This window comes from Emys orbicularis, chromosome 1 (assembly GCF_028017835.1).
Source record: "Emys orbicularis isolate rEmyOrb1 chromosome 1, rEmyOrb1.hap1, whole genome shotgun sequence".
NCBI classification, from domain to species: Eukaryota; Metazoa; Chordata; order Testudines; family Emydidae; genus Emys; species Emys orbicularis.
The window spans coordinates 6,917,438-6,985,510 of record NC_088683.1 but is presented as its reverse complement, the minus strand read 5'-3'; the positions used below and the strand labels follow the sequence as shown (position 1 = coordinate 6,985,510).

General features: G+C 66.2%; 1 protein-coding gene across 1 annotated transcript; it reads left to right on the top strand.

Moving 5' to 3' along the window:
• Positions 1-8,121: 8,121 nt before the first annotated feature.
• KCP (kielin cysteine rich BMP regulator) lies at positions 8,122-56,124 on the top strand. Its single transcript, XM_065423222.1, has 43 exons — positions 8,122-8,233; positions 14,611-15,167; positions 15,951-16,023; positions 18,283-18,515; positions 20,533-20,716; positions 22,536-22,618; positions 23,073-23,166; positions 24,718-24,800; positions 25,097-25,190; positions 25,684-25,763; positions 26,004-26,089; positions 26,952-27,042; positions 27,424-27,523; positions 28,536-28,621; positions 28,931-29,024; positions 29,538-29,690; positions 30,330-30,436; positions 31,482-31,655; positions 32,359-32,441; positions 33,027-33,120; positions 35,275-35,457; positions 35,821-36,088; positions 36,275-36,451; positions 37,589-37,671; positions 37,849-38,022; positions 38,405-38,587; positions 40,539-40,809; positions 41,162-41,244; positions 42,594-42,687; positions 43,006-43,173; positions 44,195-44,277; positions 44,498-44,618; positions 45,462-45,544; positions 47,480-47,579; positions 48,147-48,235; positions 50,000-50,102; positions 50,736-50,878; positions 51,232-51,404; positions 51,878-51,989; positions 52,350-52,451; positions 52,686-52,850; positions 54,997-55,297; positions 55,907-56,124. The coding sequence occupies exons 1-43, from the start codon at positions 8,122-8,124 to the stop codon at positions 56,122-56,124; spliced, it is 6,138 nt and encodes a 2,045-aa protein (XP_065279294.1).
• Positions 56,125-68,073: the final 11,949 nt, after the last annotated feature.

The window sequence follows — 68,073 nt, the reverse complement described above, 5'->3', positions numbered from 1 at the left end:
AGGGCGGATGGGGCCTTTCTCTGCCGTCTCCCCGTGAGGGTTTCTTTCCTCTGAGGGTGGCACCAGGAGCGTACAGCCTGCCCCTCCCCGCCCCCCGATCCTGTTCAGTGGGTATGGGGAAGGAGGGAAGGTGCCAACCCTCCGCGTCCCGGTGTAGCCAGTACCCCTTCGTTTCTCCCCCATCTACCTCCCGGTGCCTCCCCTTAGTGCTTCCCCCAGAGTCAGCTGCTCCTTCCCGACCCTTGGGGGGCTCTGGGTAGTGGGGGGGAGGGCTGTGGGGCTGGAGAACAAGTTGCTGTGCCCGAGAAGATCCCGATTCCATCTCGGGGGGCCCCAAGAGTTTAGGAGAGGCCCCGGCTTCCCGGCTGGCTCCAGGGTGGGCGGGGAGAGGCAGGCGCCGGGCGAGCCGGGATCGTCCCCTTGCAGCTGTCGGTGCAGGGCCGGGTTCACCGGCCCCACCAGCATAACCCCGTCCAGCTGAGACATCACAGAGGGGGGCAGACACGGTCCGGCGCACCCCAGCCCCCCGGCTCCCGAGCGTCTCGGAAATGACTCCGTGAATGAGATCTCCCAGGTCTCAGAGCCTCCAGGGCGCGGGCCAGGATCGGAGCCCGGGTGCAGGGTGTTGGAGTTGTTCGAAGTTCCCCTCCCCCCACGCGCACACCTGGGTCTCCCGGCTCGTCTCCCGGCTGCTGGTGGCTTGTGTTTGTAGCCGGCGGTGGGGGGCGCAGCCGGCTTGACCCTGGGCGGGGGGTGAGTATTAGTAGGTGTGTCCATTCTGACTAGCCCTGATCTCTCGCTAATGAGCTTTGAGGACAAAGAGGATTAGGGCTCCCAGCAGCTGGAGGGCTGGCGGGGTGGGACGCGTCCCTGGGATAAAGGGGGCCAGCGGGGGGTTAGTGGGCGAGCCTGGCGGGGAGGTGAACAGGTGAACACTCGCCTGGCTCCACACGGCCGGTGAGGGGGACGGAGCCAGGTATCAAACCGGCCTCGGGGGACGGAGCCTGGCAGGGGTCCACGGGAGGCGGGGGGCTAGTGGGGAGAGCTGCAGCGTCTGGGCACAGAGGGGCGACCCGGCACAGACCGAAGGGGGCTCTGCTACCGTCCGCACAGGGGTGGGCCCCGCGGGGAGAGCGGATCCCAGCATGCACCGCTCCACTGGGGCCCACTGCCCTTCCCCGACTCCATCCTCCCTGCCCTGGGACCAGCCGCGCCCCCTCTCTCCTCCGGACCCCTCCTTCCAACCTGCTTCCCCCACAGCTTGCCCCCCTCCCTGCTGCCTCGGCCCTGCTACCCTGGGGTGAATGGGAGCTGGAGGTGGGCGAGAGTCCGTTGGGTTCGCTGGCCCCTTCTTTGCCCGACAGCGACCGACTCACTGCAGCCAGTCACCAGCACCCCAGCGCCCCGGCCATGCCGGAGCGGGTAGGACCCCTGAGCCCCCTCTCCCTTGAGCTGCAGGAGAATCTCCGCTAGCAGGATGGGGCCTATGACACGCAGCCAGAGGGGTCTGTATCTGACCAGCACAGGGCTGCCAGCTGCCCCAGATGTTCCAGGCAATGCCCCGAATGGATCCCGTCGGGATCCCAGCGTGCCCCTGATTCTCGGGATGTTCCCCGGTCTCCTAGAGATGGGGACACGCTCTGTGTAACTGCTGGGCCAGAGGGTGGCACCAGGCAGGGGAGTCGGGCTCCTCTGCTGCCGAGCGGCCCCCTGCCACCCCCCGCCCCCCTGAGCTGTGCTCCCAGCACCCCACCCCACCCTGCTCTGCAGCCTGGGGGCGATGGGGGCAGAGGAGAGAGACGGCAACACGGGGCCGGAGGGAGAGAAATGTCCCCCGTGAGTGCCGAGAGGTCCTGATTGTAACGTCTCTGACTACCCCCTTGATCCCAGACCCGCCACGCCCCCAGCCCCACGCATGGGGATCCCAGCCCCCGCCACACCCCACGCACGGCGATCCCAGCCCCCGCCACGCCCCCGGCCCCACGCACGGCGATCCCAGCCCCTGCCACGCCCCCGGCCCCACGCACGGCGATCCCAGCCCCCGCCATGCCCCCGGCCCCACGCACGGGGATCCCAGCCCCCGCCACGCCCCCGGCCCCACGCACAGCGATCCCAGCCCCCGGCATGCCCCACGCACGGCGATCCCAGCCACCGCCACGCCCCCGACCCCACGCACAGCGATCCCAGCTCCCGGCATGCCCCACGCACGGCGATCCCAGCCCCCGCCACGCCCCCGGCCCCATGCACAGAGATCCCAGCCCCCGGCATGCCCCACGCACGGCGATCCCAGCCCCCGCCACGCCCCCGGCCCCACGCACGGCGATCCCAGCCCCCGGCATGCCCCACGCACGGCGATCCCAGGGCCCAGAGCAAGAGCAGCATGATCCTGACGCCAGCTCTCCTCCCCCGCACCACACACAGCTGTTTAGGCCTGGGCAGAGTGGGGGGAACCTGAGTCCTGTCCGTGCCCATGTGCCCAGCTCAAGGCACGACTCCATGCAACGCGGTCAGCTCAGAAGGCTTCTACGACACCATGCTGGGCGCTTTCCGGGGCTCCCATCAAGGCCTGTTATTGAAGGGGTCCTGATGGGTTACCCCGCCATCAGTGCAACAGGGATGCCTTGCCAGGCCGCCCGCGGGGCACCATGCCGATACAGCACGCAGGGCCAGAGCTGAGCGGGCCATGATTGGGCTGGGCTGGGCAAAGAGCGCTGAGAAATGTGGCGTTTGGGCTTCCACGAGACCCATCAGAAGAGGCACCGTAGGGGATCCCAAATCACGTCTGGGGGCAAGATTCTCAAGAAAGGGGGACAGAGCAGGGATGTAGCAACGGAGTTGGCGGATGTGATTGCAGAGCCATTGGCCCTTATCTTTGAAAACTCATGGCGAACGGGGGAGATCCCGGATGACTGGTAAAAGGCTAATGTAGTGCCCATCTTTAAAAGAGGGAAGAAGGAGGATCCGGGGAACTACAGGCCAGTCAGCCTCACCTCAGTCCCTGGAAAAATCATGGAGCAGGTCCTCAAGGAATCAATTCTGAAGCACTTAGAGGAGAGGAAAGTGATCAGGAACAGTCAGCATGGATTCACCAAGGGGAAGTCATGCCTGACTATCCTGATTGCCTTCTATGACGAGATAACTGGCTCTGTGGATGAGGGGAAAGCAGTGGGTTCCTTGACTTTAGCAAAGTTTTTGATATGGTCTCCTACAGTATTCTTGCCGGCAAGTTAAAGAAATATGGGCTGGATGAATGGACTATAAGGTGGATAGAAAGCTGGCTAGATCGTCGGGCTCAACGGGTAGTGATCAATGGCTCCATGTCTAGTTGGCAGCCGGTATCAAGCGGAGTGCCCCAAGGGTCGGTCCTGGGGCCGGTTTTGTTCAATATCTTCATTAATGATCTGGAGGATGGCGTGGATTGCACCCTCAGCAATTTTGCAGATGACACTAAACTGGGAGGAGTGGTAGATACGCTGGAGGGTAGGGACAGGATACAGAGGGACCTAGACAAATTAGAGGATTGGGCCAAAAGAAATCTGATGAGGTTCAACAAGGACAAGTGCTGAGTCCTGCACTTAGGACGGAAGAATCCCATTCACTGTTACAGACTAGGGACCGAATGGCTAGGAAGCAGTTCTGCAGAAAAGGACCTAGGGGTTACAGTGGACGAGAAGCTGGATATGAGTCGACAGTGTGCCCTTGTTGCCAAGAAGGCTAACGGCATTTTGGGCTGTATAAGTAGGGGCATTGCCAGCAGATCGAGGGACGTGATCATTCCCCTCTATTCGACATTGGTGAGGCCTCATCTGGAGTACTGTGTCCAGTTTTGGGCCCCACACTAAGAAGGATGTGGAAAAATTGGAAAGAGTCCAGCGGAGGGCAACAAAAATGATTAGGGGGCTGGAGCACATGACTTTTGAGGAGAGGCTGAGGGAACTGGGATTGTTTAGTCTGCAGAAGAGAAGAGTGAGGGGGGATTTGATAGCTGCTTTCAACTTCCTGAAGGGGAGTTCCAAAGAGGATGGAGCTCGGCTGTTCTCAGTGGTGGCAGATGACAGAACAAGGAGCAATGGTCTCAAGTTGCCGTGGGGGAGGTTTAGGTTGGATATTTGGAAAAACTATTTCACTAGGAGGGTGGTGAAGCACTGGAATGGGTTCCCTAGGGAGGTGGTGAAATCTCCTTCCTTAGAGGTTTTTAAGGTCAGGCTTGACAAAGCCCTGGCTGGGATGATTTAGTTGGGGATTGGTGCTGCTTTGAGCAGGGGGTTGGACTAGATGACCTCCTGAGGTCCCTTCCAATCCTGATATTCTATGATTCTATGATCCCTCGATCCTGCTGTTAGGGGGCCAGTGGGATCCACCTGTCGGAATCGGTCCCATCTTGTAGCAAATACACCCTGATTCCTACCCCAAACTGACCCTGCGAGCAAGCCCTGGCCTGTTTCCTCCAGACACACACAGACACACCCCCCCGCCCCCAGGAGATACCCAGCCAGAGGCCTTCTGCATTCCCGGAGGGTTACGAGGGTTACGTCAGAGGCGAGAGGTTGGGGCAGGCCCCCCGTCCTCCGTAGGGCAGCTTGGCCTTGTGCTGCTAAAGGCTGTGGTTTTGTGTAGAGTTCGGGTCGAGGTCTCAGCCCCGGGGCCTTTGGTGGGAACAGTTAGTGCAGCCGCTCGGGGGCGTAGAGCCAGGCGGGAAGGGTTAGCGGGGCAGGGACACCTGGGTTCTGGCGTGGGGAGGGGAGTCGAGTGAGTTAGAGCAGTGGGGACATGAGGAATTTATATCCTCACTGTCCTCATGCAGCTCTGCGAGGCCAAGCACAGTGACTGCCCTCGCTTTGTTACAGCATTGCTAGCCCCATTGTCTAGGTGGGGAAACTGAGTCATAGACCAGCTCAGCACCTGCCCTCCAGCCCCCTGTTCTCACCATGGCACCAGAGCATCTTTTGCACTGCTGGAGTGACTATAGAGGGCTGGGGGGGGGGGGGGGGATTAGCCACAGAGAACTGACCAGTGAGGTGCAGTGGCTACTGACCCCCCCCCCCCCCCATCTATATCTCTATCTTGTGGCTCAGTCCCCTACTGACGCTGAGGCTGGTGGGGGTCTCAAGGGAGTGGTGTGCCCAGCCAGTGGGGAAATTCCCTCCTTTCTACTATGGAGGGTGTTCAGGTCTCCATGGCCCACCCCTGTCCTATTCCCCACCCCCCATCCTGGTCCCTTGCCGATGAGCAGGTCCCAGGGAGCAGGGCGTGGCTCGGGCTGGGCTTGTGCCAGGCGGGCAGGGCAGGACAGTGACCAGGCTTTTGCTCCGTTTTTGTTGACTTACATTTTTGCCCAAGAGGATGATGCGAGGGGTGGGGGGAGGGAAGAGCCCAAAGCCTGTGACTGCCGGATCTGAGATCAGGGCCCCATTGTGCCAGGTGCTGCACAGACGGCAAGAGACAGCCCCCGCCCCAGAGATCAGGGCCCTGTTGTGCCAGGCACTGCACAGACACATAGCAAGAGACAGCTCCTGCCCCAGCTAAGATCAGGGCCCCATCACGCTGGGCCCTGCACAGATGCACGGTGAGAGACAAGCCCTGATCACTCACACTCTCAACAGACAAGAATGGAGGAGTTTCCTTACCCCTTGGGACACAGTGGGAATTTTCCGTAATGTTTGTATGAATAGTGTACGTGCCTCAGTTTCCCCTATGTGCTGTGTAACGATGCTGCCTTTGGTGGGACACAACTGAGAGTATCAATTCAGGACAAATTGCTTAGAGCAGGGCAGTCACAGCCCCAGGCTGGTGGTTCTCCACCTCTAAGGCACCAAACCAGCCGGACAGAGAGGACTTTGGTCTCACCCCACTGGCTAAGTCACACAAGCAATTCCCTCAGACACTCCAGTTTCCCAGTATCACCACCAGTGCCACTCGTTATGGGGACGAATGGTTATGAAAACCAATACCCCAGTAAAAGAAAAAAGGTTCTCCTGATCCCAAAGGACCAAGCCCCAGACCCAGGTCAAATGATAACTTAGATCTTACCCAAAATACACCCTTAGAGCCAATTCTTATTAACTAAACTAAAATTTATTAACAAAGAAAAGAGAGAGAGAGTGTTGGTTGAAGGATCAATATACAGACAGATTTGAATTCAATTTCTTGAGGCCCAGTTACCTAGCAGAGATGGTGAGTTTGTAGTTGCCAAAAGTTCTTTTAGAAATAGTCCAGAGGTTATAGTCCAATGTCCATATTCACGGTGGCTCCAGTCAGTGACTGGGGATCTCAATCCTTATGGCTTAAGGTTTCCCCCTCTTGAAACCCAAAGCAGATCTGAGATGAAGCAGGATCGTGTCCCAGGGTTTTTATACATTTCCAGCAGCCTCTTGGCCTGAGAAAACAATAGGCTTTAACTCTCCTTCTCCCAAACATCCTGGCAATTAGCACAGCGTAATTTATCCATTAAACAGTTCAGATACAGGTTACCACAACCTTCAAAGAGACACATAGACAATAATACTATTTCCCTCCAGTGTCTTCCTAAATGTTAATATTCCCTTTTTTGATCTTTGAATCAAAGCTATAGCAATAGACAAGACTTGTTTGCTGACATCACAAGCCCTGAGCAAACACCTACCCTTGAGATCTCTAACAATGCCGGCTGCATTTCAAAGCTCTGTTCATTTACACATCTTCCTAACCAATCTCTAAAGTTCGGCCATGGGTCAGGTCAGTCTGGGAGGTAATTAACTCTTTCTGGCCCTGTCACCTTTCAGTGAGATATTATATTACACCCATAACCTCACATGCTGTATGGTAGGTAGGTGGTGGGAAAAGGTTGTTGACTCTCTGCAGAGACCGAGGTGTGACTGACCCCACCTGCCTGGGACCTGGGCCCCCATGGAGAGTCCGAGAAGACAATGGCCACTCCAAGGGAACATTTGGCCCCTGGCAACTAATGCCCATGGAGCCCTGGCAGGAAGCCAGCCGGGTGACCAGTTGGGGACCCAGGGGCTTGGAGGAGGCCAGGTGATGATGCCCACAGAGAACGCAGGAGGGGCCAGGTGGGGGCTGCTGGACGGAGGAGACGCTCCTGGCCTGGGACTAAGGCAGGCTCAGGGGGCTTGGGGCCCAGCCAGGCGGTAACTTCCCCTTCTCTGGGCTAACCAAGGACTTTCCAGGCTGTGTCCAGACATCTAATAACCCGACTGCCTGGCCCCGCTGGCTGAGTCCCGGCAGGTGCGGGGGGCCACTGCTCCCTTTCGGGGTGCGGGTCTCCCCCGGTGTCCAAGCCAGGAGGACTCGCTGCAGGGAGCTCCCGGCGTGACGCAGGGGGACTGGGGCGCCGAGATTGGGCCCCAGGAGGCGGTGAAGCCAGGTGAGCGTGTGACCCTGCCGGGGCTACCGGCTGAAGGGGTCCGGGGCCTGGCCCAGAGCACCGGGCGGGGGATCCGTGACCTCCCCCCTCCTCCTCCCATTTCACATCCAGAACCGAAGCAGGGAAACCAAGGGTCAGGTTTTCACAAGAGCCAGGGCTTGGCCCGCAGGGTTCTGGCCCCTGCCCGGGCAGGTTCGGGCCCTTGCCCCGGGGCTCGGCTCTGTCGCGTTCCGGGCCAAGCTGTCCCCGGTCCCCGTTGCGGGCAAGACGCCCCCTTTGCCCAGCTCTGAGCGGGTCCCTTCCGCGCTGCCTCTCGCCCGGCTCCGCTCCGGGTTTTTGCTCCGGCCCCCAGAGGGTCCCGGCGCCGGCCCCCTTCCCCGCAGGGAGGTCCCGCCGCTGCATTTGCACCGAGGGGCGCACGGAGACCGGAGGGCGCACGGAGACCGGAGCGCGCCCGGCTGCTGCTCCCCCCGCCGCCGCCCCACCAGCTTCGCTCCCCCGCGGGCTGTGCCCCCAGCGGGGACGGGCGCGGTCCCGGGCGGCTCCTGCTCCGGGCCAAGGCAGAGCCCGGCTGCGCTGCGGGGGGTGGCACGGGGCCCCCCATCCCCGTGCGCCCTGCGCCCTGCCCCGCGCTGCCGCCTGGCTCTGCCCCGGGGGCTCCCTCCCCCCAGCTAAACGTTACAGGGCGGGACCCGATCCGGCCCGGCCCCGATCCGGCCGCCCCGCGCTCCGTGCGCCTGGCCCCGGGCGCTCGGCCCATGGCGCGGCTGCCCCTGGCCCTTTGGCTCGGGCTGGCGGCGCTCTCCCTGCAGGCCCCGCCGGGCGGCGAGCCGGGCCCCGAGCTCCCCCCGCTGCACTACGGCGAGAACGGTGAGTGAGCCCCGCTCCGACGGCCCGGGCCGAGGGGACCCACGTGCCCTGGCCCCGCTGCCTCGGCACAGCAGCGACCCTGCTGGCCAGACGCGGAGCCCCCCTGCCCCATGGGGCCCGGCTGGGCTCCGGCTTCCCCTGCTGGAGCGGGTTGCTGGACTTGCCTGGAGGGTTCTCAGTTTTGGGGGGGGTCGGGGCTGGCCTTGGTGGCACCTAGGGGGGTTCCCTGCTGGAGGGCCTGGCGCTGGCTCTGGAAGGGGGTGAGCCACTGCTGGGCTCAGTGCGTTTCCCTGGGGCGCCAGGCAGCACTTTGGGCCTACTCACGTTTCTTCTTCCCCTTGGGGTCAGGCTGGTCCCCTGCATTCCCACCCGCTCCATGGGGTGACGGGGCAGGGAGAGCGTGACATGAACCGTGGCCGAGAGCCCCAGGCCGGGCGGCCTGTCCTGGGCTGGATTCCCAGGTGATAATTCACTCCAGAGGGCCTGCCGGCTGGGACCCTGGCATTCGGGTGGCCCCGGTGACATGTGGCTGAGAACGCCGGCACTCTGTGCCGCTGGCCTCCCACGCCCCTCCCGGGGCCATCTCCAGATGTTCCTACCTCTGGGAGCTCACCAGATGTGGGGACACTAAAGACCCGAGGGCCAAACCCAGCCGTGGTGGGAGCAGTAGCGTTGGTGTCGCTGACACCGGGGCCCGGCTGGCCCGTTCCCTTTATTGTACTAAGCGAGGCCGACGGGTTTTGTACAAGTTGCATCATTTCAACTTCATTTATGGCTGGAGGGGGGGAGAAAAAAGCCGCCTTAGGGTGGCGGTTTCCTGGTGTGCCCTCGGTTTGTAAACATTCCCCATTCGTATTGAATCAGGAAAGTGAAGGATGCAATAAGCCCAACTTAGTTTCCAGATTTGCACTTTTGCGCTACGTCTACACGACGATCAAAGACCCTGGAACCTACCAGTCCTCCGGAGGTCTCCCCAACGGGGCCAGGCGACTCCTTTCTATAACCCGTTTCTAGGCTAACGCACAGGAAACCGACCCATCCCCAGAGTCACATTTCCACCACCTCTGCCTTGGCTCTTTCCACTGCCAGGGAACTGAGCTACCAGCAGCCCCGGCGTCCTTCCCGCGCGGTCGCTGGAGACGCATTTTAACAAAACAGCCCAAATTCTCAAATCCGCTCACTAAAACCCCCGTGACCCCAGTACAGCCAGGCCAGCCGCAATGTAACTGGGCCCGGCCTTGCTAACTGCCACGGTCTCCTCTCTCTGCCTCCAGCTTCTCCCTGGCGTCGCTCCCACTAACAAGCTCAGGTTCCCATACTCCTCTGGGCTTTGCCTAACTGGGAAAGGGGGGAGAGGTGGGGGATGGAGGTTGGCTGTTGGGGGCAGACGGACAATAGACGGAGCCTGACTCCGAAGCTCCCTGCGGCCTGGCTGGGCTCTGGGCTGCCCTGAGGGCTCCTAGGCCGGGCGCCAGCTACCAACTAAACCCGCCTCTGCTGCCAGCCGTGGCAGCGGCACCGCAGATGCTGGGTGGGGTGCGTGGTCCCCAGAGGCGCACGGCTCCCGCGTGGGCTGTCGCGGTGGGACTCACTGAGCGGAGCTCATGGGGGGGGGGAGCCCGGGGGGCTGCAGGCCCAGCCTCAGGGCGCAATGAGACCGCGGGGATTAGCCTGGAGGCCAAGCGAGCCCCCTTGGGGATCTGCCCCACTGAAGGGCTCCTCCCAGAGACTGAGCCAAAACTGGCTGTGCCTGTGTGTACAGAGTACCCAGAACGCCAGCTCCCCCCCCCGCCCCCAGGACAGCTGCCCTCCTCCACCAGTACCCCCCCCCCTTCCAAACCACCCTGCAACGGGAAACCAGCCCACGTCGGACTTCGCGGCCGCCCCTTCTCTGCCTGGCTGTCCTGCCACCTGTGTCGTGGGGCCCGCTCGTTTCCGAAGGCCGGAGCCTGGGGCGAGGGGGTTGCTCTGTGTCCTGGCCGAGGAGCCGTGCAATGTGCCGGCCACTAGCCCGCGCCTAGCCTGCTGGGGAGAGTTGCTGACTCAGCGCGATCCATAGCCCCAGCTGTTGGGGACCAGAGTCCAACCCCCGGCTCCCAGGATTGGGGCCAGTCCCCCCCCCCCCAAGGGGTCCTGCTCCTCTTCTGGGCCCAGCCACACGGCCTCGCCACCTCCGAGTCTGGGCCTCCCGCCCCCCTGCGAGCTCGGCCCAGCGAGTCCCCAGGCCAGGCGGGCTCGTTAGTCACCACGGAGGCCTCGGGTCAGCACAGGGAGAGGCAGGTCAGAGCATCGCCCACGCTGGTCAGGCCAGCGCCAGTCACAGACCTCGGCTCTCTCTGGCCTCCCAGTCTCTTCCCGGAGCCATCGCTGTCCTGTCCTGGGCAGGGCTCAGTCCTTTGCTCTGCAGGCCAGGCCACGCTGAGCTCACAGCCCTTCAGTCCCACCCCCACCCCCCCGCCTTGAGTCAATTAACAAATCTTGCCCTGGCTCTCTGGCCCCCTTGTTGATCTGGGTCAGTTTCAGCCAGTTCTGACCTTAACGACTCTTCATTCCACCCCCACAGGGAGGTGACCCCCCCATCCCCCACATCCCGCCCTGCGACCAAACATAGCCCTTTTCCCACGCTGGGGAACCACGCGATGTATAAGGGGAAACCGAGGCACACGCAGGCAGCGTAAAAATATTCCTGAAAACTCCCCCTGTGTCACGTCTCTTCCAACCGGAGCAGGGTCACTTTAACCAGTGATCTGGGGAAGTCCAACCCTACCGGTGAACCCAGCGTCTCTCCCGGGCCCTTGGGAGCTGGTCTGCCGGGCACTGCCAGGGGTCTCACTCAGTCAAACTGACGCTTCCCAGTGCACGGTTCCTGGCCCCCACGAGGGCCGGCCTGTTCCACAGCACATGAGGAGCTTCCATGTGGCCCTCCCCTCCCAGACCCTTTGGGTTTGAAATGGGGCTGGGATCCTGCTACTGCCCGTCCCCATTGTCTGCCGGGGAGTGAGGAGGGCCATGAACCCACCTTCCTCCGGGCCGCCACCTCACCAATGTCTCCCCATTAACCTTCCGCTCCCTCTGGGGATCAGATGGGTCTGAGCCCAGGCGAGTTCAAGAGGACATGGGTACTGGTACCGGGAGTGGGAGCCCGTCTGTCCCCACCCTCTGTGCCCCCGAGGCTGGGTGCCTGCTTCCCTCCAAAGGATCAGCCCTGGCTGGACAGCCCCTCTGCCCACACAAACCCTGCGCCATCCAGCCTGGGACAGCCTGCCCGCTGATGCCCTGATTCCCTACAAGAGTTGCACCCCCAGTCCTGGCGATCCCTCGGTGGGGGGTCTGCCGGGCCGGCTGCTCCCCCCACTCTTGGTTTACCCGAGTCCCACTCCTGGGGCCCCTCCGCTGGTTCCCAGTCCCAGCACCCAGCGTGGGGTGCCTGGCACTGCCTAGGGAAGGCAGAGCGAGACAGGGCCAGAAACTGGGGGGTTCTCCAAGAGCCTGTATGAAGTTGGGGTGTGGCCCCCACCCTGTGGTGCCGTGACATGCCCCCAAAACACGTAGACGCGCCCCCTGCTGGCTTGTACGCTCTGGCAGAACCAGGAGTGTTGCGTGCAGGAGAACTCCCCTACCCCCCCAGCCATGAAATGTATGGGAGGGGCTGGGGCTAGCACAGGTGTTGCAGTGCCCCCTACAGACAGGCTGCAGAGCGGCGCCCATCAGGGCTCGTTGGCGCTGGTAACCGCTCAGGGTGGGGTGCGGGCGTCACATGTGTCACAGCCCCTCCCCTCTGGGGTGTGGTCTCAGCCCGCTCGGGAGCCGGAAGGGTGCCAAGGGGGAGCCCCACAGGAAACCGAAATGAGGGGGGCTGTCAGATGGGGAATCCTCCCCCAGCTCCGTCCAGGCGGGTGTGGGTCAGTGGGTGGAGGGAGCGGGCAGAGCCCCCCCACCCAGCGTGTCCGGGAACGCTGATGGCCTGCTGATGGAGCCGCGCCGGCGCCGGCAGCCAGCTGTCCCGTCACCCAGGGCTTGGGGTACAGCCAGCGGGGCTGCAGCTTCCCGCTCACAGAGCCTGAGCTCCACACGCTGCCAGAGCAGGATGGAGCTGCCCGGAGCTGGCGACTGCTCCCTGCCCCTGTTGGGCCGCGTGGCGGAGAGGAGCTGGTGACAGCCGTCTGGGGTGTGCGGGCGGTGAGGCCTCGGTGCTGGGCACCTCGTGTGGCTGACGCTGTCGCTGGCTCGGCTCCGGGTGGGCGGAGGCAACTGGGACAGAGCTGGGGAGAGGGCTGTGACGGGTTAGGTCACAGAGACCACCTTGGGACTGCCACCTGATGTGCTGAGACTACCTCTGAGCCCGTTTTCCCTGCCAGCTTGGGACTGCAGGACCCTGCCTTGTTGAGCCAGACACGCTAGCCTGCTGCAACACAGACCCAGGTCTGAACCACGTCCCCACAAAGCTGCAGACTTAACTGAAAATGGCTTAGCAAGTGCTCCTGTCTCCAGCACCCAGATACCCAGTTCCCAATGGGGTCCAAACCCCAAATAAATCCGTTTTACTCTGTATAAAACTTATACAGGGTAAACTCATAAATTGTCCGCCCTCTATAACACTGATAGAGAGAGATGCACAGCTGTTTGCTCCCCCAGGTATTAATCACTTACTCTGGGTTAATTAATAATCAAAAATGATTTTATTAAGCATAAAAAGTAGGATTTAAGTGGTTCCAAGTAATAACAGACAGAACAAAGTAAATTACCAAGCAGAATAAAACAAAACACGCAAATCTAAACCTAATACATTAAGAAACTGATTACAGGTAAATCTCACCCTCAGAGATGTTCCAATGAGCTTCTTTCACAGACCAGACTCCTTCCTAGTCTGGGCCCAATCCTTTCCCCTGGTACAGCCCTTGTTCCAGCTCAGGTGGTAGCTAGGGGATTTCTCATGACTGCAGCCCCCTTTGTTCTGTTCCACCCCCTTATATACCTTTGGCACAAGGCGGGAATCTTTCGTCTCTTTGGGTCCCCACCCCTCCTTCTAAATGGAAAAGCACCAGGTTTAAGATGGATTCCAGTACCAGGTGACATGGTCACATGTCCTGCGAGACTCTAAGCCTCCATTCTTCCTGGCCTGACTCACAGGAAGGCTTGCAAGTAAACAGAGCCAGCTACAGTCAATTGTCCTGGTTGATGGGAGCCACCAAGATTCCAAACCACCATTAATGGCCCCCACTTTGCATAATTACAATAGGCCCTCAGAGTTATATTTCATATTTCTAGTTTCAGATACTAGAGTGATACATTCATACAAATAGGATGACCAACTCAGTAGATTATAAGCTTTGTAATGCTACCTTACAAGAGACCTTTTGCATGAAGCATATTCCAGTGACGTTATGTTCACACTCATTAGCATATTTTCATAACACCATATGGAGTGCACCGTCACAGGGGCCGTGTGGCTAGCGCGGCTGGGCAGCAGGGGGCTGCAGGCCGGGGGCCCAGGCCGAGAGAGGTTGGGATGCGGGGGCCCCCAGTACGAGGGCAGGAGACCAGGCCTGGTGCCTGGGGGTTGCACTCGAGAGGGACTGATCGGCTGCACGGCTCAGGCTGCCTGTAGCGTTCCCCGGTCTCTAGAGCTGCAGGGCTGCCAGGAGGAGATGGGAATCCTGCTGCTGGTGCCCTGGGGCCTGGATCCCACTGGGCTGGGAGTGGGGGATCCCCGGGCACAGACCCTGCTGGGCTGGGGGGCGGAGTGAATCCCAGTGAGATCCAAGGCCTCTCTCTCTCCGCCTCTCCTCCCAGTGCCCTCCAGGCAGCCCTCCCATTCCCTCTGCCCCCCTCCACCTTCCTCAGCAGGGCTCCCACGCACAAGGCTCCTTCGGGGCGCATGTGAACACAGCCCCTGGCTGGGCCGTGGGCCAGTGCCTGGCGCGCCATCCCCAGCACAGCTGCACAGAGCTGTCAGGGACAGCCGGGGAGAATCCTCAGGCGACCGCCCCAGCTATCCACCCCCCAGCCCAGCGGGGTCTGTGCCGGGGCCCCAGTATCCAGCCCTGGACCCGCGCTGGGGTGAGGGGATGGGGCGGGGGGTGGCTCTTCCTTCCCGTTTCTTCTGCCTCTCGGCTCCCACTGGGTCGCCGTGCACAGGGCCAGCGGCCCATGGCTGGCTGGGGGCATGAGGGTCCCCAGCTCCCCTTTGCTCAGGGTCGGCTCCAGGCCCCTTGGGATTTGGCATCAGTCCAGCCAGGGACGCAGCGTGAAAGTGGGGACCGGGGGCTCCCACCTGGGCCGACGGCTCTGCAGACGGAGGGGTAGCGGGGGCTGGGGAGAAAGCGGGGGCAGGGGAGATCCGCATTGCTAACCCCCCCACCCCGCTTGCTTCGCAGTCATTGACCTGCTGGAGGCGCTGAACGTCACCCGCTCCGTCCGGGGCGTCAGCAGGGCCGCGGGCTCCGAGCCGGGCGTGCCGGCCTGGAAGTTCCGCCAGCGGGTGCCCCACCTGACGCTGCCCTGGGACTACGCCATCTACCTGCTGGCCAGCTCGCAGGGCGCCCTGGGCTTCCACTTCGTGGCCAGGCAGAGCCGGGGCTCGGCGGGCACCCTCATCTCCCTGGTGTCGCCAGCCGCCGCCGCGCGGGACGGGCGCCCGCTGCTGCAGCTGGCGTCCAGCGCCCGCGCCAACCAGCTGCGTCTGGACTACCGCGCCGGGCCCAGCATGGAGCCCGCCTCACTGCTTTTCCCTGGAGGCAGCCCCTTCGCCCGGGGCCGCTGGGCCCGGCTGGCCGTCGACCTGCAGCCCCACCGCCTGGCGCTCTTCGTGGACTGCCGCCCGGCCGTGCTCCTGGAGCGGGGCGGCCCGCGGGACGCACTCAGCCTGCTGCTGCCCCTCGACCTGCAGATCACCTTCGCCAGCCTGCCCGGGGACGCAGCCAGCAAGTTTCTGGTGAGCCCTGCGGCCGCAGGGAGCCGCCCCTGCCTGCCCTGGCTCCGGCACCCAGGCTGCCCTCCGTGGGGCTCTGCCAGTGTCCTCCCCGAGCTAGGGGCTGGCAGTAGCAGGAGGGTCGGTCCCCCCCCACTGCCTTCTGCCCCCTAAGCTCAGAACTGTCTCCCTCTCCAGCTCTGCCGGTGCCCCTCAGTCGCGACCCGCAGCCCCGTGCCATCCAGCCCTCGGCTCCCCCCATACACAGCCCTGCCGGTTCCCCTCAGTCCCTACCCACGGCCCCGTGCCATCCAGCCCTCGGCTCCCCCCCACAGCCCTACTGGTGCCTCTCAGTCCTGACCCACTGCCCCCTGCCATCCCAGCTCTGGGCTCCCCCCATACACAGCTCTGCCGGTACCCCTCAGTGCCTACCCGCAGCCCCATGCCATCCCAGCCCTGGGCTCCCCCCATACACAGCCCTGCCGGTTCCCCTCAGTCCCTACCCACGGCCCCGTGCCATCCCAGCCCTGGGCTCCCCCCCCACAGCCCTGTCGGTGCCCCTCAGTCCCAACCCACGACTCCCTGCCATCCCAGCTCTGGGCTCCCCCCATACACAGCTCTGCCGGTTCCCCTCAGTCCCGACCCGCGGCCCCCTGCTACCCCAGGCCTGGGCACCCCACCCACCAATCCAGACCCTCACACACACCCCGGTTTCATGGACGCGGTGACGTTTGGCAGGGGGCAGCACCTCTCGCCCCTGGTGCTGGTGGGCGACCTGGAGCCTGACGGGCTTGGCTCTCGATGCAGGGCTATTGGCAGACGGCTGAGATCTCCCCCAGCGGGTTCCCACGCCGGCCGTGGCACTGCGAGAACCTGGCAGGTAGGAGCCGGCCGAGGCCGCTGGGCTGGGCTGGGGGGTGCATCTCCAGGGCTGGGTGGGGCCCCATGGGGGAGAGAGCTGCATAAATCAGCATTGCCCCCGCTTAGTAGAGTGCAGGACACCGCAGAATCCTGCTTCCCCCTCCTCCCCCCGGGAGCGCTTGTCAGATCTTGGGGTGACACGTGAGGAAGCTGAGAACGGGGGGGCGATTAGGGCGAGGAAGGGGGCTTGCCCCTGGGCTGGGACAGAGCCGGGCAACCCAGGCTGGCCTCTCTGGGGATCTGGGGTCGGCCGGTCACCGGGGCTGGGGCCTGGCCAGGCGTCTAGCCAGCCCTGGCCATGTGATGGCCCCCCAGCCCTTCCCCAGGGGCCTGGCTGCTCCGGGCCCTTGGACCCCCCCCCCTCTAACCACTAGGACCCTCTCCCTTCCCAGACCTGGGGATAGAACCCAGAAGTCCTGGCTCTCAGCCGTCTGCTCTAACCACTGGAGCCCACTCCCGTCCCAGAGCTGGGGATAGAACCCAGGAGTCCTGTCTCCCAGCCCCCCCTACTCTAACCACTAGAGCCCACTCCCCTCCCAGAGCTGGGATAGATCCAGGTCTCTGTTCTCAGCGGCGTGGCTGCAATCACTCCTGTCCCTGTCCCCCGGCTGTCCTTCCCCCACCAACCGCCCTCCCTTGGCTCCTCTCTCCTCCCTCCCCCCCCGCATCTCTCCCCGCTGGCCTCAATTCCGGCCCTGGCAGCCGTAACAACAGCTGCCCCCACGGCTGCCCCCGGCCTCATCTGCTAACGAGCTGGGCCCTGGGCAGCCTCCAGCGCTAATTGCTGGGGCCAGCTCCACTCCACTGCCCTCACTGAGGCCAGGGGGGATGGGCCCTCAGCTGCGCCCGGTGCAGTCTCCCGGCCACTGCATGTGGGTTAACCCCCCTCCCGCGCGCCCCCAGCCTGCCCCCCCCCGGGCACTCAGTCTGGGACGGAACTGGGCGCCCAGCCATAGAGGCCGGCCAGAGCCCAGTTCCCCGGAGCCTGGGCCGGAGGACAAGGAGGAGCTGGGAGGGCATGGGGGGCGGGGAGTGGAGAGTTTAGGGTCTGGCTGGATGTGGGACAGATGGGCAGGACCCGGCTCTGAATGCTGCCCACGTGCTCCTGTCCCCAGGCCAGGCGACCGCGTACTGCTCGAGCTGCCCCTCCGCACCAAGGCCAGGCGCTGGGGAACCCTGGGCAGCCCCCCATCCTCCCCTGCCCCTCTGATCTGCAGCCCCCCATTCCCCCTCCCCCGTCTGAGCCCAGCCTGGATCCAGCTGCCGGCCGCTTACCATGGCCGGTGCCAGTACAGGGCTGGCCAACAGGCTGCCCTTGGCACTGGCTGCGGGGCAAGGGGGAATCAGCTGTTGGCTATGCTCTGGGTGCTGGGCCCATCCTTGGCTCGGCTGGCGGGTGCTGGGTGCAGGGTGGGATTTGGTGCCCTCGGGAGATGGGCGTGTGTGTGCATAACATGTGTGAGCTGACCATGGATGGGGTGTATCGGGGGGAGGGGCCCCCATGTATCAGCCCCCCCCACTCCCGCAGCATGGAGGTGATGTGGGCTCGGCCGCTGAGGTCTCTGGGGAAGGTCTCTATCGTCACCCGGCCTGTCCCCGCTGCAGTCACCAAAGGCCCCGTGGATGTTGCCCACCCTGGCCCGGGCCTTGCCCAGCCTCCTGGCGGGTACAGGTGCAGGTCCCCGGCTCCCAAGCAGCAGGCCTCCTTTGGAAGGGGAATCCCCACTAACTCCTAGCAGTCTAGAGCCCATGACATGCATCAGGGCAGCTCTGCATCCGTCCAGCAGAGGGCTGTGCTGTGCGCCAGCCATCTAACTGGTGGCTGCGGGGAACCGGCTTTGAGATGTCTGGGGGGCGGCGGGTAGGGGAGGGGTTCCCCAGGGGAGCAGCGAGGGCTGGGGCACATGGATTTATCCTTTCCCCCCTCCCCACAGCTCTGGGTACCCCCCGGGTCCCAGAGTCCTGGAGTCATTGGGCCCCAGAGCGGGTGCGGAGGGAGCGCAGTGCCAGGCCATCAGCGGAGCCGGGGGAGAAGTGGCACCAGTTGGGGGGTGGTTCACAGAGTTCCCTGGGACCCAGGCTTCCACCCAGCAAACCCCTCATATCCGGCCCCCAGGCAGCCATGGGTTTCCATGGGGACGGGCGAGCCAGGCCAGGTGGGGGGGGGTGGGATTGGACCCAACTCCCCCGTTCACGCCCTGCCTGCGGTGCCTTGCAGACCCCTTCCCCGTGCCGTACACCCTGGCGGAGGAGGGGGACCTGGCCGAGCCCCCCTTTGATCAAGGATCCCCCCTGGCCCCGGAGCCGCCAGCCCTCGCCGACATCCGCAACTACCAGCAGCAGCCCGGCGAGCAGGAGTTCCCCCCCCCAGGCGCCCTGGAGGAGAGGGTGCAGCAGCTGAAGGAGCTGGTGGATGGATTCGGGGCCATGCTGGACATGGTCAAAGCGCAGGTAGGACCCGGGGGCGCGGCCCAGCGGGAGGAAAAGCTCCGGGGAAAAGGCGTTCTGGAGAGCGGGCAGCTCCTCCGAGACGATAGGAGAGATGCCGCTGCAGACTGCCCCAGGTGAAGGAGCCGGGCAGGAGAGCTGACGGGTTTCACGCACACTTGGCTTCAGTAAGGCTGTCAGTGATGAGCGGATACTTCACACGGGTCATATTAACCACGGGCCCCGCCAAGGAAGGCCCAGGGTGAAGCATGTCTAGAGAAGTGAGCTGTGTTCAAGTCGGCAGGGCCTGATGAAATTCACCCCTAGATGCTTAAGGAACCAGCCGAAGCAATCCCAGAACCGCTAGCGATGGTCTTTGAGACCTGGCCAGCGGGTGAGGGCCCGGGGGCTGGAGAGAGGAAAACGTGGCACCTGTCCTGAGAAAGGGAAACAAACAGGACCTGGGGAATTCGAGACCCAGCAGCCTGACTTTGGTGCCTGGACGCTAGGGAAGGATTGGCTTGTGAGCACCTAGATGAGTGGTTCTCAAACGTTTGTACTGGTGACCTCTCTCCCATAGCAAGCCTCAGAGGGCGACCCCCCTTATACATTAAAAACACTTTAAAATATATTTATCACCAGTATAAATGCTGGAGGCGAAGTGGGGTTTGGGGTGGAGGCTGACAGCTCGCGACCCCCCATGTAAGAACCTCACGACCCGCTGAGGGGTCCCAACCCCCAGTTTGAGAACCACTGACCTCGGGGATACAGGAACAGCCAGCAGGGTTTGCCTGGAACAAAGCAACCTACTTGCCTTCTTGGATGGGTTACTGGCCGATGGCTGGGATGCGGGTGGGGGGCGGAGCTGTAGATGGGATGTAGCTTGTCCCATGTGACATTCCCTAGAGAAATGGGGTCGAGATGAAAGTGCTATAGGATGGGCGTGAAACTCATTGAAAGCCTGGCCTCCAAGAGTCGGTCCCGGGGTTCACTGGCCAGCGGGGAGGCCGTATCGGGTGGGGTCCCGCAGGGCTCAGTGCTGGGTCCAGGACTAGTCAATATTTTCCTTACTGACTTGGTTCACGGAGTGGAGAATACGCGGAAGAAGATTGCAGGTGACACCCGACTGGGAGGGGTTGCAAGCACTTGCGGGGGGGCGGGCAGGGTCAGAATTGGCAAATGGGAGAATTGGTCTGGATTTAACAAGCTGAGATTCAGTACAGGCGAGTGCAAGTAACTACACTTAGGCAGGAGAAGTGGAAAGCGAAGCTGCAAACCGGGGACCGGCCGGCTGGGTGGTAGCGCTGGTGAAACGGAGCTGGGGGCTACAGCGGCACGTACGTTGAATATGAGTCAGCAACGTGAGGCGGGTGTGAAAAAGGCTAATATCGTCCTGGGGCGCGTTTAGAAAGCCCGACCTCGGAGGAGAGGTTAGAACACGGGGCCTGTTTAGTCTGAGAGAAGCCGACTGAGGGGGACCTGAGAACAGGCTGTTCCGCAGAGAACGGGGATCAGTTCCCCACTGAGGGCAGGACAGATTCTGGGTGGATAGGAGGAAAAACGTTCTTGCTCTCAGGGTCGTTCAGCTCTGGACCAGGCTTCCGGAGGGGCGCGGGGGGGGGGGTATCGTGGGATCCCTGACACGGGGGGTTCTGGCAGGGCTGGATCCTGCCTCAGTGCAGGGGTCTGGACGTGACGTCTCGAGGTCCCTTCCAGCCCTGATTCTATGAGACTCACCCCCTTCCTGGCCCCACTCAGGATAGTCCAGGCTCCCAGCCCCCTGCTCTAACCACTGGACCCCACTCCCCTCCCAGAACTGGGATAGAATCCAGGAATCCTGCCCCCCCCACTAGCCCCCACTCCCCTCCCAGAGCTGGGATAGAACCTAGGAGTCCTGCCCCCCCACCCACTAGGCACCACTCCACTCCCAGAGCTGGGATAGAACCCATGAGTCCTGGCTCCCAGGACACCCCCCCCTCCCCCCGCAACTGCCCACTAGCCCCCCAGCCCGCACTCCCGGCTCGCCCCCTCTCTCCTGCAGAGCTCGGAGCTGCTGGCCCGCGTGAAGTCCCTGGAGAGCTGCGAGTGCCAGAGGCCGGCGTGCGTGTGGGAGGGGACGCAGCGTGAGGACGGAGCCACCTGGGACAAGGACGACTGCACCACCTGCATCTGCCTGCAGGGGGAGGTGCGGTGCTCGGCACGCCAGGACCGGCCCCAGTGCCTAGGTGAGCAGGGAAGGTGGGCGTGGGGCTGTGCGGGGCGGGTCACACGGGGAGGAAGGGGCTGCCCGGGGCGGGTCACACGGGGCGGTGGGCGGGGCAGGTGTGACGGTGCTGCCCATGGGAGCCAGCTGAGGTCACTCAATCAGGGTGAACTGGAAACAAAACGGGGCAGACCAACCCCAAACGCTGGTGGATATTCCAATACTTAGATTTACCTGCACAAAACAGCTTCTGTAGTACCTCACTGGTTACTCAGAAGGCCAAACAACGCAGTTCCCTTAAAGTACCCAGCCTCAGGCCTCTGTCCAGACACACCTGTCAGATATGATGATGATTATTGAAAATCTTATTTCATCATATAAAAGAAAAGGTTCTCCCAGTCCCAAAGGATCAGCCACATACCCAGGTTCAATTATAACTTAGACCTTACCCAAAATACACACTAATAGCCAATTCTTATTAACTAAACTAAAATTTATTAAAAAAGAAAAGAGTGTGTTGGTTAAAAGATCAATATACAGACAGACTTGAATTCAATTCTTGAGGTTTAGATACATGGCAGAGATGAGCTTGTAGTTGCCAAAAGTCCTTTTAGAAATAGACCAGAGGTTATAGTCCAATGTCCATGTTCAGGGTGACTCCAGTCAGTGACTGGGGATCTCAATTCTTGTGGCTCAGAGTTTCTCCCTCTTGAAACCCAAAGCAGATCTGAGATGCAGCAGGATCGTGTCCCAGGGTTCTTATACATTTCCAGCAGCCTCTTGGCCTGAGAAAACAATAGGCTCAACTTTCCTTCTTCTAAACATCCTGGCAATTAGCACAGGGTAATTTATCCATTAAACAGTTCAGATACAGGTTACCACAACCTTCAAAGAGACACATAGACAATAATACTATTTCCCTCCAGTGTCCTCCTAAATGTTAATATTCCCTTTTTGATCTTTGAATCAAAGCTATAGCAATAGACAAGACTTGTTTGCTGACATCACAAGCCCTGAGCAAACATCTCCCCTTCGAACTCTAACACTGCCGGCTGCATTTCAAAGCTCTGCTCATTTACGTTTAGGGGACGAATAGCTCAGTGGTTTGAGCATTGGCCTGCTAAACCCAGCGTTGTGAGCTCAATCCTTGAGGGGGCCACTTAGGGATCTGGGGCAAAATCAGTACTTGGTCCTGCTAGTGAAGGCAGGGGGCTGGACTCAATGACCTCTCGGGGTCCCTTCCAGTTCTAGGAGATATGTTTCTAATATATGGAGATATACCTATCTTCCTAACCAGTCTTTAAAGTTCGGCCATTGGTCAGGTCAGTCTGTGAGTTAATTAACTCTTTCTGGCCCTGTCACCTTTCAGTGAGATATTATATTACACTCATAACATCACAGCGGGTCACACGGGGAGGAAGGGGCAGGTCGCACAGGGAGGTGGGCACGGGGCTGCCCAGCGCCCCCCACTGAGCCCCTGCCCCGCTTCCCCCAGCCCAGCGTCCCCCGCCAAGCCTCCTCCCCCAGCCCCTGCCCCACTCCCCCCAGCACAGTGCCCCCTGCCGAGCCCCAGCACAGCGCTCCCTGCCGAGCCCCCTTCCCCGCACCCCCTGCCGAGCCCCTGCCCCTTCCCCCCCAGCCCAGTGCCCCCTGCCCCCCACCGAGCCCCCTCCCCCCAGGCCAGCACCCCCGCCGAGCCCCCGCCCCGCTCCCCCCAGCACAGCGCCCCCTGCTGAGCCCCCTACCCCCAGCACAGTGCCCCCTGCCAAGCCCCTGGCTCCCTGCAGCCCCGGGGGGGGGGGGGGAGTGTCCGTGTCACCCGCCCGCTCTCCTGTGCCCAGGCTGTGAGTACGACGGGCAGCGGTACCAGGACAGAGACGTCTTCCTGGCGCCATCCAACTCCTGCATGAACTGCTCCTGCCTGGTGAGACCCTGCGCTCCGGGGAGGGGGAGGGCAGAGGAAGGGGGGCCAGGGCGGGGGTCACAAGGGCTATGGGTCAGGCCTGAGGGGCACCAGCATAGCTGGGTGAGGGGAGCCCGGGTCAGGGCTAACGGGGCTGTGGGTTGGGAGTGAGGGGCACTGGCAGAGGTGGGGTCCCCAGGGTTGGGGCCCCCCCAAATCCAGAACAGCCCCTCGGAGGGGCCCCTCAGTGGGCCAGGCCCCCAGGGGTCCCGCCCTCCCGCCAGGGTGGCCATGCAGTCTCGCCACCCCGTATCCTGATCCTCCAGGGCCTGTGTCTCTGGCGTCCTTAGCCCCCAAGAGAGTCCCGTAGGACCAGGATCCCCCCAGGGGACGGGATCGGGACGGGACCCCCCCAGGGGACGGGGTGGAGGGGACGGGGTGGGGTTGGGACACCGGCTGTGTCTCTCCTGCCCAGGACGGGAGCGTCCAGTGCTTTCGACTCGTCTGCCTGCAGCTCCACTGCGCCACCCAGGAGGAGGTGCCCGGGACCTGCTGCCCCCGCTGCCAGGGTGAGCCCAGTGCTAGGGGGGGGGGGCACTGCACTGCAAGGGGAGTGGGGGGAGGTGAGGTGTGGGGAAGGGGGGGAGGTGGGTGCTGGGGGGGACATGGTCAGGCCCTTTTAAAAGGGGACGAGAACCTTCCACTGCAGAGAGACCCCCCAGCCCTGCCCCTCACTCCCAACCCGCAGCCCCCCTGCTAGCCCTGTCCTGGGCTCACCCCACCCCGCCCTGCCGGTGCCCCTCACTTCCTGTAACGATGCTGGTTCTGGCGGGACCCAACTGAGAGTGCCAGTTCAGGACAAATTGCTTAAAACAGGGCACTTACAGCCCTAGGCTGGGGTTTTTTCACCTCTAAGGCAAACCAAATCAGCCAGATAAAGAGGACTTCGGTCTCACCCCACTGGCTAACCACAAGTCACACATGCCATTCCCTTAGACACTCCAGTTTCCCAGGATCACCACCAGTGCCACTTGTTATGGGGACGAATGGTTATGAAAACCAACACCCCAGTAAAAGAAGAAAGGTTCTCCTGATCCCCACGGACCAAGCCCCAGACCCAGGTCAATATACAAATCAGATCTTACCCACAAATCATGTCGTTGCCAATCCTTTAGAATCTAAAAGCTAAAGGTTTATTTATAAAAAGAAAGAAATACAGATGAGAGCTAGAATTGGTGAAATGGAATCAATTCCGTACAGTAATGGCAAAGTTCTTGGTTCAGGCTTGTAGCAGTGATAGAATAAACTGCAGGTTCAGACGTCCCCAACTGGGATGGGTCATTCAGTCCTTTGTTCAGAGCTTCAGTTTGTAGCAAAGTCCCTCCAGAGGTATGAAGCAGGATTGAAGACCAAATGGAGATGAGGCATCAGCCTTTTATAGTCTCTTCCAGGTGTAAGAACACCTCTTTGTTCTTACTGTGGAAAATCACAGCAAAATGGAGTCTGGAGTCACATGGGCAAGGCCCTGCATACTTTGCTGAGTCTCAAGGCATATTTGCCTTCTCTCAATGGGGCAATTGTATAGTTGATGGTCCTTAATGGGCCATCAAGCAGGCTAGACAGAGCTGACACCACCTTGTCTGGGATGTCACCCAGAAGCACAGCACCAGTTTGAGGTACAGACAGTATAGAGCCAATATTCATAACTTCAGCTACAAAATTGACACATGCATACAGACGGCATAATCATAACCAGCAACCCATAACCTTGTCTTAGACACCTCATTTGACCCCCTTCATACAAGATTTGGGTGCCACTACAGGACTTTGGTTGCAACAATGATCTCTACGGTCCCAGTTCATGTCAATAACGTGACACTCCCGACCCGCAGCCCCTGCTATTCCAGCCCTGGGCTCCCCCGCCCCGCCCTGCTGGTGCCCCTCACTCCCAACCGGCAGCCCTCCTGCTATCCCCGTCCTGGGCTCCCACGTGCAGCTCTGCCGGTGCCCCTAACTCCCGATTTGCAGCCCCGCTCTCCCTGCCCCCGCTAGCTGCGGTCTGGGCTCAGCGATGGCTGGGGGGCCGGGGGCCTGGTTGATGCCAGTTCTCTCCCACCCAGGCTGTGTGGACGGAGCCGCCCGGCGGGAGCACGGTGAGGAGTGGGCGCCGCATGCAGACCCCTGCCAGAGCTGCCGGTGCTTGGTAAGGCCACGCTCCCCCGTGTCGCTGGGCAGGGCCTGGGGGCCCCCATCCCCACTGGCCCCAGGCCTGAGGTGCCCCTCGCCTGTGCCCCCCGCTCCTCAGGGCAGCGCTGTATTCCAAGGCTCCGCCCCCAGCCTGGCACAGGCTCCTCCCCTCCCATTATTTGGCTGGACCCTTTCCAGCGGGCCCTGGGTCTGTCTGGGGATCTGGGTGGGGCGGGGAACGCCCCGGGCTGGGAGCTGCTGCCCCGCGAGCGGCCCCCGGAAGCCCTGACCCCCCCCCCTCGCCCCGCACAGGATGGCCGCGCCGTGTGCAGGAAGAGCCAATGCGCCAGGCTGTGCCGCCACCCTGCCAGCCCCCGGCCGGGCACCTGCTGCCCCGTCTGCGACGGTGAGCGAAGGGAGGGGCTCCTCATGGGGGGTGGGGCTGTGCTCCCTGGGGCCGTGGGGGGCGGGGCAGGGTCGATGGGGAAGTGGGTCTGTCCCACAGGGCCGTTGGCGGCTGCCCCCCCCCATTGTTGGATGGCTCCCTGGGGTGAGGGCCCTGGAGCCTCTGGTCCTGTTGGGCCCAGGCCAGATAATGCCAGGGCCAGTGCTCCCCTCCCAGCCCTGGGGGCCCCTGAGGGGTGTGGGCTCCGTGGTCCCTGCGTGGGGGCCTGGCTGGTGCCAAGCGGGGCGGGGGGGGTGAGGTGAGCACTGGGCTAAGGCCCAGCAAACTTGCTGCATGCCCTGGCCGCGGGGCCGGCCCAGTGCCCTGAGGAGGAGGCCCCCTGGGTGCCCATCCCACCCTGCCAGGGGGACAGTGCTGAGGGCTGTGGCTGTCCCGGGGGGGGGGGGGGGACTGGGGGGGCACCCTCAAGCTGTACCGCTCTCTCTCCCTGCAGGCTGCTCGCTGGACGGCCAGGAGTTTGCCAGCGGGGAGCCGGTGCCCAGCGGGGAGCCCTGCACCCAGTGCGCCTGCGTGGTGAGTGTGCAGGCCGGGGGCGCCTGGCACTGCCTGTCTGCACAGCAGAGGGGCTGGGGAGGGGGTGGGGGGGTGCCCCAGCTGCTGCTCCGCTGGGTGGGGAGAAGGGCCCGGGCTGGCAGGGGCTCCCGGGTGGCAGGGCTGGGAGGGGTCAAGGCAGCATGTGGGACTGGGGCTGGGGCTGGGGGGGGGCAGGCTGGGGCAGCGTCTGGTAAAGTGGGGGGCACATGTGTCGTGCAGAGCGGGAATGTGTTGTGCAAACCCACCGGCTGCCCGGCTGCCCCCTGCTTGGAGCCCGTCCGGAGACCTGGCGAGTGCTGCCCGCGGTGAGTGGGGCTGGGGAAGAGGGGCGCTGCCCGCGGTGAGTGGGGCTGGGGGAGGGGCGCTGCCCGTGGGTGAGTGGGGTTGGGGGAGGGGCGCTGCCCGCGGTGAGGGGGGCTGGGGGAGGTGAGCGCTGCCTGCGGTGAGTGGGGCTGGGGGAGGGGCGCTGCCTGTGGGTGAGTGGGGCTGGGGGAGGTGGGCGCTGCCTGCGGTGAGTGGGGCTGGGGGAGGTGGGCGCTGCCTGTGGTGAGTGGGGCTGGGGGAGGGGCGCTGCCCGCGGGTGAGTGGGGCTGGGGGAGGTGGGCGCTGCCCGCGGTGAGTGGGGCTGGGGGAGGTGGGCGCTGCCTGCGGTGAGTGGGGCTGGGGGAGGTGGGCGCTGCCTGTGGTGAGTGGGGCTGGGGGAGGGGCGCTGCCCGCGGTGAGTGGGGCTGGGGGAGGGGCGCTGCCCGCGGTGAGTGGGGCTGGGGGAGAGGGGCGCTGCCCGCGGTGAGTAGGGCTGGGGGAGGTGGGCGCTGCCCGCTGGTGAGTGGGGCTGGGGGAGGGGCGCTGCCCGCGGTGAGTGGGGTTGGGGGAGGTGGGCGCTGCCTGCGGTGAGTGGGGCTGGGGGAGGGGCGCTGCCCGCGGTGAGTGGGGCTGGGGGAGGTGGGCGCTGCCCATGGTGAGTGGGGCTTGGGGGCTGGTAAGGGGGAACACTGCCTGGAGTGAATGGGGGGCTGGGGGCAGGTAGCCAGGTGAGGGGAGGGCTGGGGAGTCCAGGGGGTGCTGTTTGCAGTGGGGGTTGGGGGCGCCTGTGGCGTCACTGCCTCACTGTCGCGGTGCCAGGGCCAGGGTGCCCGAGCTGCTCTGCCATCGCCCGCCTCGCCCTAGGTGCCAGGACTGCCTCTACGACGCCCAGCCCGTCCCGCACGGCGCCGTCTTCACCCCCCCGCAGGAGCCCTGCCTCCGCTGCCGCTGCCAGGTGAGCCGGGCACAGGGCAGGTGCCCTCAGGAGCCCTCTCCATGGGCCACCCCCGGCCCTGCGAAGCCTGGGCCAGCTCCCGTCCCCACAGGCCACGGTGCCCCGGGACGGCACAGCCCCTCCCCAAGGCTGCGGGGGGGGGGGGGGGGCCGGGACACTGGCTGCGGGGGGGCCGGGGCACTGGCTGCGGGGGGGGGCCAGGGGCACTGGCTGTGAGGGGGGGCACTGGCTGCGGGGGGTGGCACTGGCTGGGGGGGGCAGGGCACTGGCTGCGGGGCGGCTGGGCATGGGGCCGTGGCGCGCTGGCGGAGGCTCTGTGCCAGGGGGCGGGAGCGGGGGCCTCTTGCCAACGCCTGGCTGAGCTCTGGCCCCTGCCCGCAGGCCGGGGAGGTGTCGTGTGAGCGCCTGGAGCAGAGCTGCCCGCCCGTGCCCTGCAGCCACCCGGGCACCGCCCAGGGCCAGTGCTGCCCGGCCTGCCACAGTGAGTAGCTGGTGGGGCGGGGGAGGGACAGCAAGGGGCCTCTGGAGCCGCTGGCCTCAGAGAGAGACCCTGGCCCTGGCAGCAGGGCATGGGGCGGAGGGGGCCCCCAGGGCTTCCCGCAGAGCCAGCTCCTCCCCCATCCCCCGGCGCGGGGCCCAAGAACCCCCCAGGTTACGGGTTGGGCCAGCCTCCAGCGGGGCCTGAGGGGGTCGGGGGAGGGCCCACATCGGGGGCCACGCCTGGCGAGGGGAGCTGTGTGCCCCTCTGCGTCTGGCCCAGGTGTCCCAGCCCCTGCCCTCTGGGCATCCCTCCTGCTGGCGCTTCCCTGTGCCCATCCCGCCCGGCTGCGCTGGGAAGGGGGCCACGGGGCCCAGCCCATCCAGACCCCGGGGGGGCGGGGGGTCTCAGGGCACTGGGGTCTCTAAGCTGTTGGGGGGGCTCTGAGGAGCTGGGGGCTCTGAGCGGGCAGGGGGGTCTCTGGGGGTGCTGGGGTCTCTGAGCGGGGGGGGGGTGTCATGGGGTCTCTGAGCGGGCAGGGGGTCTCTGGGGGTGCTGGGGTCTCTGAGTGGGCAGGGGGGGTGTCTGGGGGTGATGGGGTCTCTGAGCGGGCAGGGGGGTCTCTGGGGATGCTGGGGTCTCTGAGCGGGCAGGGGGGGTGTCTGGGGGTGCTGGGGTCTCTGAGCGGGGGGGTGTTGCTGGGGTCTCTGAGCGGGCAGGGGGGTCTCTGGGGATGCTGGGGTCTCTGAGCGGGCAGGGGGGGTGTCTGGGGGTGCTGGGGTCTCTGAGCGGGGGGGTGTTGCTGGAGTCTCTGAGCGGGCGGGGGGGTGTCTGGGGGTGCTGGGGTCTCTGAGCGAGGGGTGAAGGCAGAGACGGCCCTCTGAGGGCTCTGGGGTATCAGAGCTGGGGGGAGCTCTGGGGTCTCTGAGCCAGCCTGGGGGTCTCCGGGGGTTCGGCTGGGGCTGGCAGGCTGCCCCCCGTGCGGGGCTGTTCACCCGTCTCTCTCCGTGGGCAGCGTGTGAGTACGAGGGGCACCTGTACCGGCACGGAGAGACCTTCACGCCCCCGGGCCGCGGGCCCTGTGTGCGGTGCACCTGCTCGGTGAGTGACCCAGGGGACTCCTGGGACGGTGGGTTTGGGGGGGGGGCTCACCTCCACGTAACCAGCCCCTCCTGGTGCCAGGGGGTGCCCAGCCACGCGGACACAGAGAGCAGGGGATGTGGGTCCCTGGCACCAAGCTAGGGCAGAGGGGTGTTGGGCTAGGGGAGGGCGGCTCTGGGGCTGAGGGGGGCGTGGGCAGCCCTGGGGCAGGGGCAGACCCGCCGAGGGGTGCCATGACTGGGCTGTGTGGGGACACTGGCACGCCCGGGTCTGTGCCCGCGCACCGCTGACCCCGGCTCTCTCATGCAGGCTGGGCACGTGCAGTGCCAGGAAGAGGGGTGCCCCCCCGTGCCCTGTGCCCAGCCCATCCGGGACCCCCAACGCTGCTGCCCCATCTGCAAAGGTCGAGTAATGGCCGGTTCTGGGCCAGCCGCGGCCTGATGGCGCCCGCGGTGCAGCACTGCTGCCCCCTGCGTGGGCCAGGGGACATCGCCAAGGCAGGGCGCTGGGTGCTGCCAGCCCGCGGGCATTGCCTGGGCTCGCCAGCCCTGGGGCAGCCCCCAGCTGCTGCACCTCTGGGCCTGGTGGGGAAGTCTCCTCGCTCCCCGAGAGCAGGGCCCAGGGGGGGCAGGGGGCCAGGAGGGCAGGGCCCGGGGGGGGGGGGGCGGCGAGCTGGGAGCGCAGGACCCGGGGGGCGGGACCATAGGGCAGGGCCCTGTGGGGGCCGGGAGCACAGGGCCCTGGGGGGTGGGGCAGGAGCACAGGGTCGTGGTGGGGGCCTGGGAGGGCCGGGGGAAGCTGGGGGGCTGAGACTGGAAGGGCTGGGGGGGAAGGAGGGGCCAGGGAGGGGTGAGCCGGCTGGGTCCCTGGGGGCTGCGGCAGGGAGGCCCCCCGACTCACGGCCTGCATCTCCCAGTGTGCGTGCTGGCCGGGGAGGAGTTCGAGGAGGGGGCGCAGTGGGAGCCGGACGGGGACCCCTGCACCACCTGTACCTGCCTCGCCGGAGAGCCCGTCTGCAGGGCCCTGCCGTGCCCGCCCGTCGCCTGCCAGCACCCCGCCCGGCTGAGCGGTGAGTGCCCCCCAACTGACCCTTGCTTCCCCGCTCCCCCCACTGAACCCCCCTGCTCCCGCCTGGCTGAGCGGTGAGTGCCCCCCCCCACTGACCACCCCACACACACTGCCCCCTGCTCCCTCCCTCCCCCCCCCGAAACCCTCTGCTCCCGCCCGGCTGAGCGGTGAGTGACCCCCACACACACACTGCCCCCTGCTCCCCTCCTCCCCCCACTGAACCCCCCCGGCTCCCGTCCGGCTGAGCGGTGAGTGCCTCTGCCCCCCATTGCCCTCCCCGCACTGTCCCCATCCTCCACTGCCCCCTACTCCACCCAGCTCAATGGTGGGTGCCCACCTGGCCCCACCCCCTCAGTTCTCTGGTCCCCCCGCAACGCAGAGGTGGCTGCTCAGTGCCCGGTACAGTCCATGGCCCCCTGCCCTGGCTCCGCACCCCTGAGCTCTGGGGGTCTGGTGGCACTGGGCCCATGGCAGACACTGGGTGCTGTGGGTCCAGCCCGTAGAGCCGGCCAGGCAGTGGCTGGGAGCGACCCTTCAGCGCCTCCTGCTGGCCCAGCCCCGCCTGCCCTGGGACCAGGCCGTGGGGCGGGTGGGATCGGGGCACCCCACTGTGCTAACCCGCCTGTCTCTCCTCGGCCAGGGGACTGCTGCCCGACCTGTGCCCAATGCTCCTACCACCAGCACGTCTACGCCAACGGGCAGGCCTTCGCCGACCCACACAGCCCTTGCCAGCGCTGCCAGTGCACGGTGAGGGGGCTGGCCCCCGGAGCAGCCCCTCCCCGCTGGCCGCAGGCACAGACCCCCCAGTGCCAGGCTGCAGCCCCATGCCCCCATGCTCCCCCGAAGGGTACCTGTGCCTAGGGTACGGAGCCCAGCGGGGGGCTGGAGCTAATGGGGGGGTCTGAGCCATGCTCAGCCGGGGGCCCCACGGGGTGGGTCGGGGGAGGCTGGGAGCACAGGCCCTGGGGGTATCCGGGGTCGGGAGCAGAGTGGGGGGGCCCTGCGGGGTGGGTCGGGGGAAGCTGGGAGCACGGCCCCGGGGGGATCCGGGGTCGGGGGCAGAGCAGGGTGGGGGTGGGTCTGGAGGCCCCGTGGGGTGGGTCGGGGGAGGCTGGGAGCACAGGCCCTGGGTGGCTCTGGGGTCGGGGGCAGAGCGGGGGGGGGGGGTCCTGGGGGTCCCGTGGGGTGGGCTGGGGGAGGCTCTCGGGAGCTGCCATGACCTGGCCCCCTGCCCACAGGCCGGGACCGTGCAGTGCTCGCCCGTCGCCTGCCCCCCGCCCAGCTGCCCCCGCCCGGAGAGGCAGCCCGGCCAGTGCTGCCCCACGTGTCCGGGTGAGTGGGCCGCTGAGGGGCTGGGCACTCCTGGGTTCCCTACCCAGCTCTGCTGGTGAGACCCAGCCCCAAACGGGGAGATGGCGCTGAGCTCCCCCCACACGCCCCCAGAGAGCCTGGTTCCCCAGGGGACTCGGCTGCCCCTTGCAGAGGCAGCGAGTGGCCACCAGAGGGCACTGTGACCCCAGGGCACTGCCCTAGTGCAAACGTGCGGGGCTGGGGGGAGGGGCACGGGGCTGGCGGCCCCCTCGGAGCTCCCTGGGGGGCACGGGAGGCACCAGCACCTCTGCGGGGGCTGCAAACGGTGGGGGGGCTGGGGTGAGGGAGCCAACCCTGGGGGGCTGGGCCTGAGGCCCCGTCACACCGAGCAGCTGCCTGATCCCAGCCAGGGGGGCAGGATGGGAGGGGGCAGGACAGGGTGAGGGTCGTTGGTTGCTGACGTCTGCCCCCCCCCCCCCAGGCTGCAGCGTGGAGGGGGCTGCGGTGGTGGCGGGCGAGTGGTTCCCCAGCCCGCGGGACCCCTGCCAGCTGTGCGTCTGCTCCGACGGGGTCGTCAGCTGCTCCTCCCGCGACTGCCCTGGTGCCCTGTGTGCCCGCCCCCTGCCAGGCTCCTGCTGCCAGAACAACTGCAACGGTGAGGGGGTCCAGCACCCCGACCCCTTGCCCGCGGGGGCCACGGGCCAGTCCCCCCACACCCCGATCCCCTGCCCGCGGGGGCCACGGGCCAGTCCCCCCACACCCCGATCCCCTGCCCGCGGGGGCCACGGGCCAGTTCCCCCCCCACCCCGATCCCCTGCCCGCGGGGGCCACGGGCCAGTCCCCCCACACCCCGATCCCCTGCCCGCGGGGGCCACGGGCCAGTCCCCCCACACCCCGATCCCCTGCCCACGGGGGCCACGGGCCAGTTCCCCCCACCCCGATCCCCTGCCCGCGGGGGCCATGGGCCAGTCCCCCCACACCCCGATCCCCTGCCCACGGGGGCCATGGGCCAGTCCCCCCACACCCCGATCCCCTGCCCCCCAATCCTCTGTCCGCGGGGGCCTCGGCCCAGTCCCCCCCCACACACCCCGACCCCCCGCCCACGGGGGCCACTGGGCCATCCCCCCCCCACCCCGAGCACGGGGGACCCCACCAGGCCAGTTTCTCCAGCCCCAGTGGACATGGCTCTGCCTGGGCAGGGGGCAGATCGGGCGCTGCTGCACTGGGCACAGACCCACCGGACGGAGTCTGGGCTGGCACCTCAGGGGCCCTCGCCCTCCGCCCCATCCTCCCAGCATGCATTGCAGAGGCGGGGTGCCCCCCGTTAACCCCCCGGGTCCCCACTCGCTCTGCCCTAGGCTGCAGCTACGGGGGGAAGGAGTACCCCAACGGCGCCGAGTTCCCACACCCCACGGACCGCTGCAAGCAATGCCACTGCCTCGTAAGTGCCCAGGGGCGAGCGGGGGGCCTGGCCAGAGGACGGCTCACCGTGACCCACCGGACACCTGGGTCCCAGCCCGGGCTCTGCTGCTGCCTTGCTGGGGGAAGCTGGGCCGGTCACTTCTCGTTAGCCTGTGGCATGGGGACCGATCGGGCAGCCAGCACCCCGGCCGGCCCCACTCTGCCCACTCCCCTCGTTACAAGTGGGGAAACTGAGGCACAGAGCAGGCAAGCATGGCAGAGCTGAGAATAGAACCCAGGTGTCCTGGTCTCCAGTCCAGTGGCTGATCCACGGCCCCCGAGGGAGGGGCCCATTTAACCCCGTCCCTGCCACACTGGGGGCCGAGGTGTCGCAGCGGACGGTAGTTTTCACGCTGTGCTGAGCAGGCAGGGGGTGCGGGGTGGGGTTGAGGGCTGGGCTGGTGGGCGGAGGCCCGGTGCTGGGGGCACAGTCTGGGTCAGGGGGCACGGGATGAGTGGGATGCTGTGCTGGGGCACGGTGTGGGGTGGGGGCTGGGAGGCAGGACCCCTGGGTTCTCTCCCCGGCGGTGCCTGGCTGGCTCTGACCTGCATCTCTCCCCTGCAGAACGGCAATGTTCAGTGTCTGTCACGGCGCTGCCCCCCCCTGCTCTGCGTGGAGCCCATCCTGGTGCCCGGCGGGTGCTGCCCCCAGTGCCCAGGTAGGCAGGAGCCTGATCACTGCTGTTTCCTCCTCTCCATGGGGGTAATCTGGGGGAGGTCATGGCCCCTTCGCAGCAGCCCCCCATCTGTCTGGGGGAGGGGGGGGCTGGGAGGTTCTGAGGGGCTGTTCGTTGGCAGGGCCGAGCTGAGCCCGGCCCATCTGGGCTCCTGGGAGGTGCCCCCCAGCACTGAGCCCACTGGCTAAACTTTCTGCTGCCTTGAAACCCGCCCCCACCATGGCCAAGGTCAGAGAGTCCATCCCTGTGGCCTCCCGCCTGCCCAGCTCTGAGCTCTGCTGGTGCCCCTCACTCCCGACCCACAGCCCCCTGCTACCCCGGCCCCGGCCCCCACCCCGGTGCCCCTCATTCCCGACCCACAGCACCCTGCTACCCCAGCCCTGGACCCCACCCCCAGTGCCCCTCACTCCCGACCCACAGCCCCCTGCTACCCCAGCCCTGGCCCCCAAACCCCCGGTGCCCCTCACTCCCGACCCACAGTCCCCTGCTACCCGGGACCCGGCCCCCACCCCGGTGCCCCTCACTCCCGACCCACAGCCCCCTGCTACTCCAGCCCTGGACCCCACCCCCGGTGCCCCTCGTTCCCGACCCACAGCACCCTGCTACCCCAGCCCTGGACCCCACCCCCAGTGCCCCTCACTCCCGACCCACAGCCCCCTGCTACCCCAGCCCTGGCCCCCAAACCCCCGGTGCCCCTCACTCCCAACCCACAGCCCCCTGCTACCCCAGCCCTGGCTCCCAAACCCCCGGTGCCCCTCACTTCCAACCCACAGCCCCCTGCTACCCCTGCCCTGGCCCCCAAACCCCCAGTGCCCCTCACTCCCGACCCACAGCCCCCTGCTACCCCAGCCCCGGCCCCCACCCCCGGTGCCCGACCCAAACTCCCGTGTAACAATGCTGCCTCTGGCGGGACACTACTGAGAGTATCAATTCAGGACAAATTGCTCAGAGTAGGGCAGTCACAGCCCCATGCTGGGGTTTCTATGCACACCAAACCAGCCAAACATCGAGGACTTTGGTCTCACCCCACTGGCTAACCATGAGTCACACAAGCAATTCCCTCAGACACTGCAGTTTCCCAGGATCATCACCAGTGCCACTTGTTATGGGGACGAATGGTTATGAAAACCAATGCCCCAGTAAAAGAAAAAAAGGTTCTCCTGATCCCAAAGGACCAAGCCCCAGACCCAGGTCAATATACAAATCAGATCTTACCCACAAATCACGCTGTTGCCAATCCTTTAGAATCCAAAATCTAAAGGTTTATTCATAAAAGGAAAAAGATAGAGATGAGAGTTAGAATTGGTTAAATAGAATTAATTCCGTACAGTAATGGCAAAGTTCTTGGTTCAGGCTTGCAGCAGCGATAGAATAAACTACAGGTTCAAATCAAGTCTCTGGAATACATCCCCCGCTGGGATGGGTCCTCAGTCCTTTGTTCAAAGCTTCAGATTCTAGCAAAGTCCCTCCAGAGGTAAGAAGAAGGATTGAAGACAAGATGGAGGAGCTGCCGCAGTTTTGTCTAGTCTCTTGTCATGTGGCCTCTCTTCCTTTGTTCCCTAGACATTCATCCAACACATGGCAAGAAAAAACCTCAGAGTTCTGTCCATAGGCAGGTCCCTGCATACTTTGCTGAGTGACAAGACGTATCTGCCTTCTCTCAATGGGGCAATTGTATAGTTGATGGTCCTTAATGGGCCATCAAGCAGGCTAGGCAGTGCTGGGGCCAAACTGTCTGGGGTGTCACCCAGAAGCACAGCAGAAGTTTGAAATACAGACAGTATAGAGTCAATATTCATAACTTCAACTACAAAATTGATACACACCTATAGACAGCACAATCATAACCAGCAACCCATAACCTTGTCTAAGACACCTTATTTGACCCCCTTCATACAAGATTTGGTGCCACTACAGGACCTTGGTTGCAACAATGATCTCTACGGTCCCAGTTCATATTAATAACGTCACACCCCAGTGCTCCTCACTCCCAATGTGCAGCCCCTGCTGTCCCAGCCCTGGGCCACGGATTGGACTGAGACTTGGGGATTCCCTTCCCTCCTGCCCTGGGCTGCACCTGTGGGTGTCGGGCGCTCTATCCCCAGCACCCCCCCAACCGCCCCTTTCTCCTCCCAGAGCCCCCGGCTGGCTGCCTCTACGCGGGCGTCTCCTACCAGCACACGCAGCGATTCTACGACCCCTCGGACTCCTGCCGCCACTGCATCTGTGCCAACGGGACCGTCACCTGCCAGCGCCAGCCTTGCGCCCCCGTTCTCTGCACCCACCCCCTGCGGCAGGACTGCTGCCGCTCCTGTGATGGTACCCCCTGAGCCCCCCCACTGGGCCCCCCATGGGCCACACTGGGCCCCCTGGGGCCCCAATGGGCTTCCCTGGGCCCCCTGGATCCCCTGAGGCTCCTGCTGACCCCCCCACCTCTGTGTTCTGCACCCACCCCTGCAGCGGGACAGCTGTCGCTCCTGTGACTGTACCCCCTGAGACCCCCGCTGGGCCCCCTGAACCCCCTGCTGGGCTCCCCGAGTCCCCCCGTGGGGGCCCCCAGCCCCAGCCCTCTGTGCCCACCCCCTGCGGCGGGACTGCTGCCGCTCCTGTGACGGTATCCCCCAAGTCTCCTGCTGGGCCCCCCAAGCCCTCTGCAGCCCCGTGCTCTGCTCCCCCCTGCAGCAGGACAGCTGCCTCCTACAACAGGAACACCTCCCCACGGCCCCTGCCCCACGTCTCTGCTCCTGCCCTGCTCTCCTGCCCGGTGCCATCGCCCGCTCTGCCCCCAGGCTGCCTGTACCAGGGGAAGGAGCTGCCCAACGGGGAGCAGTTCCCGGACCCCGCGGAGCCGTGCCGCGTCTGCACCTGCTGGGAGGGCAGCGTCTCCTGCCAGCCCAGGGCCTGCCTGCTGCTCCAGTGCCCCTTCCCTGCCCGGGGGCCGTGCTGCCAGGTCTGCGAAGGTGGGTTGGGCGTGGGGCATGGGTGGAGGCCGGGCTGGGCTAGCCCATGGGGGTGCTGGGCTCCACCAGCCGGAGTGCCAGGGCTGGGGGGTGGGTCAGCCCCTGGGGGGGGTCTTGGGCTCTCACCCCCCCCAGCAGCGCCTGGCACCGGGCTCACTCTGTCCGGCCCCCCACAGGCTGCGAGTACCTGGGCGAGGGTTACCTCGATGGCCAGGAGTTCCCAGACCCCCAGGACGCCTGCGGCCGCTGCGTCTGCCTCCGCGGCTTCGTCACCTGCACCAAGATGCCCTGCGACCCACCAGGCTGTCGCCACCCCACCAGTCCCCCCGGCCAGTGCTGCCCCGTGTGCCAGGGTGAGTGGGGCTGGGGGGAGAGCGGGCACTTCATGGCAAGGCCACTCTCCGCCACCACCTGGCCACGGCTGGGGAACCTCAGTCCATGTTAAAGTGAAGGGGTACGGCCAGCGTCCCCCAGCCGCACTGGTGCCCCTCACTCCTGACCCTCAGCCCCCTGCTAGCCCAGCCCTGGGCTCTCCCTGGTGCCCCTCAATCTCAACCTGCAGCCCCTTGCTGTCCTAGCTCTGCCCCCCCCAGCCCCACTGGTTCCCCTCACTCCCAACTCGCAGCTCCCTACTAGCCCAACCCAGCTCTGCCCCCTCCCAGCCCCACTGGTGCCCCACTCCCAACTCGCAGCCCCCTACTAGCCCAACCCAGCTCTGCCCCTCCCCAGCCCCACTGATGCACCTCACCCCTGACCAGCTCTGGGCAGAGCCATGGGGCAGGGTGGAGACAATCGATGGCTCCAGCGTTTCCGTTCCTCACGGGCACCGCAGGCAGACCTGGGCCGGGTACTGGGCTGAGCTGGTTCGGCCATTCCCAGTGACATGGCAGGCGCCGGGGAGGAGAGGGGAGGGTGGCCCAGTGGTTAGGGCGCTCGCATGGGGTAGAGGAGGCAGGTTTTACTCCCGCCCTGCTGCCGATGCCTTGCTTGACCCTGGGCAGGTTCTGGGCCTCAACCTCCGGCCTGGCCATCGCGACGCCGGCCCCAGCCTGGCCCCAGAGCTGAGCCTGAGGCGACGCCGGACCCGGCCTGGCCCCGGAGCTGAGCCTGAGGAGACGCCGGCCCCGGCCTGGCCCCGGAGCTGAGCCTGAGGCGACGCCGGCCCCGGCCTGGCCCCGGAGCTGAGCCTGAGGCGACGCCGGCCCCGGCCTGGCCCCGGAGCTGAGCCTGAGGCGACGCCGGCCCCGGCCTGGCCCCCCAAGCGGAGCCTGAGGCGAGAGCAGGCTCAGGCTGGGTCTGGGGGCGTTGCTGGCTCTACGGCGGGAAGGTGCTGGGCCTGGGGCCGGGCGCAGGATCGGGGCCAAATCTCCCACGTGCTGGGGGGGCTTGTGATTGGCGGGTGTGTGGGGGGGGACCTGGGATGTGGGGGTTACGGTGTGGGGGGCTGGTTCTCCCCCGCCCTCAATGTCTTTCCTCCCCTCCGGTGCCAGGCTGCCACTTCCAGGGCCAGGACCTTGCGGACGGAGAGACCTTCCCGGCCCCCGGCAGGCGCTGCGAGCAGTGTCGCTGCCTGGTACGTGGCAGGCCCTGTGGGGAGAGGGCCGGGCACAGCCCCAGGGGGCGCAGGGAGCCTTGCACAGGGGTTGTGCCAGGGGGATGGAGCCTGAGGGGAGCGGGGGCACTAGGGGGGTCTCAGCATGGCTGGGGACCTGCCCCCCTCACCGCCATGCCTTGCCCTGCCCTCTTGCAGCAGGGAGAGGTGTCCTGCGGGCCCCTGCCCTGCCCTGGGGTGACGTGCCCCCACCCGGCCGTGGGCCCCTGCGACTGCCCCATGTGTGACGGCTGCAGCTTCCACGGGCGAGCGTACAGCAACGGAGAGCGCTTCCCCGACCCCCATGACGCCTGCCGCCTCTGCTCCTGCCTGGTCAGTGCCCCGTGTCCACCCCCGAAATGCAGTCAGCTCTGGGGAGGGGCTGAGCAGCAAACAACGCCACACGGTGCTGGGGACGGGGGCACAGTCCTGGCGCCAACTGCCTCTGCCGGGGGTGCTGGAGTCACCCCGGGGCCTGGCCCAGGACAGTGGGCTGGTAATAGCCACAGATGGGCAGGGCCTTGGGCTCAGCTAAGGCAGTTTCTCCAACAGCACAGTGCCCACTGGGGCCAGCACTGAGTGCCAGGAGAGGTGTGGGCACCACGGGGGCTTGAGGTCCCAGGGACGGGCTGCTGGCTCTGGGGGGACGTTCGGTCCCTTGCCTGCCAGGCCGGGAGCCCGGCTAGCTGTGACGCCAGCGGCTCTTGCCCCGCAGGATGGCAGCGTGACGTGTGTGCCCGCTCCGTGCTCCCCCGCCCCCTGCCGGAACCCTGTCACCCTGCCCGGCCAGTGCTGCCCCCAGTGCTCCGGCGCCTGCCGCTATCAGGGCCACCTCTACGAGAGCGGGACCACCTTCCGCCCCCCGGCGGGGGACCCCTGCTCCACCTGCACCTGCCTGGTGAGTGAGCCAGCCCGCAGCGCCTGCCTGCTCCACCCCGAGCCCCCCGACCTCTACCCGGTTCCCCCTCCGACCCCTGCCCTGATACACCCGGATCCCCCCCACCCCGTCCCGTTCCCCCTCCGACCCCTGCCCTGATACACCCGGATCCCCCTGACCCCCGCTCAGTTCTTCCCTCCGACCCCTGCCCTGATACACCCGGATCCCCCCGACCCCTGCTCAGTTCTCCCCTCCGACCCCTGCCCTGATACACCCGGATCCCCCCGACCCCCGCTCAGTTCTTCCCTCCGACCCCTGCCCTGATACACCCGGATCCCCCCCACCCCGTCCCGTTCCCCCTCCGACCCCCTGCCCTGATACACCCGGATCCCCCCGACCCCTGTCCCGTTCCCCCTCCGACCCCTGCCCTGATCCACCCGGATCCCCCCCACCCCCGCTCAGTTCTTCCCTCCAACCCCTGCCCTGATACACCCGGATCCCCCCGACCCCCGCTCAGTTCTTCCCTCCAACCCCTGCCCTGATACACCCGGATCCCCCCGACCCCCGTCCCGTTCCCCCTCCGACCCCTGCCCTGATACACCCGGATCCCCCCGACCCCCGCTCAGTTCTTCCCTCCGACCCCTGCCCTGATACACCCGGATCCCCCCCACCCCGTCCCATTCCCCCTCCGACCCCCTGCCCTGATACACCCGGATCCCCCCCACCCCGTCCCGTTCCCCCTCCGACCCCTGCCCTGATACACCCGGATCCCCCCCACCCCGTCCCGTTCCCCCTCCGACCCCTGCCCTGATACACCCGGATCCCCCCCACCCCTGTCCCGTTCCCCCTCCGACCCCCTGCCCTGATACACCCGGATCCCCCCGACCCCTGCTCAGTTCTCCCCTCCGACCCCTGCCCTGATACACCCGGATCCCCCCCACCCCTGTCCCGTTCCCCCTCCGACCCCTGCCCTGATACACCCGGATCCCCCCGACCCCCGCTCAGTTCTTCCCTCCAACCCTTGCCCTGATACACCCGGATCCCCCCGACCCCCGTCCCGTTCCCCCTCCAACCCCTGCCCTGATACACCCGGATCCCCCCGACCCCTGCTCAGTTCTTCCCTCCGACCCCTGCCCTGATACACCTGGATCCCCCCCACCCTCACTCAGTTCTCCCCTCCGACCCCTGCCCTGATACACCCGGATCCCCCCCACCCCTGTCCCGTTCCCCCTCCGACCCCCTGCCCTGATACACCCAGATCCCCCCGACCCCTGCTCAGTTCTCCCCTCCGACCCCTGCCCTGATACACCCGGATCCCCCCCACCCCTGTCCCGTTCCCCCTCCGACCCCTGCCCTGATACACCCGGATCCCCCCGACCCCCGCTCAGTTCTTCCCTCCAACCCCTGCCCTGATACACCCGGATCCCCCCGACCCCCGTCCCGTTCCCCCTCCGACCCCTGCCCTGATACACCCGGATCCCCCCCACCCCGTCCCGTTCCCCCTCCGACCCCCTGCCCTGATACACCCGGATCCCCCCGACCCCTGCTCAGTTCTCCCCTCCGACTCCTGTCCCACTCTGCCTGATCCCTCCGTCTGACCCCCACCTCGTTCTCCCCCAACCCTGATCCCCCGACTTCCGCTGGGTTCCCCCCTCTGATCCCCGCCCCACTCTAGCCAGATCTGCCCTTTCTGACCCCCACCTGGCTTCTCCCAGATTCCACCTGCTCTGCCCGGATCCCTCTCCAAACCCCACCTGGTTCCCTCCCTCCACCTCCTCGCCCCTGCTCGGACCCCCGCAACCGGTGCTCCACCCAGATCGACCCAATACCCCCCCCATCACTGCCCAGCTCCTCCCAGACCCCCCCCTCCAGCCCTGCTCTTCTCAGATCCCCCCTGCTGTCTCGGGTACCCCTCCCCCACCTTCCCTTGCGAGCCCCCTGCCCGCAGCCTAACAGCCCCGTGTGCCCGCAGAACGAAGCAGTGACGTGCCAGCGCGAGCCCTGCCTGCAGCAATGCACCCACCCCGTGCCGCCCGCCGCCCCCTCCTGCTGCCCCGACTGCAACCGCTGCCTCTTCGAGGGCCAGGAGCTCGCCAGCCGCCAGGCCGTCACCCCGCCCTCGGACCCCTGCCAGCGCTGCCGCTGCCTGCATGGCAACGTGCTCTGCACCCCCGTCCTGTGCCCCCAGGCCGCCTGTGCCAGCCCCGTCCGGCGCCCGGGCCACTGCTGCCCTGAGTGTCCAGGTGAGGAGCCCGCTGCCTCTCGGGGGCCCCGCGCACGGCGCTGCCTCCTCCTGCCGTCTAGCTGCTGCTGCGGGCGGCTGGGCGGGTTCGGGGACAGCAGAAGCCACAGCGGTGCCAGCTGAGCTGCCTCCACTAGGGGGCGCTGCTGTCAAGGCATAGCCTGGGGGATGGGGGAGAGCCGGGGGGAGGGGGGGGGCATGGCCAAGGGCAGGGGGATGGGGGGAGGGGTGGGGGCACGGCCCAGCCGGGGGGTTGGGGGAGGGCCGTGGGGATGGGCAGCCCCCTGCAGTGGTTCACTTCAGCACATCTGGCCAGGGCGAGAGGGTGGCACTGACCCCCCTCTCTGTCTCAGTGTGCCGGCACGGGGGGCAGGAGTATCCCGAGGGCTCGCACTGGCCATCCCCGACGGACCCCTGCCAGCGGTGCTCCTGCGTGGTAAGAGTCCCCTAGAGCCCCCCGCCCCCGTCGGTCTGGGCCCCCGCACATCTCCCCGGGCCTGGCCCCACCCTCCCGGTGGGAACTCACTCCCTGGCAGGACCAGGCCAGGCGCCCTGGGGCTCAGTGCAGCGGGGGCAGAGGGGCAGTGACCCCACACGTGCTGGGCCTGCCCCGAGATCCCCTGCACCATGGGGCCGTGGCAGGGTGGGGGTGGAGATGCCTGGATCCCCCTGTGGTCTCCCCTACCCCTGGGGGGGCAGCTGGGCTGCCTTCATCCCCCAGCCCCCCATGCCCCAAGATTAGCTGCCAAGACTAGCTGGCTCCCCCTGCAGCCCCCCAACCTACCCCTCACCCCTCCCCTGGCTGCACCACCCCCTACTTGCCCGCTGGTGCCCCATCTCCCCACCCTATGCCCTTTGTCCCTGCCACGGAGCCCCCCCTGCACCCACAGAACGAGGTATAGGCTCAAGCAGTGCCCAGGGCTGGGACACGAGCATGGCTCCTGAGTGTCTGTGTCTGTCTCTCTCCCACCCCCCTCCCGTCTCAGCAGGATGGCTCGGGGCCTTGGTGCCCGGCTGGCTCAGTGCCGGGCGTTCCTTGCCCAGGTCAGGGCAGGCATGTCAGCCAGACCCCCCCAGCACCACGCCCATCTCTGGGGCACAGACTGGGAGGGCAGCGAGAGCTGCAGGCGGGGGCCAGCCAGCCGTTCCAGGGCTCCAGGGAGCTGGGCACTAACGCCACATGGGCTGAGGCCGCCAGGTTCCTGGGGGGCTGGGGCGGGGACTGTGTGTGCAATGCCCATGAGCACCAGCTGGTTCTTCCCTCTGGGGAGAGCCCCCCACGGCCCCTTCGCTGTGCCCCGGGGGTACTGACCCCGCCTGGACGTGTGTAGGTCACAGTGTGGGTTACATGTGTGGGTCACAGTGTGCCTGGGGAGGCAGGTTGGACCCAGCTGTACTGGCCCCGCCTGTGGGTCCCAGGATTTGATTGTTTTGCAGGTGTTTGTCCAAGCCCCCAAAGCGGCACTGTCCCAGGCCCGGCGACAGGCCCCCCGGCTGGGGTGGGTTTGCTGGATGTTTTTCACTAGGTGGCAGCCACCGGAGACTTGGTGCAAATGTTCTGCCCAAACGCCGCTGGTCAGCGAAGACACGGTCCAGACGAAGAGCGTTCGCCCTTTGACCCTGGGCACCGGCACCCGCACCTGGGGCAAGAGCCCCATCGACCCATTCTCCAGCCCCGATCTCCAGCCCCTGTTCGTGCTCCGGACGGGTTCCCTCCGGGTGGAGGGGGCGTATCCCAGGCCGGGGGCTCCCCCCACGCTGACGGCTTTGCCTTTCCCCTCTCAGGGCAGGGACGTGCTCTGCGTGAAGGCCCCGTGCCCCCCGCTGACGTGCACCCACCAGGTGATAGAGCCCGGGGACTGCTGCCCCCGCTGCAAAGGTACCACATGCCCCGGCCGCTGCCCCCCCAATGTCCCCCAGGGGCGGCGGGCCTATCTCTTTAAGAGAGGCGGGCCATCTACATAACTCTGCCCCAAACAAGTGGTCCCTATCAGTCAATAATGATTCCTTAGCATGGGGGGTCAGCGACTTCTGTTGGTCCATATTGGGCCGATAGTGCCCCCCCGGGCAGGCCGCTGCAGGCTCTGGCGTGGGGCAGTGGGCGCCCATTGGTCCGTATCGGCCTGATGCTCCTGGGCAGAGGGCAGAGGTGTGACATTGGCGTGAGTCTGACCCGCTGCTCTCCCGGTGCCCGCAGGCTGCATGTATGACGGGCAGGAGCACGCCAACGGCACCAGCTGGTTCTCCTCCCCCTGCGTGTCCTGCCTGTGCACCCACGGCATCGCCACCTGCGCCCAGATCCGCTGCCTCGGCTCCTGCCTCCGCCCCGTCCAGGTGCCCGGGGAATGCTGCCCACTGTGCGCAGGTGCGAGGGCGGGCGCGGCTCTGCCAGGCCCACATGGGGACGGGGAGGGGGCACAGGGGGCTCAGAGGTGGACAGCTGCTGCAGAAGAGGGCACGGGGCTGGAGCCGTGGGGTTGTAGAGTCAAAGGCTGGACGGGACTGTCTGACACCCCTTCACCCCCCCGCCTGGCACAGGCCAGAGAGCTGTCCCTGTCACCCCCGTATCGAGCCCAGAGACCTGCGGCCAAAGCGCCTCCCAGACAGGCCCCAGGGGGCGGAGCTCTGCTGGGCATGTCCGGCTGTGCACACATTGGTGCCCCAGGACGTCCTCACGCCCGGTGGCCCTGTGTGTGCGCCCGAGGATCACAGCCTGGCGCTGGGCGTGTGGAGTCGCTTATCGACTGTGAGCCCTGGATCCCGCCCAGCGTCTCCGCTCTGCGGGTACAGGCCCCGCTCTGTGCGGCCGGCGCCCCTCGGTCCTGCACGGGGGACTTTGCATTTGGCTGCATTGACCCATTTTGTTTGAATGGGCCAGGCGAGGCAGATGGCACCATGGGACGGCCCCTCCTCAGCATTATTAACCTCCCCGCCCCCCAGCCGCAGGCGTTATCAACAGTGATTCTACATTTACTGTTTCTTTGACTAGTGGCTGATCTGGGAGCCAGGACTCCTGGGTTCTGTCCCTGGCTCTGGGAGGGGAGTGGGGTTTAGTGGTTAGAGTGGGGCAGCGCTGGGAGCCAGGACTCCTGGGTTCTGTCCCTGGCTCTGGGAGAGGATGGGGTCTGGTGGTTAGTGGGGCAGGGCTGGGAGCCAGGACTCCTGGGTTCTGTCTCCAGCTCTGAGAGGGGAGTGGGGTTTAGTGGTTAGAGTGGGGCAGGGCTGGGAGCCAGGACTCCTGGGTTCTGTCCCTGGCTGTGGGAGGGGAATGGGGTTTAGTGGTTAGAGTGGGGCAGGGCTGGGAGCCGGGACTCCTGGGTTCTGTCCCCGGCTCTGGGAGAGGAATGGGGACTCCCCCAACTGCGCTGAGCGGGTTTTCTCCCCAGACTGTGTGTTCGAGGGCCGGCCGTACAACCCTGGGGAGAGCTTCCAGCCGTCGCTGGACCCCTGCGAGATCTGCACCTGTGAGGTAAGGGAACAGGGGGCAAACACTGTTCTATCCCCTCCTCCCAGGCTGGGGGCTCCCCCAGGCCTCCCACACTGTACACTTGCCCTGGGGGTGCTGCGGCTTTGGGGGGCTGCTCTCCCGTCTGGAGGCTTTTGGGGGGGTTATTCCGACTGGGCTGGCAGGATCTGTGCGGGGTGGGGGGCTGGACAGTAACCAGCCTGGCCTCTGCCTTTTGTTCCAGCTGCTGGCGGCCGGGGGGCCGCACGTGCGCTGCTACCGCAGACAGTGCCCCAGCCTGGTGGGCTGCCCCAGGAGCCAGATCCAGCCGCCCGGGCCGCACCACTGCTGCCCCACCTGTGCCCGTGAGTACCCTGCGGGCACGCGCCAGGGCTGCTTAGCCAGGGCACGGCACAGGGCAGGCATTGCTCTGGAACGCCCCGTGCCTACCCCCCGCTCCCCACAGCGCCCCCTGCTGGGCGAGGCCGGGCTGCAGGCATCAGGAGTGCCCCTCGCAGCCAGCGCTCCTACCCCACTCCCCACAGCGCCCCCTGCTGGGCGAGGCCGGGGCTGAAGTCGCTGGGAGTGCCCCCACAGCCAGTGCCCCCACGGTGCTCCCCACAGCGCCCCCTGCTGGGCGAGGCCGGGGCTGGAGCAGCTGGAAGCTCCCCCATGGCCAGCGCCCGCTCCCTGTAGTGCCCCCTGCTGGGCCAAACCGGGGCTGGAGTCGCCAGGAGCTCCCCCCATGGCCAGAGCCCCTCCCCACAGCGCCCCCTGCTGGGCGAGGCCGGGGCTGGAGCAGCTGGAAGCTCCCCCATGGCCAGCGCCCGCTCCCTGTAGTGCCCCCTGCTGGGCCAAACCGGGCCTGGAGTCGCCAGGAGCTCCCCCCATGGCCAGAGCCCCTCCCCACAGCGCCCCCTGCTGGGCGAGGCCGGGGCTGGAGCAGCTGGAAGCTCCCCCATGGCCAGCGCCCGCTCCCTGTAGTGCCCCCTGCTGGGCCAAACTGGGGCTGGAGTCGCCAGGAGCTCCCCCCACGGCCAGAGCCCCTCCCCACAGCGCCCCCTGCTGGGTGAGGCTGGGCTGGGCTGTTTCCCGTCACAGGGGTGTCTGGCCCTGGCTCCCTCCAGCAGGGCAGGGCAGGGTGGGGCTGGCTCTTGTGCCCCGGCCCCTCGCCCAGTCCCTCACCCCGCTGCCTTTGTGGCTTGCAGAGGCCTTGAGTAACTGCACGGCCGAGCTGGCCGGGAACGAGATCCAGGCGGCCGACGACCCCTGTTACACCTGCCAGTGCAAGGTACGTGGCCCGGGGCCGGCTCTGTCCCTCTGCCGGGCAGCGGCTGCCTTGGCGCCTGGCTCAGCTGAGCGTGGCCGCGCTGTGTGATCAGACCCCCAGGCCGGCGCCTGCCCTCAGCCCTTCGCGTCCCAAGATTGTTCCACTGGGCTCTCCATGCAGCCACTTCTGGGGTGGGGCGGGGAAGCCGTGTAACAGTGCAGTAATTCGGGGAACGAAGAGTCTCGTCTCTGCTGCACACGGCGCCTCAGGGCTGCCTGCCCCCCATGTCACCCCCACCACCGCCCTGGCTCTGGGGTCAGTGCGGAGTGCAGTGGAGAGCGCCCCCTCCTGGGCCCCTGCCCTGCTCCCTGCAGCACAGCGCCCTCTAGCGCCGCAGTGGGCAGGCGCTGACTGCCAGGGGAGAGCGCCCCCTCCTGGGCCCCTGCCCTATTCGCTGCAGCACCTGGGTTTTCCTTGGAGGTCTCCCATCCAAAGAGTGACCAGGCCCAGCCCCGCGTGGCGTGAGATGGGGCCAGAGCCCAGCACGGAGAAGGGGGGGGTCCGTGGCCCTTGATTTTCAGGGTGCCCCCACAGTGTGAAGGCTCCAGCCCTCCCTCCGGTGACCCTCTGGGGGCTGCCCCTCGGAGCCATGGGGAGCACGCTGTGTGTGGCCCATCCGCCCCATGGCTCCCCTGCCGGCCCCCTCCCCTCTCACCCCATTAGCAGCAGGCCTGGCCGAGAGAGAACCGTGGGGGGGCACTCAGTTCCGGGGGCTGGCCTCCATATGCACAGCCGCCCCCGGGGTGTGTGTGCCCATGCCGCGGCCCCGTCCCGTGTGTGTGTGTGTGTGTGTGTGTGTGTGTGTGTGTGTGTGCAGGGGGTGCCGTGACCCCGTTCCGTGGGTGTGTGCCCATGCCCCGTCCCCGTCCCGGGTGTGTGTGTGTGTGTGTGTGTGTGTGTGTGTGCAGGGGGTGCTGCGGCCCCATTCCGTGTGTGTGTGTGTGTGCAGGGGGTGCCACGGCCCCGTTCCGTGGGTGTGTGCCCATGCCCCGTCCCCGTCCCGGGTGTGTGTGTGTGTGTGTGTGTGCAGGGGGTGCCGCGGCCCCGTTCCGTGTGTGTGTGTGCAGGGGGTGCCGCGGCCCCGTCCCGTGTGTGTGTGTGTGTGTGTGTGTGTGTGTGCAGGGGGTGCCACGGCCCTGTCCCGGGTGTGTGTGTGTGTGTGTGTGTGCAGGGGGTGCCGCGGCCCCGTTCCGTGGGTGTGTGCCCATGCCCCGTCCCCGTCCCGGGTGTGTGTGTGTGTGTGTGTGTGCAGGGGGTGCCGCGGCCCCGTTCCGTGTGTGTGTGTGCAGGGGGTGCCGCGGCCCCGTCCCGTGTGTGTGTGTGTGTGTGTGTGTGTGTGTGCAGGGGGTGCCACGGCCCTGTCCCGGGTGTGTGTGTGTGTGTGTGTGTGCAGGGGGTGCCGCGGCCCCATTCCGTGGGTGTGTGCCCATGCCCCGTCCCCGTCCCGGGTGTGTGTGTGTGTGTGTGTGTGCAGGGGGTGCCGCGGCCCCGTCCCGTGTGTGTGTGTGTGTGTGCAGGGGGTGCCGCGGCCGCGGCCCGTGTGTGTGTGTGTGTGTGTGTGTGTGTGTGCAGGGGGTGCCGCGGCCCCGTTCCGTGGGTGTGTGCTCATGCCCCGTCCCCGTCCCAGGTGTGTGCGTGTGTGTGCAGGGGGTGCCGCGGCCCCGTTCCGTGGGTGTGTGTGTGTGTGCAGGGGGTGCCGCGGCCCCGTTCCGTGGGTGTGTGCTCATGCCCCGTCCCCGTCCCGGGTGTGTGTGTGTGTGTGTGTGCAGGGGGTGCCGCGGCCCCGTTCCGTGGGTGTGTGTGCAGGGTGTGTGTGTGTGTGCCCATGCCGCGGCCCCGTCCCGGGTTGGCACCTGTGCCATGGCTGAATCCCGGCCCCTGCTCTTCTCATTGCAGGATCTCACCTGGGTGTGTGCGCGCCAGGGCTGTCCGCAGCTCAGCTGCCCCCTCGCCGAGCAGTTCACCCCCCAGGGCACCTGCTGCCCCATCTGCGACGGTGATGTATGGCCAGCGCCCGCTCGCGCCCAGAGGCCTTGCCGATGGGCACCTCGGCGCACGTTTCGTTGTGGGGGGAGGGGGAGCGGCATGGCACCAAGAAGCGGGGGGCTGGGATCTGGGGATCCCTGCGTTCCAAGCATCAACTCCCCCCGTTCCCAGCTGGGCACGGAGCCCTGTGGCTGGGGTGCTTGGAGCTGGCCACAAGGCAGCTGCCCCTAACGGGACAGCAGAGGCCAAGCAGGCAAGGGGGACCCCAAGGCAGTGACGCTGGGTTAGCTTTCCCCAGGTCTGTCTGTCCAGGCACCTGTCCCTGCAGACAGACAGCGCAGCACTAGCTCTGAGCCCCGCCCAGCCCAGGGCTGATAACTCTGAAGCCTAGTGATGGCTGTGTACCAGTCAGCACAGGACTGACTGTGAGAGAATCCCCCCCCATCCCATCATGTCCCCGCCCCCCCCCCCGGGAACCGTCCTGCTCTGTCATTGGGCGACTGTCTGCCCACGCAGTTCCCAGTGCCCGTCCCCGTGGGTCTGGGGGCAGCGGCTGACCCCCCTCCCCCCCTTGCAGAGTGCGTGATAGAGACTGGAGGGCGCCGGGTGTCGGACGGTGAGTGCTGGACGGACAGCGAGGGCGACTGCGTCAGCTGCACCTGTAATGTAAGACTCAGCATGGCCCAGCGGAGGCAGCCCCCACCCCAGCCCAGTGCATCTGTGCCCTGGAGCATCCCCTCCCCCCCATCCGGTGTGTCTGTGCCCTGGGGCATCCCCTTCCCCCCCATCCGGTGTGTCTGTGCCCTGGGGCATCCCCTCCCCCCCACCCGGTGTGTCTGTGCCCTGGGACATCCCCTCCCCCCCACCCGGGGCGTCTGTGCCCTGAGGCATCCCCCCCCCACCCGGTGCGTCTGTGCCCTGGGGCATCCCCTCCCCCCCACCCGGGGCGTCTGTGCCCTGAGGCATCCCCCCCCCCACCCGGTGCGTCTGTGCCCTGGGGCATCCCCTCCCCCCCACCCGGGGCGTCTGTGCCCTGAGGCATCCCCCCCCCACCCGGTGCGTCTGTGCCCTGGGGCATCCCCTTCCCCCCCATCCGGTGTGTCTGTGCCCTGGGGCATCCCCTCCCCCCCACCCGGGGCGTCTGTGCCCTGAGGCATCCCCCCTCACACCCGGTGCGTCTGTGCCCTGGGGCATCCCCTTCCCCCCCATCCGGTGTGTCTGTGCCCTGGGGCATCTGTCACGGAGTAAGGGGGGACTCAGGGCCCTGCACCCCCGGCTTCCTGCGATTCACCATGACTCTCAGCCAGCCAGTAAAGCAGAAGGTTTATTTAGACGACGGGAATACAGTCCGAGACAGGTCTTGCAGGCACAGACAACAGGATACCCCTCAGTTAGGTCCATCTTGGGGTCCTTGGGCACCCCAGCCCCCCTCCAGAGGTCAGAGCCCTCCCTGCCTCCAGCCACCTCACCAGCCAGCTTCCCAGACTCTGCCTTCAGCGACCCCTCCCACAGCCTTTGTTCAGTTTCCCGGGCAAAGGTGTCACCTCGCCCCAGCCCCCTCCTGGGTTCTCATGTTACATGCTCAGGTATTCTCCGTAGGTCAGTCTCCCATCCCCCAATGCAGACTATCCTAGCCACACTCCCCTGTCAGCATTCACAGACCACTTTAAGAACAGTCCCAGTTCGTCACAGCATCCCCTCCCCCCCACCCGGGGCGTCTGTGCCCTGAGGCATCCCCTCCCCCCCACCCGGTGCGTCTGTGCCCTGAGGCATCCCCTCCCCCACACCTGGGGCGTCTGTGCCCTGAGGCATCCCCCCCCACCTGGTGCGTCTGTGCCCTGGGGCATCCCCTTCCCCCCCATCCGGTGTGTCTGTGCCCTGGGGCATCCCCTCCCCCCCACCCGGGGCGTCTGTGCCCTGGGGCATCCCCTCCCCCCCACCCGGGGCGACTGTGCCCTGGGGGCTCCCTTCCCGCCCCCAGCCTGGTGTGTCTGTGTCCCTACCCCTCTCCCTCCAGCCAGCGATTCCCCAGGCGCCAGGCAGGGAGGGGCTTCGCCTGGGCCCCGCGGCAGGGCGTGGAGGGGAACCCAGGAGTCCTGGCTCTGTGGCAGGGATTCCCGGACAGGCCATGTGGCACCTTGCTTGGGCTGCCCCCTCCCGGCCAGCGGGGGCGGGGTACTGAACTGGCGGGGGGCGTGCCCGCCTGTGTGCCTGCGAGGCCAAGGGGTGTGTTTGGGGGGCAGAGGGCAGGGCTCTCAGTGTGGAAAGGATGGAGCAGCTCCCCTGCAGCAGGCGTGCCCTCTGCAGACTGGCTATCGTGCCCTCTGCGCCGTGGGGATGCCTGCCCGGGGTGGAGAGGGGCAGAGGGCTGCCGGGTGCCCTGCCCGAGAGCCCGGGTGCCCACTCCTCTCTGGTGATTCTGCCGTGCAGCGGGGCCACGTGGAGTGCCACATCGCAGAGTGCGAGCCCGTGGAGTGCCAGGGCGGCCTGCGGAAGGTGCAGATGCCCGGCTCCTGCTGCTACGAGTGCCAAGGTAGGAGCTGCTCCTGGTGGGCTAGCCAGGTGCAGGGCCCACGTCCCAGGAGAGGAGGGGTGCCAGGCCAGTGACTCCACAATGCCAGGCTCCCTAGGGGCGGGGGGTGCCCAGTACGGTGCCAGCCCCTCGCTGGCAGATCCCGGAGGGCAGCACGGAAGAGGTTAGAGGGGCTGTGCACAGATGGCGTTGATGCCAGTCTGAGCGGGGTTAACGTCATAGCCTCTTAGGGTGACCAGATGTCCCGATTTTATAGGGACCGTCCCGATTTTTGGGTCTTTTTCTTATATAGGCTCCTATTACCCCCACCCCCGTCCCGATTTTTCACACTTGCTGTCTGGTCACCCTACAGCCTCTGCGGTGAGGCTGACCAGTGTCAGCCCTACACCCCGGGTGGGGAAACTGAGGCACAGAGCAGGGGAAGGGGCCAGTGCTGGGAGTAGGACCAGGAGTCCTGGCTCCCATGATGTGCCCCGCTCGAATCACCGGCCCCTCGCTGGGGGGGCCAGACCTGCTGCCCCTGCCTGCGCCGTGCCAGTGCTGCCACCTTGTCAGGACCCGGCGCTGCCCCCAGGCCGCTGTCTTCTGGACCTGGGGGGGCCCCACAATGCTGGCTCCATGCTCTGCCCCCAGACCCGGACGGCTCCTGCTCCTACCAGGGCCAGCGGTACCAGGCCAGCGAGCACTGGCAGGTGGACACTTGCACCGCCTGCACCTGCGTCTCTGGGGAGGTGCACTGCCGGAGCCAGCGCTGCCCCCCGGCCGCCTGCGCCGCGGTGAGTGGGGCGCTCGGGCCGGGGCCCGGCTAGACCCTCCCCTCCCTCTCCCCGCTGGTCGAGCTCCTTGGCTGGCCTTCCCCTCCAGCCCATGGGGGGTGCGTCAGGGGCCCCAGTGAGGACTTGCCTTGGCCACTGGGGTGTGAGTGGTGTCCCATTGCCCACCCCATTACCCCATGAGGGGTCCCAAAGCCACGCCGGGGGTGGCAGCCAGGGTGGGAGGCGGTGGGAAGGGTGGAAGCCAACGGTGGGTCACGGGGCCGGGTGGGGGATGGGAGAGGGGCAGCCAGCCGTGGGCATTACGGGGGCAGAGGCTGGCACCCGCATCCCCATAACAGCCCCTGTGCGCCCAGGATGAGACGCCCGCGCTAATGCCAGGCATGTGCTGCCCTCACTGCCTGCCCCGCCCCGCCACCTGCCTGGCCTTCGGCGACCCACACTACCGCACCTTCGACGGGCGGCTGCTGCACTTCCAGGGCACCTGCACCTACGTCCTGGCCCAGGACTGCCAGGGGGGGGACTTCAGGTGAGAGGGGGCGTGGCTGACCTGGGCAACAGCCCCGGGCCAGGCGCCTGGGGGGAAGGGAAAGGCTGCCTAGTGCTGAGAGCAGGGGGCTGGGATCCAGGACTCCTGGGTTCTGTCCCAGCTCTGGGAGCGGAGTGGGGGCTAGTGGTGAGAGCAGGGGGCTGGGGGCCAGGACTCCTGGGTTCTGTCCCAGCTCTGGGAGCGGAGTGGGGGCTAGTGCTGAGAGCAGGGGGCTGGGGTCCAGGACTCCTGGGTTTTATTGGGGAGTGGGGGTTAGTGGGTTAGTGCGGGGGGCTGGGGGCCAGGACTCCTGGGTCCTATCCCCAGCTCTGGGAGGGGAGTGGGGTCTAGTGGTTGGAGGTTTGGAGCCTGGTCTCCTGGATTCTGTTCCCAGCTCTGACCCTAGCCCACCGAGGAAAGCCCCCCGACTCACACCCCGGCCTACTGACCCTGGGCCCGTCTCCTGCCCGCAGCATCCACGTGACCAATGACGACAGGGGGCGCCCGGGCGTGGCCTGGACCAAGGAGGTGACAGTGCGAGTCGGGGACGTCGTGGTGCAGCTGCTGCAGGACTGGCTGGTCAGGGTGAGATGGGCAACGCTGCCGGACCGGACACCCACTGCACCCCGAACCTCTGCCCGCCACTGCCTGGGGTGGAGCCGGGTCTGGAGCCCGTGCTGGGCGGGGCAGGGCCTGGTGCGGTTACGGGGAGGTCGCCGGGAGCCCGTGCTGGGCTGGGCGGGGCCCTGGTGCGGTTATGGGGAGGTCGCCCGGAGCCCGTGCTGGGCGGGGCGGGGCCAGGGAGGTTGCCCGGAGCCCGTGCTGGGCGGGGCGGGGCCCTGGTGCGGTTACGGGAGGTCACCTAGAGGCAGGAGGGAGCCAGGCTGCACAGGTGGGACCCCGGTGTCCTGTGGTGCCCGCTGAGGCACTGCTCTCCCCTCCCAGGTGGACGGCCAGGTGGTGACCCTGCCCTTCCTCAAGGAGCCCCACCTCTATGTCGAACGCCAAACCAACACCGTCCTGCTCAACACCAACATCGGGGTGAAGGTAACGACCGGGCGTGGGGGTCCCCTGCCTGCTGCTGCCCGCTGGGGTGCCGTCGCCGGGCCCCCAATCCAGGCTGCGCCAGCAGGAGGGCGCTGCCACACGGGTATTGCAGACCCCTCCTGGCAGTGCCCGATCCAGCCCTGGGCCTGGTAGGTGGAGCGGCACGTGACCAGCAGCTGGCTGGGCTCTGTGCCCCGCATGGTGGGGTGCTGCCCATCTCCCCTCTGCCCCCAGGTCCTGTGGAGCGGGCGCTCGCAACTGGAGGTCAGCGTGCCCGGCACCTACAAGGGGCACACGTGCGGCCTGTGCGGCGACTTCAACGGCCACCCACAGGACGATGCCCGCCTGCGCTCGGGGCAGCTGGCCCGCGCCGAGGCAGCCTTCGGCAACAGCTGGAGGGTGAGCTGGGGCCGGGCGGGGCCGCCCCAGGAGCAGAGAGACAGGTTCTGCGGCCGCCCACAGCCCGGCTCCCTTCCCCCCATAACCCCCCCCAGCCCGGCTCTTTAACCCCCAATTACCCCCCCAACCTGGCTCCCTTCCCCCCATTGCACCCCGGCCCTGCTCCCTTCCCCCCATAACCCCCCCAGCCCGGCTCTTTAACCCCCAATTACCCCCCCAACCCGGCTCCCTTCCCCCCATTGCCCCCCGGCCCTGCTCCCTTCCGCCCATAACCCCCCCCAGCCCGGCTCCCTTCCCCCCCCAACGTCCCCCCGGCCCTGCTCCCTTCCCCCCACCAGCCCAGCTCCCTTCCCCGCCATCGTCCCCCCCAGCCCTGCTCCCTTCCCCCCATAACCTTCCCAGCCCTGCTCCCTAACCCCCCATTGTCCCCCTACCCCGGCCTGGCTCCCTTCCCCCCATCACCCCCCAGCCCGGCTCTCTTCCCCCCCCAACGTCCCCCCGGCCTGGCTCCCTTCCCCCCATTGCCCCCCAGCCCGGCTCCCTTCCCCCCATAACCCTCCCCAGCCTGGCTCTCTTCCCCCCCCCCAATGCCCTCCCGGCCCTGCTCCCTTCCCTCCATAACCCCCACCAGCCCGGCTCTCTAACCCCCCATAACCCCCCCCAGCCCGGCTCCCTTCCCCGCTATCGTCCCCCCCGGCCTGGCTCCCTTCCCCCCATCACCCCCCAGCCCGGCTCCCTTCCCTGCCATCATCCCCCCCGGCCCTGCTCCCTTCCCCCCATAACCCTCCAGCCCTGCTCCCTAACCCTCCATTACCCCCCCACCCCGGCCCTGCTCCCTTCCCCCCATAACCCCCACCAGCCCAGCTCCCTTCCCCGCCATCGTCCCCCCCAGCCCTGCTCCCTTCCCCCCATAACCTTCCCAGCCCTGCTCCCTAACCCCCCATTGCCCCCCTACCCCGGCCTGGCTCCCTTCCCCCCTATCGCCCCCCCCAGCCCTGCTCCCTTCCCCCCATAACCTTCCCAGCCCTGCTCCCTAACCCCCCATTGCCCCCCCACCCCGGCCTGGCTCCCTTCCCCCATCAACCCCCGGCCCAGCTCTGTAACCCCCCATCGCCCCCTGTCCCAGCTCCCTTCCCCCCCATTGCCCCCCCGGCCTGGCTCCCTTCCCTCCATAACCCACCCCGAGCCCGGCTCTTTTCCCCCCCATTGCCCCCACTGGCCCTGCTCCCTTCCCCCATAACCCCTCCCAGCCCAGCTCCCTTCCCCCCCATTGCCCCCCCCAGCCCGGCTCCCTGCTTCCCATGGCCCCCCCGGCCTGGTTCCCTTCCCCCCATAACACACCCCAGCCAGGCTCCCTTCCCCCCATAATCCCCCCCAGCCCGGCTTCCTTCCCTCCCATTGCCCCCCAGCCTGGCTCCCTTCCCCCCATAACACCCCCCAGCCCAGCTCCCTTTACCACATCCCCCGCCCCCCCGGCCTGGCTCCCTTCCCCCCATCACCCCCCGTCCCAGCTCCCTTTCCCCCCCACATTGCCACCCAGGACCGGGCCGGCGGAGGAAGCTCTCAGCATCCCTCTGGGGTGCCCGTCATGACCCCCAGGTGCCCTGGAGTGAGGGCTGTGACCCCCGACTAGGGGGGATTCGAGGCAGAAGGGAGGAGGCAGCCAGGACACGGGTTAACAGCCCCGCTTGCCCTGCTCCCTGCAGCGCCCCCCAGTGCCACACCAGGGCATTGGAGCCAGCACTGACTGCCAGGGGAGAGCGCCCCCTGCTGAGCCCACCACTCCCTGAAGCACAGCGCCCCCTCGTGCCACATAGGGGCATTGGAGCCAGCACTGGCTGCCAGGGGAGAGCGCCCCCTGCTGAGCCCCCCACCCCCTGCAGGACTGCGCCCCCTAGCGCCACATAGGGGCATTGGGGCCAGCACTGGCTGCCAGGGGAGAGCGCCCCCTGCTGAGCCCCCCATCCCCGCAGGACTGCGCCCCCTAGCGCCACCATGGGGCGCTGGCCCCCCAGCCCCTGCTCTCCCTCCCTGCAGCCCCTGGGCTCTGCTGGGTCCCCCAGAGAGCCAGGCGGCTGCCAGGCCCAGGCTGGGAGGGTGCTGAGGGTGCTGCCCCCTGCCGGCGCTGACGGCGTCTCTGGGGCAGGTGCCGAGCGGGAACGGCACGGGCGGGCCGTGTGCCGACGGGCGGGATGTGGATCCCTGCAAGGAGGCCGGCTACCGTGCCCGCAAGGAGGCCAACGCCCGCTGCAAGGTGCTGAAGTCGGGGGCATTCGAGCCCTGCCACCCCCTGGTGCCCCCGGAGCCCTTCTTCGCCGCCTGCGTCTACGACCTGTGCGCCTGCGGGGCCGGCGCCGACCAGTGCCTGTGTGACGCGCTGGAGGCCTACGCTGCCCTGTGCCGCCGGGCCGGGCTGGCTCTGCGCTGGCGCTCGCCCACGCTCTGTGGTGAGGGGGGGCAGCGCTTCCCAATCCTCCCCCCAAACCCTTGCAGCCCCGGCCTGGCACTGACCCCCACAGGTTGGGGGGCAGGACCCATGCTGGCTCAGAGCGGGGGGAGCCCCTGGGGGGGCAGGCCCTGGGCTGGCTCAGATTGGGGGGAGCCCCTGGGGGGGGGCAGGCCCTGGGCTGGTTCAGATTGGGGGCCAGGCCCTTGGCAGGCTCAGATTGGGGGGGGAGCCCTGTGGGGGGCAGGCCCTGGGCTGGCTCAGATCGGGGGGGGAGCCCTCCTGGGGGCAGGCCCTGGGCTGGCTCAGATTGGGGGACAGGCCCTTGGCAGGCTCAGATCGGGGAGGGAGCCCTATGGGGGGCAGGCGCTGGGCTGGCTCAGATTGGGGGGGACAGGACCTGGGGGGGGGCAGGCCCTGTGCTAGCCCAGATGTGGGGGCACAGAAACTGCCCCCACCCGCCTGAGGAAATTCAGGCCGGCCTCATGGCGGCGGGGGCAGTTCTGGCTTCTCACCCTCAGGGCTGAGCCTGGGGTGAGGGGGTAGGCAGGTCCCAGCACTGCCTCCCTCCGCCCCGAGCCCTGGCACTGACCCCCCCGTCTCCCCGCAGCCGTCGGCTGCCCCCAGGACCGGGGCTACGTGTTCGACGAGTGCGGCCCGCCCTGCCCCAAGACGTGTTACAACAAGGACGCACCGCTGGGGGCCATCGAGTCGCGCTGCTTCACGCCCTGCGTGCCCGGGTGCCAGTGCCCCGCCGGGCGGGTGGAGCATGAGGCCCACTGCGTCCTCCCCGAGGCCTGTCCCCAGGTCGTCTACGGCAGCCTCTGAGCCCCCGGAGCCCCTGCCCCCGGGATGCCCGTGCCATCTGCCATGGGCCCGGCCACCCTCCCTCTCTCTGCCCCTGGGACCCCCATGCCCTCCCCCATGGCCCTGGGCCCAGCCTCCCTCCCTCCCGCAGCCCCCGGGACCCCCATGCCCTCCCCCATGGCCCCGGGCCCGGCCACCCTCCCTCCCACAGCCCCCCGGGACCCCCGTGCCCTCCGCCATGGCCCCGGGCCCGGCCACCCTCCCTCTCTCTGCCCCTGGGACCCCCACGCCCTCCGCCATGGCCCCGGGCCTGGCCACCCTCCCTCCCGCAGCCCCCAGGACCCCCATGCCCTCCCCCATGGCCCCGGGCCCGGCCACCCTCCCTCCCACAGCCCCCCGGGACCCCCGTGCCCTCCGCCATGGCCCCGGGCCCGGCCACCCTCCCTCCCGCAGCCTCCGGGACCCCCATGCCCTCTGCCATGGCCCCGGGCCCAGCCACCCTCCCTCCCACAGCACCCGGGACTCCCACGCCCTCCCCCATAGCCCCGGGCCCGGCCACCCTCCCTCGCTCCGCCCCTGTGACCCCCGCGCCCTCCACCATGGCCCCGGGCCCAGCCACATTCCCAGTTGGTGCCCTAGACGTGACCCCTGCAGTACCCATGTGGAGCCCGCAGCGAGCCCCGCACCGCCAAAAAAAAACCCCACCCACGGGGAGGAGGCAAGGGCCTGCCACCCCCTTGTCCTCACATTTTCCCCTGGGATTCCCCCCCAGGCTGCCCCAGCCAGGCTCACAGACGCCTCGAGGGGCAGGAAATGCCAGGCGCTGCTGCCCCCCCAGTGGCTCTGTGTGGGGCAGGTCTGGCGCCCCCTCCCCATCATCGTCCCCAGGCCGGGCTCCGTGCCCATGGAGGTGGCTGTAGTACAGGAGGGGCAGGGTGCCAGGCTGGGAGGGCACGGCCCCCACACGCCCACTGCAATGGCTTCAGGGCCCTCTCCTCAACCCGGCGGCACAGAGTGGGGAGCCCGGTCTCCTGGGTTCTATCCCCGACGCCCCCTGGGCCTCGGTGTCCCATCCATGCCATCAGCATTGGGTCCTGCAGGCCCCCTGGGGTAACAGTGCCCTGGCACTACTGTTGCTGGACACGCAGGCTGGCATGGAGTCCCCCCATCTGGATCCACCCTGCCCAGCACCCAATGGCTGAGCTGTGTGCCGGGGGGCACCGTGGGTGCTATGAGCCAGTCACACGGGTGCTGAGTCCTGGCACAGACGGGCTGGCCGTCTCCCTGGCCTTGGGGCAAGGCACCAGGGGCGGTGCCCCCTTTGGCTGGGCGCGGGCGGGTGTATTTATTAGTGCGGTGGGGGCTGAGCCAGGCCTCACCCCCCCCCCCCGTGCCCACGGCAATAAAAGCGGTAACCATGGGCAAGCGTCTGGTCCTTGGGCAGCGGCTTCTGGCCGGTGGGGGCCTGTGGCCCATGACCCAGCGTGGGCAGCTAGCTCGTGGTAGTGCGTGGCCCCAGCCGGGCGCCTGCCAGGGGTCCATTGGCAGCCGTGGCTCCCTGCTGCCTGCCTGGCCCCCAAGGGTTGCGGTGCAGCTCCCCGGCCAGGTGCCAGCCATGCCCATGCATATCGCAGTGGGTGCTCTGCTGTGGGCAGAGATTCCCGCCCCCCGCAGTGCTCTGGGCCCCTGGGGCCACGTTCTGGTTATGCCCCTTCCCAGGTGCCCTCCAGATCCTCAGCAGGTGCCAGCGGGTTGTCTCCCAGGGCACTGCGCCCTGCCCCGCCCATGCCCCTGGGCCCTGCTGCTGTGAAATCACTAGTGGTGCCTGCCTGGCACCCTGTGGAGCTCCCTCTCCCCGGATGGCAGCTTGTCACCGGCTCTATAACCTCCCCCCATTTCTCTCCATCCCCTGGGGTGCCACTGATGCTCCGGGGGGAGGCTGCCTGCAGCTGGCACAGAGCCCCACGCCAGCCTCTCGAAGCGACGCTGCCGTCAGCCAGCGCCCCACGCTGGCAAAGGAGAGTCCAGCTCGGAGGGAGATCCGCAGAGAGCGGGAATTGATCTCCCACAGTGTGGGCTGCCGGAGCCAGGACTCCTGGGTTCTCTGCCCGGCTCTGGGAGGGGAGGTGGGCGGTTAGAGCGGGGTGGGGATAAGCGCCAGGACTCCTGGGTTCTCTGCCTGGCTCTGGGAGGGGAGAGGGGCGGTTAGAGGGGGGTGGGGCTGGGCGCCAGGACTCCTGGGTTCTCTGCCCGGCTCGGGGAGAGGAGAGGGGTGGTTAGAGCGGGGTGGGGATAAGCACCAGGACTCCTGGGTTCTCTGCCCAGCTCTGGGAGGGGAGAGGGGCGGTTAGAGGGGGGTGGTGCTGGGCGCCAGGACTCCTGGGTTCTCTGCCCGGCTCTGGGAGGGGAGAGGGGCGGTTAGAGGGGGGTGGGGCTGGGCGCCAGGACTCCTGGGTTCTCTGCCCAGCTCTGGGAGGGGAGGTGGGCGGTTAGAGCGGGGTGGGGCTGGGCGCCAGGACTCCTGGGTTCTCTGCCCGGCTCTGGGAGGGGAGAGGGGCGGTTAGAGGGGGGTGAGGCTGGGCGCCAGGACTCCTGGGTTCTCTGCCCGGCTCTGGGAGGGGAGAGGGGCGGTTAGAGGGGGGTGGGGCTGGGCGCCAGGACTCCTGGGTTCTCTGCCCGGCTCTGGGAGGGGAGAGGGGCGGTTAGAGGGGGGTGGGGCTGGGCGCCAGGACTCCTGGGTTCTCTGCCCGGCTCTGGGAGGTCACTGGGGCTGGCTGCTGCTATAGAAATCCTGTGTTATTCCTCCCTGGAGGGTCCTTGACGAAATGCCCTGATGGGTGGGGGAGGGGCGGGTTCCCTTCATCCCCTCCCCAGCCATATGGGCCATTCTGCCCCCTGCCCTGATGCCAGGGACCCTCAGCAAAAGGCCTGGTGCCAGGGGGCAGCAGGCCGTGCGCCGGGGGAGGAGCGGCAGAGCCGTGCCAAGCTGCGCCCGTCACGCTGGGTCAGACAGGCCATTGCAGCGCCCAGCCCCAGAGACGCTCACCAGGCAGCCGGGGCCTGGCACCCCCCAGCACCACAGGCTGCCCACTGGGGTGGGGCCCCCCCTGGGCTAGGTGGGGGCAGGAGGTCACCTGGCAGAGCCCTGGGCAGGGGAGGGAGCTGCCCCCCCAGCCCAACCCCCCCCAGCAGCTCAGATGTTCGGAACCCGACACCTGGGGCCCATGTATAATTGAGGAGCTGCCAGCAGCCGGGGAGCCGGGCGCTCGACACAGCCACCACCAGGTACGATCCTCCCTGGGCACCAGCTGCCCCCAGGCACGGCCCAGAGGCTGGGGTGATGGGCGCAGGGCAGCATGACAGGCACCCGCATCTGCTCAGGGCTGAAGCCTCTCGGCCGCCCCTCGTGAGCATCTGCGGGGCATCGCTGCAGGCTGGGGGCACAGGCACTGCCCGCTCGGGGGGCGTCAGCCCACTGCCAGCCCGGGCCAGGCTCCCAGCCCCAGCACCCTGCAGGGCCCTCCCTGGGTCGGTCTGGCCTCCCCGCAAGCTACCTGTCTGTGGGCCCGGTGTGGGCTGCCCAGCCACTTCCAGGCTTTGAGCCCCCAGGGGCCACGGTGCCAGGGGGACCCCATCACTGGGATCAAACCAGCAGCGCCAGATATGGGTGGGAGTCCTGGGGCCCGATGCCGGGGAGCTGTGGGGGGTGCCATGGGGGGGGGGCAGGGTCCTGGCTCCGAGCCCCAGGGGAGCTGATCACCACCTCCCCCGCAGGCCGGCTGACCACCAGCTGCCCGAGATGGACCCAGTGCCCCAGGGGGCCCCGAGCCTGCAGGAGCTGCGTGGCCTCCACCCGCAGGGGGCCCAGAGGCCAGGGGCCACGCACCAGGTGAGACCGGCCCCGCACAGCTGCTCCGTCTCTCAGCGCCCATCACTGCCACATCTGGGCAGCTGCCACGTGGGGGCTGGTCTCCCCCTCGCCCCCATGGCCCGGATTGGCTCCCGGAGCTGGGCCCCGCAGCCCCGTTGCCAGCCCGCAGCCCCCTGCCCCAGCTCTGCCAGTGCCCCTCACTCCCGACCTGCAGCCCCCTGCCCCTCCCAGCTCTGCCAGTGCCCCACAATCCCGACCCACAGCCCCCTGCTATCCCCCCTGCCCCCCCAGCTCTGCCAGTGCCCCACAATCCCGACCCACAGCCCCCTGCTACCCCAGCCTTGAGCTCCCCCCAGCTCTGCCAATGCCCTTCACTCCCGACCCACAGCCCCCTACCCTCCAGCTGTGCCAATGCCCCACACTCCCAACCCACAACCCCCTGCTACCCCAGCCCTGGGCTCCCCACTCAGTCCCCCTGGGGCTGACCCTGCCTGCCAGTGCCCAGTTTGCACGTTGCCGTGATGCCCCCTCCCGGGGCCCCCGCTGTGCCCTCCTGCAGCAGCTGCTGGGGAGCAGACAGGTGCTGCTGGCACTGTCCCCCCCCTCTGAGTCCTTCTCCCCCCAGGGCTGTGGGGCTGGGCCCCAGGGCAGCTTCTGCGCTGAGATGCTGCTGGAGACGCTGCTGGTGGCAGGATGGCGGCATCACTTACGGGCACAGGTGAGCTGGGCCGGGGTTGGGCTGGGGCAGACCCTGTGGAGTGGGGCAGGGATCTAGGCAGGGCTGTGACCTGTGGAGCAGCCAGACCCCAGGGAAGGGGGCAGCCCCTGGCTCTCTAGTGCCCCCCTGTGGCAGCGCCTGTCACTGCGTGGCCTGTCCAGGTCCTAGCCAGCGCCCGCCCCACCAGAGGCTGGGAGGAAGTGCCCCCATCACAGGGCCCGCCCTGTGTGGCAGAGGGGCTGAGCCCTGGGCTCCCATGGCCCTGGGGGTCCAGCCGCATTCGCCCCCTGGCTGCAGCCCTGCGCTCGCTCGGTGGCTCCCAGAGCTGAGCTGTAGCATCTCTTCCCCCCACCCCCAGCCCCGTCTGCATCCTGCCCCCTGGGCTCCCCCCGGCTCTGCAGCATCTCCCCACCATCTGCCCCCTATGCTCCCCCACTCCAGCTTGGCTCCCCGGCTCCGCAGCATCTCCCCACCCGTCTGCCCTCTGCAGACACCCCACGGGCATCTGCGGCCGATGGGGGCCTTGGATCCAGGCTGACACGACCCCTTGGCCTCATCTCCCCAGGGGCCCCACATCTCCCCCACCCAGAACAGCCCGACTCGGCACAGGGGCGAGGGGGAGCTACCGTTGATGTGACCCAGGGCAGAGCCCATTGCCCACCATGCTGGGATAACAGCCCACTACTGTTGCCTGCTGGCAGGGGCTGGCCCTGGGCCAGCGAGCTGGGGGGAGGGGGGCCTTTGACTTCAGCCTTGTCCCTTATGGCCCCCCCCCCCCCAGCTTTACTGGGACTTCCAGCTGCTGGACTCCGATGGCGACGGGCGCCTGCCCGCCCGCGACGCAGAGCTGCTGCTCCGGGAGGTGCCGGGAGCGAGCACCAGCGGGCAGGCCTGGCACAGCTTCCTGCGGGAACACAGGCATGGCCTGGCCTGGCGAGACATAGAGGTACCCAGGGCTGTGGGGAAGGGGGGGACTAGTGGGCAGAGCACGGAGGTGGGGGGGCTGGGAGCCAGGACTCCTGGGTTCTATTCTCTGCTCTGCTGCTAGCAGTGAGTCTGCCAATGCCCCCGCCTGGCCGGGCATTGAGCTGCAATCTGGGGAGGGGCGGCCAAGGGCAGCAATGGAGCCGGGGGGCTGGACTGAGTGCAGGAGCAGGCTGAGGGGGCAGTGGACACAGGCCTGGGTGGGGGCCTGGCACTGACACCCCTTGTCTGTCTCCTCTCCCCAAGGCCTGGCTTTCTGCAGCCCCCCAGCCACACCCAGAGCCGGCCTGGGCCCCCGGGCAGAGACACCGAGTGGAGCCGGAGACAGGCTGCCCCGGCGGGACGGTAAGGAACGGGTGCTGCCAGGGGGCCGAGGGAGAGTGCATCGCCAGCGGGTGCCCGGGGCTTCCCCCGAGGGAGTCAGGACCCCCCGCCCCCGAACTGGCATTCAGCCTCACTGGCTGGGCCACTGGGTCATGGGGCCTCGTCCCACGGCTGCCAGCCCCCCCATAGCCCTGCGTGGGCTGCCAGCTGCTCTAAGGCAGGGTAGCTGTGACTCCGGGACCCATTCACCCTGAGAGTGATGCCCAGGGGGTACCGGGGATGCCTGGCCTCCAGGCTGAGACCCCACGAACTCACCGCATGCCTGGTCTGCCTGAGAGCCAGGACCCAGAGCCAGATGTGCCATGGGGGGGCTCATCCCTGGAGAGCCCCCTCTGTGCCCCTTCTGTGCCCCCTGCCAGACACTCACCGGTCACCTTCTCTCCCTGCAGGGCGCGGGCACCGAGGACAGCAGCCTTCTGTGCCCCTGGGCAATGCGCCGGCACTGGCAGGTCCTGGATGGGTACGTCTGACCCCCCGCCCCGGCACTGCGGCCCTCCCCTCACCCATGTCTACCAGCACGGTGCCCCCCAGGCCCTGAGCCAGGTACAGCCAGGGGGGCAGCCCAGGGCGGGGGGAGGGGCATCGCCGACCTGCCCCTGCCCCATAGTAACCCGGGACGTGCCATGGTGGGACATGTTGGGGGGTCCGGGGTGAAGCCCCACCACCAGCTCGCCGTCCCCAGGCACACGAGACGGCCCCGCGCTGCCTGCAAGAAGCCGGGCCCCCGGACACCAGCACCTTCTCGGCCCTGGAGCCCTTGGCACCAAGCCAGGGCCCAGGGGAACCCACAATGGTGCGGGAGCCAGGCCAGACGGGCACGATCCAGGCCAGGGGGGGAGGAAGCCAGGCTGGATAGGCCCGATCCAGGGCAGGGGGGAGGAAGCCGGGCTGGATGGGCCTGATCCAGGGCACGGGGGAGGAAGCCGGGCTGGATGGGCCCAATCCAGGGCAGGGGGTGGGACACGGGGCCAGACGGGCCCAATCCAGGCCAGGGGGCAGGAAGCCGGGCTGGATGGGCCCGATCCAGGCCAGGGGGGAGGAAGCCAGGTTGGATGAGCCCAATCCAGGGCAGGGGGCGGGACACGGGGCCAGATGGGCCCATGGGCCTGACCCCGGGCAGGGCGTCTGTGGGGCACTGGCCCCACAGGAGGCCACGCTCTGCTCTGGGGGTGCCCCGGTGCCCTGGTCTTCTGTGGGTCTGTTCTTTCAGTAGCAACCTAGAGGCTTCCCCGCGTCTTCTCCAGCTCCATGGCCGGGCGGAGTGGGTCCAGTCCCACACCTCCTTCCAGGCAGCAGTCGCAGTTCTGGGGGGCACCCACACAGGGAGGGGGAAGCAGTCATGCAGAGCCCCAGAGCTGCCTTTCACTGGGGGAGACTCCTGGCCCTGCTGTATCGCCCCCTCTTCTCCGGCTGGTGCTCTCACTGCCCCCCAGGCCCCATGGCACTGCTGCACCCCAGCGCTCCCTGCGGGACCAGGCCGGGCGGGACAGAGCACCTAACCTGGCCCCTCCTTGGAAAGGATCTGGGACTCGGAGCCCGTCCCGGTGGCGTCGTGGCGGGAGGCGCTGGCCGGGCCCAGGCTGGTGGCGGGGCGGCGAGCAGTGCCCAGCTGGACGGGCGCGGCAGAGGCTCTATGGAGCGGAGCTGCACAGGTAGGAGCCGGGCGGGGGTCCAGCCACAGCCCGAAGATCTGTGTCCCCCCCCACACTCCCCTGTGACTGCCCTGGGCCCTGTCTTGCTGTCAGAGGCTCTCCTGGGTCCAGGTGGGGCCCCCCTTGCTGCTCTGCCTGGCACCGTGCTCTGGGCAGGGCAGCCCCGCTGGGCCCGCTCTGCCCCCTCTTGTCTTCCCATGGCAGGCACACCTGGCTGGGCTGCCGCCACCGCAGGGCCAGGCCCGAGCCTGTCCGCGCCAGCCCCTGCTCTGCTGTGCCCTGGAGGAGGTGGCCGCTGCGGGGGGGCCCCTGGGCGAGGCAGCCAGGCAGGCAGCAGGTATGTCGGGGAGGGGGCTGTGCTGGTCTCAGCGCCGGGAGCGGCTCATCGACTCAGGCTCTGCCCGGCACCCTCTGCTGGCCGGGAGCTGTGCGGGTAAAAGCTCTACTACCGCCGGCGCCGCAAGGGATCCCCGGAGCTGGGGTGGAAGGGTGTGCCCAGGGCCATCCTTAGGCATACGGCTGCGTAGGGCACTTGAAAATTTGGGGCACCCCTGGGTCTTAGTGTCCACCCGCCGCCTCTTCCTATCCCTGTTCTGAGCCTTCCTGCAGCTCCCACAGCTGGCTGCTGCAGCTGGGGGATGTTCCTCCGGAGAGATCTAGTAACTGAAAAGTGAAAAAGCCTCCGGCTGCCAGACCTGTTAGCACAACGATGGAGCCGTTTCACTGGCATTTGCCAACCCCCAGGGATCCACTGTCAGTTTCTGAACTGACTGACAAAACCAGCTGTGCGTCACTGTCACATTTCCTCAGAACATGTCGGTCTACAGGACCTTCGTGTAAAATTTGCACTAAAAATATTTCACTGGTGAGTTGGTGAAGGTGATAAAACCACGTCTCTAAAAAATCCTTGAAGAGAGAGAGCCCTTAACGGGACAACATCCCTTTCCTGCCAGACGAGTCTCCCTTTCTTTACTTCTGACGAGCCGATGAACTAGTTTTAAGCGAACCCTCCAGCACAATCAGTACCTGGTAAGATCGCAAATCCTCAGTCTCGCCTACAATCTTTGGAAACATATTTTTTAAAGTTGGTGAAATTTCATAAACATGTCTCTTGTTATGGAGATCACACACAGTACATTAGGGTATGTCTACACTACAGGATTAATTCGAATTTATATAATTCGACTTTAGGAAACCGATTTTGTAAAATCGAATGTATTCGGCCACACTAGGCACCATTAATTCGGTGGTTTGCGTCCAAGCTACCATAGTAGCATCGATTTCCAGAGCGTTGCATTGTGGGTAGCTTTTACATAGCTATCCCATAGTTCCCGCAGTCTCCACCCCCCTTGGAATTCTGGGTTGAGACCCCAGTGCATGATGGGGCCAAAAACATTGTCGCAGGTAGTTCTGGGTACAGCCTCCCCCTCCCTCCCTGAAAGCAACGGCAGACAACCATTTCGCGCCTTTTTTCCTGAGTGAACTCTGCAGACTCCATTCTGCATCAAGCATGGATCCCGTTGTGCTCCAGAACGCAGTCTTGAACATTATAAACACCTCGCGCTTTCTCGTGGAGTTTATGCTTACACAGGACCAGAAAAAAGAGGCGAGGAGGAGGAGGAGGCGGCGATTGCAGCGCAGCGACCAGCGTGATGAGGACATGGACACGGACACAGAATTCTCTGAGACCGCGGGCCCCGGTGCTTTGGAGATTATGATGTTAATGGGCCAGGTTATAGGCTTTGAACGCCGATTCTGGGCCCGGGAAACAAGCACAGACTGGTGGGACCGCATAGTGTTGCAGGTGTGGGACGATTCCCAGTGGCTGAGAAACTTTCGCATGCGTAAGGGCACTTTCATGGAACTTTGTGACTTGCTTTCCCCTGCCCTGAAGCGCCAGAATACCAAGATGAGAGCAGCCCTCACAGTTGAGAAGCGAGTGGCGATAGCCCTGTGGAAGCTTGCAACGCCAGACAGCTACCGGTCAGTCGGGAATCAATTTGGAGTGGGCAAATCTACTGTGGGGGCTGCTGTGATGCAAGTAGCCAAAGCAATCACGGAGGTGCTGCTACGAAAGGTAGTGACTCTGGGAAATGTGCAGGTCATAGTGGATGGCTTTGCTGCAATGGGATTCCCTAACTGTGGTGGGGCGATAGATGGAACCCATATTCCTATCTTGGCACCGGAGCACCAGGGTACCCAGTACATAAACCGCAAGGGGTACTTCTCAATGGTGCTGCAAGCACTTGTGGATCACAAGGGACGTTTCACCAACATCCATGTGGGCTGGCCGGGAAGGGTTCATGACGCTCGCGTCTTCAGGAACACCAATCTGTTTAAACGGCTGCAGCAAGGGACTTACTTTCCGGACCAGAAAATAACCGTGGGGGATGTTGAAATGCCAATTGTTATTCTTGGGGACCCAGCCTACCCCTTAATGCCATGGCTCATGAAGCCATACACAGGCAGCCTGGACAGGAGTCAGGAGTTGTTCAACTACAGGCTGAGCAAGTGCAGAATGGTGGTAGAATGTGCATTTGGCCGTTTAAAAGGTCGCTGGCGATCCTTATTGACTCGCTCAGACCTCAGCCAAACCAATATCCCCATTGTTATTACTGCTTGCTGTGTGCTTCACAATCTCTGTGAGAGCAAGGGGGAGACCTTTATGGCAGGGTGGGAGGCTGAGGCAAATCGCCTGGCTGCTGATTACTCGCAGCCAGACACCAGGGCGATTAGAAGAGCACACGATGAAGCGCTGCGCATTAGGGAAGCTTTGAAAACCAGTTTCATGACTGGCCAGGCTACAGTGTGAAATTTATGTTTGTTTATCCTTCCTGAAAACCCGCCCCCTTTATTGACTCATTCTCTGTAAGGAACCCACCCTCCCCCTTCCCCCAGCTTGCTTTCAAAGGAAATAAAGTCACCATTGTTTAAAAATCATTTATTCTTTATGAATTGATTAGAAAAAGAGGGAGAGAACCTGAGTGGGGTTTGGGAGGAGGATCAGCGGGAAGGAAAAGCCCAGTAAAAAAAGGTTAAGAAAATGGCAGCCTTTTGCTTGGGCTGTCCACTGGGGTGGAATGGGAGGGTGTACGGAGCCTCCCCCCCCCGTGTTCTTACACATCTGGGTGTGGAGGCTATGGAAAATGGTGAGGAGGTAGGGGGGTTATACAGGGGCTGTAGCGGCACAGAACCTGAGTGGGGTTTGGGAGGAGGATCTGCGGGAAGGAAAAGCCCAGTAAAAAAAGGTTAAAAAAATGGCAGCCTTTTGCTTGGGCTGTCCACTGGGGTGGAATGGGAGGGTGTATGGAGCCTCCCCCCCCGTGTTCTTACACGTCTGGGTGTGGAGGCTATGGAACATGGTGAGGAGGTAGGGGGGTTATACAGGGGCTGTAGCGGCACTCGGTTCTCCAGCAGCCGTTCCTGAAGCTCCACCAGACGCCGGAGCATGTCTGTTTGCTCACGCAGCAGCCCCAGCGTTGCTTCCCGACTCCTCTGATCTTCCTGCCGCCACCTCTCATCTCGAGCGTCTCTCCTCTCCTCACGTTGGTCCCTTCTGTCCTCACGTTGGTCCCTCATGTCCTCACGTTGGTCCCTCCTGTCCTCACGGTCACTGGCTTCTTTCCTATACTTGCAAACCGTCTCCTTCCACTCATTCAGATGAGCTCTTTCATTCCTGGTGGATTGCATGATTTCGGAAAACATCTCTTCTCTCGTTTTTTTTTTACGACGCCTTATCTGGGATAGCCTTCGGGAAGGAGGAGGGAGGCTTGAAACATTTGCACCTGCTGGAGGGAGTGAAAAAAGGAGAGAATTTTTTTAAAAGATACATTTTTCAGAACAATGCTTATACTCTTTCACGGTGTATACTATTCACATTACATAGCACATGTGATTTCTGTGCAAGGTCGCATTTTGCCTCTTAATATTGAGTGCCTGTGGCTTTGCTGCTAGACATCACAGACGCAGGTCGGGGCAACAGAATTCACCTTGCATGCTGCCATGGTAAGCCACTGTCTTTAGGCTTCTGCGCCCTGCTTTCCCACATACCAAGCAAAGCCCGTTGTGCTGCAGTTTTCCTGTTAGCTTGTTTTCTGCTGCTGAAGGTTAACACCCCCCCCCCATCCAATTCTCTGGGATGAGTGCTTTATCCCTCCCCCCACCGCGTGGCTGGTATCAGGGAAGATCCCTGCAGGAACCAAACTAACACCCCCCCCCCCCACCCGCCATGAATTCTCTGGGATGAGTGCTTTATCCCTCCCCCCACCGCGTGGCTGGTATCAGGGAAGATCCCTGCAGGAACCAAACTAACACCCCCCCCCCCCACCCGCCATGAATTCTCTGGGATGAGTGCTTTATCC

Bases quoted from the DNA above. Each gene is read 5' to 3' on its own strand.
- KCP (XM_065423222.1), top strand. From the start codon at position 8,122: ATGGCGCGGCTGCCCCTGGCCCTTTGGCTCGGGCTGGCGGCGCTCTCC. The intron at 35,458-35,820 runs GTACCCCCTGAG...TCCCCCCTGCAG, and splicing joins CTGCTGCCGCTCCTGTGATG to CAGGACAGCTGCCTCCTACA. The intron at 50,103-50,735 runs GTAGGAGCTGCT...CTCTGCCCCCAG, and splicing joins CTGCTGCTACGAGTGCCAAG to ACCCGGACGGCTCCTGCTCC.